Below are 68,519 nucleotides of genomic sequence, written 5' to 3' on the forward strand. Positions count from 1 at the left end.
AAATTTTTAGCTTGGCCGGCATCAGTCATCTGGGGCAAGTGGTCACTAATAATGTCCATTTTGCATGGGAAAAATAAGTCCTTTGCCCAGGGTCTGTGTATCAGATGAAAGCTGGCGATTAGGGCTCTCAGAATGTGCAAGGACCTGGATTCTGACCACTTTAGTTTTGGAGAAATCTAGGTCCCTGCACATCCTGAGAGCCCTAATCTCCAGCTTTCATCTGATACCCCGATCCTCGGCCAAGGACTTCTTTTTCCCCTGGAAAATAGCCTCTCTTTGCGGCCACTTGCCCTGGCCCACCCTGGCCTCCCAAGCTAGAAATTTGCAAATTTTGCTGGATTTCTCCAAAACTAAAGTGGCCAAATCTAGGTCTCTGGATGCGCCCAGAGCCCCAATGGCCAGCTTTCATCTGATGCCCATACCATGGCTTAATGACTTCTTTTTCACTCTGAAAATGGCCTCTGTTTGCGGACACTCGCCCTGGCCCACCCTGGCCACCCAAGCTAGAAATTTCCAAATTTTGCTGGATTTCTCTGGAACTGAATCTGCCAGAAACTAGGCCCCTGCAAGTCCTCCGGGCCGCAAATGCCAGCTTTCGTCTTATACCCAGACCTCGGGGAAATTACTTCTTTTTCCCCTAGAAAATGGCCTCTGTTTGCAGCCACTCTTCCTGGGTTACCATTGCCGCCCAAGCCAGAGTTTGTAAATTTTGCTGGATTTCTCCAAAACTAAAGCTGCCAGAAACTAGGTCAATGCAAGTCCTCAGAGATCCAATGGCCAGCTTTCATCTGATACCCAGAGCCTGGGTATGTAACTTCTTTTTCCCATGGAAAATGGCCTCTGTTTGCGGCCACTCCCCCTGCCCAACTGTGGCCTGCCAAGCTGGCAATTTGTAAATTTTGCTGGATTTCACTAGAACTAAAATGGCCGCAAAGTTTGACCCTGCTTGTCCTTGGACTCCCAAATGCCCCTTTTCCTCTCATACCCTGACCCAGGAAAAATTACTTGCTTTTCCCCTGGTAAATGGCCACCATTTCCTGCCAATGGCCACGGACGACTCTGTTTTTCCAAGCCAGAAATTTGCAAACTTTGCTAGATTTTGCCGAAAACTAAAGTGGCCACAAAGTAGGACCCTGCAAGTCCTTAAACTCCCAAAAGCCAGGTTTTTTTCTTATACCCAGACCCTGAGCAGATGACTTCTTTTTCCCTTGGAAAATTGCCTCCGTTTGCAGCCACTCGCACCGGCGAACCGTGGTCTGCCAAGCTAGAATTTTTCACATTTTGCTGGATTTCTGTAAAACCAAAGCTGCCACAAACTAGGACCCTGCTCATCCTTACAGCCCCAAAAGCCACCTTTCATCTGATACCCAGACCCTGGGCAAATGACTTCTTTTTCCCCTGGAAAAGGGCCTCGATTTGCAGCCACTCACCCTGCCCGACCGTGGTACGCCAAGCTAGAAATTTGCAAACTTTGGTGGATTTCTCCAAATTTAAAGGTGCCAGCAACAAGGTCCCTGCAAGTCCTTAGAGCCCCCAAGGCCACCTTTCATCTGATGCCCAGACCCTGGGGACATGATTTCTTTTTCCCATGGAAAATGGCCTCCGTTTGCAGCACTTGCCCCTCGTGGGATACAGCTGCAAATTGGATATTTTTAGGGCAGGTGGAACTCAATGTCCATTGTGACACAACACACGCTCATTAATAAAACAGAGCACAGTGTCACCATGGAATCTTGGGGAAGCACGTGACTCTTATAAACACAGCCAGGCCCCATGGAACCAAGAAGACCACTGGGATACAATAAAATCTCAAGGAACCAAGGGTCAGTTATAAACACCTCATCCGCTGATGAAACTAAAGAGAACATTGTGATGTAGCAGAATTTCATGTATTCAAGGCTCTGCTTTGAGCAAGAGTGGCCTCATGGAACACAGGTGCCACTGGGACATTGCCAGGCCTAGTGAAAACAGGACCCCATTATTGCACAGCAAGGCCTCATGGAACCCAGGAGACAAATGTGACACAAATGTTCACGTCTGTGAACCCAGTGGCAACTGCAAACACAAGTAGCACATCCTTGAAGTGAGGTGCTATTGGATCTTGTCGGTGTCCATTGTGACACAGCACAGCCTCGTGGTGCACAGTGACACCATGGAATCTTGGGGAGGTAAGTATTAATTGTAAACACAGTCAGGCTTTATGGAAGCCAGGAGACCACTGTGATGCACTGGGATCTAAAGGAACCAAGGCTCAACTTTGAGCAAGATGGCCCTCATGGCACACAGGTGCCACTGGGACATTGCAAGTCCTAGTAGAAACAAAGCTCCATTATTGCACAAAAAGGCCTCATAGCATCTGGGTGGCTACTGTGTCACAATGGCATCTGATAGAAGTAAATTTTCATGGAGATGCTAAAGAACCTCATGGCACACAGGAGACCACTGTGATGCCATGCAATCTTGGGGAATGCAGAGTCAACTGCAAACATGGCAGGGCCTCATGGAACACAGGTGCCACTGGGATATCTCCATTGCCCATTATGACACAGACAGGCCTAATGGAACATAGGAGACCACTGTGATGAAAGAAAATCTCAAGACACCAAGGCTACATTATGACACAGAGGGCCATCATGGAACCAAGCTAACCACTGAGTCTCATGGAACAAAGACTAAGTTGTCAACACAGCAGGGCCTCATGGATCCCAGGTGCCAATGGGACGTTTCCAAGGCTTGTGCAACAAGTGTCCATTGTGACACAGTCAGGCCTAATGGAACACAGAAGAACATTGTTAGACCATGAAATCTCATAGAAACAAGTGCCAACTCTTTCACAGCAGGGCCTCATGGAACCCAGGAGATCACTGTGATGTAATCGAGTCTTGGGGGAAAAAATTGCAATTTTGAACAACACAGGGCTTCATGGAACACAGGTTCCACTTGTGTACTGCCAGGGAAGGTGGAACTAGGTGTCCATTGTAACACAGCAGAGACTCATGGAAGTCAGAAGACCATTGTGATGCAATGGAATCTCAAGGATCTACTTTGATTAAGTGGGACATCATGGGCAACAGGTGTCCCTGGGACATTGCCAGGCCTAGTAGGAACAAGGCTCCATTTTTCAAAGCATGCCCTCAGGGCACCCAGAAGGCCACTGTGTTGTAAAGGAATATGATAGAAGCAAGTGTCCATTGCAACATAGGAATACCTCATGGCACCCAGGAGACCACGGTGACACAATGCAATCTCTGGGAACCAAGTGGCAACTGCAAACTCTATCCCCTAACCCTAACCCTTACCCTAACCCTCTGCCCTTCTCCGTCACCACTGCCCCACCACCCTTGTCCTCACACCAGGAAGCACTGCAAGCCATACTGCACTGCAAGCTGGAGATCGAGGTGTAGGTTGTGCTCAAGCATGCTGGAAAACCCCTTTCTGAGAAGAGATGTCTTTCCAAAATGCAATTTTGCATTCTTTCCCAAAGTTCATTTTTAGCCTGCCACCATCTTGGGAAGGACATCTCGACTCACATGCCCATGCCACCATCTTGAGTGTACCTGTAGTGACTTCTGGCCATTACTGCTGTCTTGGATGTGGTGTGATGCAATTTCTGGTAAATCCTCACCATCCTGAGAGTAGCAGTACAAGTTTGTTCTGGATCCACCATCATGACTGTTATGGCACGTGACTTCCTGTCATGCTCGCCATCTTGAGAATGGACTGATGCCAATTCCTGGCTCCTCTACCATCTTGAGCACATTATCATCACAGAATCACTAGGTTGGAAGAGACCTTTAAGATCATCTAGTCCAACCCATGCCCTAACATCTCTTCAACTAAACCATGGCACTGAGTGCCACATCCAATCTTTTTTAAACACATCCAGGGATGGTGACTCCACCACCTCCCTGGGCAGACAATTTCAGTTCTTTATCAGTCTTTCAGTAAAAAACTTTTTCCTAATATCCCACCTAAGCTTCCCTTGGCACAGCTTAAGAATGTGTCCTCTTGTTCTGTCAGTTGTTGCCTGGAAAAAGAGACTACCCTTCCCCATCTACAACCACCTTCCAGGTGTGACAAATAGATGTGATTCGTGCTAATAAAATTGTAATTATATCAATAATTTGGGAAAATAATAAGAAATATATGTGATCAGTATCAAAGAGCAGAAGGTCTCCCTTACAGATGTTTCTTGTGAGAAACCAGGTATAGGATGTGATGATGGAATAAGCAGAATATTCAAAAGTAGAAATGGCCTTGGGAGGAAAACTCCCAAACCAAAATTGGCATCAACTGATGTTAAGACAAATTCCAGAGCAAAAAGCGACCTTGAATATGAATAAAGTTGGGACAATTCCAGACAGGAAGTCTAAAATAGTGGTCTTACCTTAAACAAAAATAGATAACTTTTTATTCATAACATTATCTATGAAATAAATAAGGTTTAATCGGAACACAGTGCTTACTTATATAACACCAAGCTTAATGTGCATGTGCCACCTGCCTGGTTATCAAGAGGGCATGTGAGGAAGACATCAGCCTTCCTCCAAGAAGACCACCAAAGAGCCAGAAGACCCCTTGGAAACAATGGTAGCATGCACTGTGCAGTAGAGTGACGCAGATTTCAAGAACCAAAAACAGGAGGAGATTTATGGGAAACTAACAATGAATATGTATTAGCACACAGTATATAAGTTGTGTTTGGATCCTTTTGCCTTCGTATGTGAGGCAGGGTGGGAAGTCCTTCCCGTACCCCAATCGGTTTTGCTTATGCTTTATCTGAACCACTCCCAAATTTCTGTAACTACTGAATTATATCTGATTGTATTATTTCATCTTAATTAAAATTGATGACCTCAATTAAAACTGCTGCTAAATTTTAAGTTTGTAGTTTCTTGAATTGGACAAATAGGCTCATAACATTCATAACACAGGTAATTGTAGAGAGTGATAAAGTCACCTCTGAGTCTCCTTTCCTCCAGCCTAAACAACCCCAGCTCCTTCAGTGGTTTCTCACAGAGCTTGCATTCCAAGCCCTTCAAGTCATGTGAGTTCCTGCAGCCAAAGCCCAACAGCACATGGCAAGAACCCTCCCTCCTCACTTGGCTCACTACAAATCTCCTCAGCCACTGCCGCTGCAGCTGGGTCTCGTGCCTGGTGCTCCCAGGCACCACGTGTTCTCCAGGGCCAGCAGGAGGCAAGGGCAGGCATGGAAAGCGCCACAGTGACACTTCGACAAGTCACTCACCGTCCGCGTGTGCATTTCTTAGCTGCAGTACCGCTTTTTAGCTGCAGGTGGCCGCAGCGAGTCGTTTAAGTCATGGCACATGCAACATTTCTTAGTTGCAGTACCGTTTTTACTCTGCAGGTGACACTACTGAGTCATTAAACAGCATATATGCGCAGTACCTCATACTTGTCACCAGGTGGCAGCAGCGATTTAAGTACCAACCAAGATCTCAGCCTTTGAGTGACGCACAAAAATGCTTTTTGTTTGAATACACAGAGCTATTTCTATTCCCCTCACAGAGATCATATTTTCTCCCATTTTTCAAGCCCTTTCTTGTTTAAAATATATATACGAAAAGTTACATTTGTATTTTCAAAAACCCTATATATCTGTATTTAGAATTCCTTATATTCTTAAGATCCTGCATATAAAACAGTAAATAAAGGATTGTATTTGGAAATCAATTTTTATAAAAATTATTTTATATATATGTATAAAATATAAGAAAAGTTACCATTTTTAACTACCCTAACCATTACCTCTTACAACTGGACCTAACCCAGAAACTCAGTGTCTCAGGAGCAGTTCAGAGGCAGCCCCCAGGAGCCCAAAGCCAGCCAGAGCCATAACTCCTGGCAGCTTTCATCTTGTAACAATCCTCCAACGTTCACAATTTTAGGAGGCAGAATCCCACTTTTAGCCCTAGGAGTCTGACTGTGAATGTTAGCTCCTTTCCATAGGAAGGAAAGCCTCACAACCCACTGTCTCAGAGGCAGTGGAGATACAGCCTCAGGAGTCCAAGGCCAGCCAGAGCCTGGCAGATTTCATCTGGAAGGAATCCTCTGATATTCACAAATTTAGGAGGCAGAATCCCATTTTTGGATTACAGTGCCTGACCATGAACTGATGGCCCTTTTCCATATGAAGGGAAGCCTGGCAACCCACTGTCTTGTGGGCAGTTGTGTTCCGACCAAAACCACCCCATGATTCTATGACTGGTACTGCTTGAAGAAGTCCCGCTGAATGAGTTCAGGGATAGGGATGCCACTGCAGGCCAGTAACTGCACCATCATCCCAGTGCCTGTGGCTGGGCATGGGTCAAATGTCCCTTTCTAGGTTTGGTGAGAACACCCTGAAAACAAGTTGATCTTTCCTCCTGAACATTTGCAGCAGAACACGGAAATGAAGCTGACACTAACATAAAGGCAGGTTTTATTTATCTGGGTCTGCAGCTGTCATGAACTCCATCCATTTCCTGATGCTCAGTCTTTTGGTCAGTGCCCAGTCCCCCACACTCTCCTCCCTGACAATGCCCAGCACCATCCAGGATTGAGGGTCATCATCGAACACAGGGCAGCAGGACGGCTCAATGTGCATGGCACAGGCATAGCCCTGTGAGCAGCCTGCTTGGTCATAAACACGCAAGATGTGCATTTGGATCTGCACACCAGCCCCAGAGCCACAGAAGTGATGGGCTCGCATTGAGCCAATGGCATCAGCTACTGTTTCTTCTAAGGCTACTTTCTCTACGTTACTGTCGGTCCCGGTGACTTTACCATTGTCATCCACACCAAAAAAAATAAATATCCACCCTCAGTGTTTGCAAAGGCAGAGATGTATTTAGGAAGGGTTTTTTTCTGATATATTACAAGCTACTCTTTGTACTGCATTCCTTAAATTCAATATGTGTTGCCTCTGTGAAACCCAGGACCTCCCCAACCAGCACTTCATCTTTCTTTATAAATCTCGCCACCGCATTTTGGATGTTGTGCTCTTGGATGTTCAGAGGAGTCTCTTTTGCTCCCCCATCAAAACTCAGCTGAGCTGTCTTGGGGGTCAGTTCATTCTCATTGTGGCACTTAGCACAGTTTTTCTTCCTCAGGAATTCAGGAGCTTCTCTGGAAGTCACAGGATAAACCAATATGCTGGCCCTATAAAACAAACCAGCAGTTAAGCTGCAGAGGTGCAACTTTGTGGCTGCACCCCCCATCTCTGGGCCTCCACAGCTCCATGTTTTAACAAAAAGCAGCAGGTTACTCCCCTGCTGCATCCATGCAAAGTATTCAGAGGCCTTGCTTCTGCTAGTGCAATCTCTGAGGCTCGTCTCTATGTCTCCACAAATGCCATGCTCCCAGAAGAAGTAATTCTTTCCTCACTCTCCATTCTTAATATTCCTCCTCCTGAATTCAGCAATGCACACATTGCTATGGAAAATACTTTTTCTGTTTTCTGATTGCTAGACTTCTTCTTTCTGGAACTCTTTCCTAAAAGTGTTTTCCCAATAACTACCAACACATCAGGATAGTTTGTGTTCAAATCAATCAGCAGCTGCCTCTCCTGGCTGGGCATCCTGATCCTGAAATGATATATTATTAAAAACACTTCATGATTATCACAGAATTTTTAGGGTTAGGAAAGCTCTGAGGCTATGGAGTCCAACTGGTCCCATAGCACTGCCAAGGCCACCACTAACCCATGTCCCTCCCCACGTGCCACATCTACACATCTGTTAAATCCCTCCACAGATGGTGATTCCACCACTGGCCTGAGCAGCCTGTGCCAGAGCTGGAGAACCCTTTCACTGAAGAAACTTTTCCCGGATGTTCAACCTAAATCTCTCCTGAGAAAACTCGAGACTGTTTCCCCTCATGCCACTCCTTGTTCTGTGGGAGCAGAGCCCAACCCTCACCTTGCTTGCACCCTCCTCTCAGGGAGTTGTGCAGAGCAAGCAGGTCCCCCTTGAGCCTCCTTTTATCCAGAGTACCCCCAGGCTCCTCAGCTGCTCCTTATCAAATGTGCTCCAGACCATTCCCCAGCTCCACTACCCTTCACTGGACATGCAAAGAAGGGCATACACACGGTATCGGGACCAAGAAAACTTGGGGAAAAGGAAACATTGGAAAATGAAAGTGAAAATTAAAACAATTTATTGCAAGGGCAGTCAGGTCTGAGCGGGCTTGGTGCGGAGGCCGCGGGTTAATGATGGGAATTGCTTGGGCGCTCTAGCACAGCCCTGAAGTCACGTCCGAAGCACATCCCCGCCTCCCTCAGCCGCGGCCGATTTTTCCCGGCCCCCGCGGTCCCTGAGGGCGAAAAGCCCCGCCCCGTGGGCAGAGTCCCTTGGGTGGGCGGGGGCGCCTGCGGAGCGGGCAGAGCCCTGGGCCGGGGCCGTGGTCGGAGCCGCTGCGTAGGGCGGGGGGCCGCCCCAGGCTCCTCTTCCCTCCCACCCGCCTCGAGCCGGTCCCGCCGGGCGCTGCTGCCGCCTCGTCTCGGGCTCGGGGCCGTCCCCCGCCCGCTCTAGACAGCGCCGGCGACCGGCAGGGAGGAAAGTGTGGAGAACGGGCACCGGGCGCGGACCGAACTTCCGGGGAATCGGGCTCCGGGCGGGCTCCGTGGGCGCCGTAGGCGGCGAGTGCGGGCACATGGCCCCGTTTAGCGGAAACTTCCCTTCCCTTCTCTTCTCTTCCCGCACGGCCCCTCCCCACCCGGCCGACATCGTGCTCTGCATCTGTATTTCAAACAATTTAATTTTAAAAATATTCTATTCAGTGCTAAAATAACTTTCCACTTCCACGCGCGGCCGCGCCTCCAGCTTCACCAGGCTCGATCACGGACTCGGCGGGACATGCAGTGGCAGCGGGAGGAGAGTGGGGCTGGGGGGGCAGCGGGTATTGGGGAGCGGCAGAGCCCCAGGGTGGGAGCACTTCCCGGAGGCTCCAGCACCCTGCTGATTCCTCTCCCACCTCGGGGACAGCGGGTACCTAGGCCGGGGCAAGGCCCTCCAGCACAGGGCAGCGGCTCCCCCTGCTCTGCCGGCTCCCGGGGGACTGCAAATTCCATTCGGCTGGAGTTGTGCCTCGAGGCAGAGCTGAGGCCGGTCAGTACCTGCCCTCCGGGGGAAGGGGAAAGCGCTCCCCTCTCTCCCAGCATGAATGGCTTAAACTAGCAGCTTATTGCACAGCGTCCCAGTGGGTCCCTGCCGGCCGCCCCCTCACTGCCCCCCACACCCACCACCACCTGCTCCCACAACCGAGTGAATACATCACCCGGAGCAGGTGGAAGGTGGCTCTCCTGTTCCCAGCACCCAGGGGAAGGGCAGGCAGGGGAGCCACAAGCTGGCAAACAGAATTTGCCAGTGTTCTGGGGACCATGGAGAGCAGGGAGACGCATAGAGAACCCCCCCACACATGCAGCCCACCCAGCAGAGACCCCCAGCTCTAGGGCAGGGAGCAGGGAGAGAGGGAGCCAATAAATAGAGGCAAAATTGCAGGTACTGGCAGCAGCCCCATCCATCGGGAAGGGCAGGGCAGGGCAGGGTAGGGCAGGGCGCACTTGATGCGAGTGGTGGGAGCCCCGACGCTGGGGAAGGGGCAGGCTGGAGGGAAACGCTGGTCCTGGAGAGGTCAGGCAGCTCTGCAAGGGGCTGGCGAAGGTGCCGGGCCAGGCAGGTTAGCTCTCCGAGGCTGTGTGGCACACAGAGTTCTGGTCAGCACAAAATCTCTTCAGAGGTGGCGCACCAGAGTCCTCCTCCTCTTCAGTTACCTGCAAGAGCCAGATGTCACAGGCAGTGACACCGAGTTACGCACACCTAGACAAGGCTGTGTCACACCATGGGGACAGCCCAGGCTGTCACCTATGCACAGACCCCAGGGCACCAGGAATGGGAACCCACTCCAGCCCTGGAGTGTGCCAGAATTGTCATTTTCGCACACCCCCATATCCTTCCCTCACACTTCAACACTTGATCTGAACCAGGGGATAAAGACCAAAGCTCACGAAACCAGGAGGTTCTGGGAGCTCCCAGGGGGCACTTCAGGACTGCAGAGCAAGTCCATCCAGTAAGATGCTTCTGCGACAAGAAGCAGCAACAATGGTCAAAGGGCCAATCTGGGTCCATGCACATTTAGAGATGGTTTCAATCCCCCTTCCCTTACCTGAGTCTCAAGGGGGACTGGCTCTTCCTTTGTGAGAGTGGGAGGCTCATCTGCCACTTCTGAGGAAGGCAGGGAGGGCTCTGGGGAGAACAGGTAGGTCAACAAAAATGCAGACCCAGCACCCAGGTCAGTGCTGACCCAGGACAGAACACCTAGCTAAAGAAGTCCCCGATGCCCTGTCAGCTTCTAGCAGTGCCAAGGCCACCCACCAGACCACCAACAGCCCTGGAGGGGCCTTCCCTCTGCCCACCCATCTGCCTCCTCCCTTCTCAGCCCAGCACCCACCTTCCAGGGTCTCCTGCCCCAGGGTAGGAGGCTGCGAGTCGTCTGTGCGGAAGTCAGATGTGTGGGCAGGACTCATGGACTCACTCTGCTGAGGACTGGGGCTGGAGTTGGGGCTGCTGTCCACCTTGAGCTGGTATACATCAGACAGGGAGCTCTGGTTGCTGTTCTCATCTGCAGAAACAGCACCTGGTAAAAAAGAGCACCTTAATGCAGGGGTACAAGCAGCCCAGGGTGGCACTGCAAGCTGGGGTCTTGCTGAGAAGGCAGAGCATGGTCAGAGCTAAACAGGGGATACACTGTTCCACATCAGCCTAAGTGCTGTCAGGCACTTGGGAGGGCCCTGGGCATCCAAGGGCAGGAATCTCCTGCTGTGTACCATGGTTTTGTTCCTCCTCTGTGAAGCAACACAAGGATTAATGCTCAGCACCTGTCTCCCAGTGAGGAAAGCAGGACTGGCACACACCTTGACAAACTGCAGACCTGCAACATAACCCCACCACATCTCCTGGGACTGCCAGCAAATTCCTGATTTTCCTTAGCCACACCCAGAGGGGGGCTGGGCAGATGTGCACACTACTTCAGCAGTGAGTCTGGCACTGCTGGAGCCTCTCCTGGCTGCGCCACAGTGCCTAGATCAAGAGCAAGGCCAGGGACAGCCTTTGCCCCTTCACCCTAAGGTCCATGGAAGTAACTGTTGGAAAATCAAGCTTGGCTGCACGTGGCTCTCGGCCTCTCCCCAGCAGAGCATGGAAAGGGGGGATCAGGAAACCCCAGTCCTCCAGCTGGCTGTGAAGCTTCCCACTGAAGATACCAGAAACAGCCCATTAAGACTCTAAGAGCAAAAATGAACAGTTTGGACAGGGACAATCCAGAAGTGGATCAGCCCAACTCCACAGCTCAACTTCATAGCTCTCATTCCACACCAGTGTTCAGGGGCAAGCAGTGCTCTTCCCCATACCAGCAGCACACAGAACCAGCAATGTCCCAGCTGCTGTACAGCCTTGGAGTCTTTCTCCACGTTGAAGGGACCTCAGCCCAGGCCCACCTTGGAACTCCAGAAGGAGGGAGGAGTTGGCAGAGGTGTCAGCTGGGAAGCCATTGGGTTCTCGGGTCGTGCTGCTACTAGATTTGGATTTCTCTTTCTTGAGGAGAGAAAGAAAATTACAAACACAATGTCAGAGAAACACATGCTGCTTCAGAAGAACCTTTCCCCTTTCTGTCTCCAGAAGCCCAGAGAGATGTGCTCAAGCTAGCCTTTTCCCTTGGCTTTGGGGGCACATTACTAAGTGGGAGGCCAAACTCCATCTATGAAGGGACTGGGAATCAGGAGAGAGAGGAGGAGCTGACGCCCATCTAGGAATGACACCAAGTAAAGCAAATCCTTGGAGGAGTCAAGCAGAGAGTCTTGAGAGAAGCAGGAGGGGGCTCAAGGGAGCTCAGGGGGCTCGATAATTCAGGGGAGGCTCAGGTTAGCTGAAGGGGCTCTTTGGGGCTGGGGGGTGCCCAAGAAGGCTTGACAGGGGCTCATGGAGCTTCAGAAGGGACTTGGTGGGGTTTGGGAGTCAGCTTGGGGAGGGATCAGGGGCTTGGGGGCGCTGGGGGGATCTCGATAGGGCAGGAGGAGCTCGGTGGGGCCTCAAAGGTGTTCAGCAGGGCTGGGAGGGCTCAGCGGGGGCTCGAGTGCTGGCTTTGCGAGGACTCAGGGGTCGACTTGGAGGGAACTCAGGGGGGTTTGGTGGCGTTCGGCGGAACTGGGGGGCTCGGAGGTGGCTCGGGGGGCGTCGGTGGTCGGTAGGGCTGGGGGAGGCTCAGAGCTCAACTTAAGGGGGGTTGTTAAGGGAGCTAGGCTGGCTGTAGGCGGTGGCTCCCGGCTCGTCTCCACGCGCGGTGCCCACCTCCTTACTGTCCGCCACTGGCACCCACTTGAATATCCGCAGGGACGTGTCGCCCACCGTCACCCACTTCTTCTCCCTGCGGGACACAACCGTGACGGGCCGGACCGGGCCTGGGGCACCATGGCAGCAAACCCCTCCATCCCGCCACGCTCCGCTTGGCCCAGAGGAGCGTCAGCTCAGCACCGCGCAGCACTCCCCCCGCCCCCCGCACTGTGATTGGCTGGACCAACCGCCCATCACAGGCGCTTCCCACACCGCCCCGCTCCCATTGGTCGCCGCCCCCCCGCCCGCACCCGCTGGTTGGGCGCGCACTCCCGAGTCGCATCCCGCGGAACGGTGATTGGCTGCGCGCGGGCGGCGGGGCCCTCCCCCCCCGCGGGCCCGCCCTCACCATCTGCGGACGCGCTCGATGGCTGCCATCACCTTCTTGATGTCATCCTGGGCGCGGCTGCGGGTCTCGGCCCGCACCGAGCGCCCCGACATGGCGCGCGCAGCCCCGCAGCACCGGCCCCGCCGCACCCGCCGGCGCACCCGGCCCCGCGCACGCGCCCTGCGTGGCCCGCCCGCGCGCTGCGCTTCCTGCGTCACCACGCCCGACACGCCCCGGCTGCTGCGCCTGCGCAGACTTACACGACCCACAGCGGGCGCGGAAACGACGCGCGGACGCGGCGATGGTGCACCGCCATCTTCCTTTGGGTCAGGTCCCGCTGCACACCACCGTGAGATCACCCTGAGATCCCGGGCCGGGGGAATGCTGCACCGTTACAGCACTGCCCCGTTCCATGCAGCAGAATCCCCACTGTTTAGCATCAACATTGAACTTTGGCAGCTCTCTTGGGAAAAAAAAAAAACCGACCAACCAACCAAAAAAACCTACCCCACCCCCCCCCGCGGGCCCGCCCTCACCATCTGCGGACGCGCTCGATGGCTGCCATCACCTTCTTGATGTCATCCTTGGCGCGGCTGCGGGTCTCGGCCCGCACCGAGCGCCCCGACATGGCGCGCGCAGCCCCGCAGCACCGGCCCCGCCGCACCCGCCGGCGCACCCGGCCCCGCGCACGCGCCCTGCGTGGCCCGCCCGCGCGCTGCGCTTCCTGCGTCACCACGCCCGACACGCCCCGGCTGCTGCGCCTGCGCAGACTTACACGACCCACAGCGGGCGCGGAAACGACGCGCGGACGCGGCGATGGTGCACCGCCATCTTCCTTTGGGTCAGGTCCCGCTGCACACCACCGTGAGATCACCCTGAGATCCCGGGCCGGGGGAATGCTGCACCGTTACAGCACTGCCCCGTTCCATGCAGCAGAATCCCCACTGTTTAGCATCAACATTGAACTTTGGCAGCTCTCTTGGGAAAAAAAAAAAACCGACCAACCAACCAAAAAAACCTACCCCAAATCCACACAACTCCCATTTCTAAGCTCAGGAGAACTCGTAGGCATTGCCTTAGCAATCAGTTTCATAGGATACTGATGATCTAAGCCCGGGGGGAAAACAACCCAAGACTGTGACACTGGGAGATGCCACCGTCCCCAGCCCTGTCCCCACCCATCACAGAGCACACAAGGAAGGACCCAGGCACTCTTTTATTACTATTGTTCACAGTTATTAAAAAAAAAAAAAAAGAAAACCATCCCCAAGGCAGAGCACAGTTGCCTCCTGCTGTACAGGTGTACAGGTAGCTTAGTGCTTCTTGCCATAGATGGCAGCCAACGCTTTGCGAGCACTGGAGATCTGCTGCTCCAGCCTCTCCTGCGTGGCTTTGTTCCCAGTTTTTTTCAGCATGGCTTCCATCTCCTCCACCACAGCACGGTGCCCAGCAGTGTTGTGGAAGACACGGATAACACAGTCCCCACAGGACACGACATAGCGGCCGGTGGTGTCAAACGCAAGGTCTGTGATACAGTGGCTGTGCACGCCAAGAAAACGCTCCTCCTCCTCGCCGCGCCGTGTGTTGTACACCACAATGTCTGTGCTGCCCGCCACAGCGACCGTGCGGCTGTCAGGGGACAGGGCAATGCGGCATGGTTCCAGCACTGCACACTGCCCTGTCAGAAGCAGGTATGGGTCCTGCTGCTTCTTGTACTCCACATCTGTGTCCCAGAACTTCCATGTGCCGTCCTTTGACACAGTTGCCATCCTGCAGCCAAGAGAGCATAGTGAAAAAGGGTGCCACCTCTTACCCTGCCCTGCCCATGAACCAGGAATCTCTGTGGAAAGAGATTTCTTGGGAAGGGTGAGTCTACATACAGATACAGCCTGTGTTCTCTTTCCAAAGCAAAAAAGCCTACCACCAGACCAGGCTGCTCCAAGCTCCTTCCAACACAGCCTTGAACACTTCAAGGGGTGGGGCAGCCACATCTTCTCTGCGCAGCTTGTGCCAGGGCCTCACCACCCTCACAATCAAGTCTTTATTCCTAATATCCCACATAACCTGCTCTCTATCAGTCTGAAACCCTTCCCCTTTATCTTGTCACTCCAGGCCCCTGTAAATAATCTCTCTCCCATCTTTCTTGTCAGTTCTTTCAGCTCCTAGAAAGCCACAATTACATAAACTGAAGCCTTCTATTTTCCAGGCTGAGCAATTCCAATTCTCTCAGCCTTTCCTCATACCAGAGCTGCTCCATCCCTCATGCTGGTGTCTCCTCTAGACTCACTCCAGCAGCTCCAAGTCCTTCCTGTGCTGGGGAGCTGGAGGCAGCTCTGCCAGTGGGGTCTCACCTGAGGGGGGAAGAGGGGCAGAATTCCACTCTCCCTTGTTACCCACACACTGTGGGATCAACGCAGGGGAATTTCTGGGCTGGGACATGTCCACCTCTCACTCACCAGCACCCCCAGGCTGCTCTCAGTCTGTTCATCCCCAGCTTGGATTGATACCAGGGGTTGCCTTGATCTGTTGGCGTGGCCAGTTGGGAGTCTGATGGCTTGACCTGGACGCTACAACCTTCCCAGAGAGAGGTCCCTCTGACCTCTCTCTGGGAAAGAGAAAACTTTCTAGGGGTCTCAGGCAGTCCTTCAGCAAGGGGCAGACAGCTCAGCAAGGGGCAGACAGCTCAGCTCTGAGCAGCTATTTCAGCTCTCAGTGATTTCAGCTCTGCCTTGCGAGGTGTACCCTGGCCAGCACAGGGACAAAGAGACAGGAGTGCTGTGTAGTTATTCCAGCACCCTGCAAAGGAGGCCAGGGACAACACCTCCCCCCCCTGAACAGGGCAGAAGCAGGGGTTTTTATGGGGAAAAGTGGGGGTGGTACAAAGGGGAAAAACCAATCGGTCCAAACAAATCTACATGGGGTTCCAAAGCATGCTGGGAACTCACCATGACCAAGGAGGATTTCTCAATCCAGGAGGGTTTGAGAAGATCTTGTCACAGCCCATTCAAGGGATACCTTTCCAAGGGAGAGGTTTGGCATGCCTATCTGTCTCCACACTGATCCAGGTGCAGCATCAGCACCTGGTCTCGTTAAACCACATGAGATTCCTATGAGCAGGGAATACACAGGTGGCACGAGCCAGATTTGGCTCCCCAGAGCAGTGTTTTACCCCCTGCAGCTCAGTGGTGCAGCTGGTGAACCCTGGAAGAGATGAGCTCACATGCTATTAGGGTAACTCAGAGCAGGTAACACACACATACCTCCTTGAGTCGTTGGAGAAGGAAAATGATTGCACACCAGCAGTGTGGCCTTTCAACTCAAAAGCTCTGGTCACCTCCCTGAAGTCTCCATTCTTGCTAAAATACACCTCCCACACCTTCACATCGGGGGTAAAGCCACAGGATGCCACAAACCTGTGTGAAGGAATAAGCAGAGACACAGGTTGCCTCTTGCAGAGAGCCTGAGCAAGGCAGGGCCACAGCTCTGCAAACCCGTCCTGACTCCTGCACTCAAGTCTGGTCAGCTGAATTTCCACTTTTCCCTGAAACCTGGCTGGTAAAGGGAACACTAACGAAGGGCACCAGAACAACTCAGGAATGAGAAACTCTCCAGTCAAAGCAGAAGAGCTAAATACTTTTGATCCCCAACCTCCTCGCACCAGGAGCAAGGCAAATCAACCTACAGCAGCAAGTGATTTTCCCGAAAAACAGATCTCCCATAAATAAAACCTTTATTTTTATAATTGACCTTTAAGAAGTCACAGACAAGTTCAAAGTGCTGTTTTCTTTGCATAGGCCATTTGCTCTATCCCACCCCGGCTACCTGAGGCCAAAGCTGTTCTCAGGTTACCAGAACAGCAGTGCTGAGGCGGATAGCAACACAAGAGTGCCTGACCCCACATCAGCTCCATTTCTGGGGAGGCCAAAATACCTTTTTCAACTGTGGAACGCTCAGAAAATTGCATTACAATAACAACTAACTGCCAGTGGTCTGAACTGATGCTACCCTGTGCAAAGGAGCAGCCAGGAATCCTGCCTGTCACTCACCTCCCACAGGGTGACACTGTGGCATAGGCATTGTTCATTTGGTTGGTGTTAATGCTGGCCAGGACTTCGCCCTTTGGGCTCCAGATCAGGATGGTGGTGTCACTAGAAGCTGTCATGATAAACTTCCCTGGGGGAAAAAAGGCAGAGATCAGGAGAGCCCCCAGATATAACATTACCACCAACTCAATGAAGCCCCAGGATAACCTCTACCTGCAGCTGGAGAAAACCAGCAGCAGCACCAAAATCCAAGGAGTTTCAGTCTCCTAGAACAGAGTAAAGAGCAATATCAGAAGACTCAGCTCCTGGTTATGCCTCAGTACTCCCCTGGCTCCTGAGCAGGCAGCAGGCACTGAGCCCATGTGTGCCCTGTACTCGGGACCCTGAGCCCCACAAGCAGAGCTGGGAGCCCCACGTGCAGGCCCACTGGGCTGTGCCACAAACAGGAACAAACACTACACCTGACGTGCATGCCCAAAATCAGCTTAAGGATAAGCACCTTTCAAGTTGTGGATTGCAGGCAGGCAACTGAATCCCAGTCACAACACCATGATCCATGATTGCTGGTTGTGCCCATGCTGGACTTCTGCTTGTTCCCACTTCCCCTTTGCCACCTCAGCCCAGGCAGGGAGTTGCCTGTTTACCTTCCAGCTACTTGTTGCAGGTTTAAGTTTTCGTTTTCACGGCTCCAGTCTCAGTTAACATTTTCCCTGCTCTCCTATTACAGAGGTGAACTCACATCCACCTGCTTCCAACTGCCACTGGCACATACCTGACACATTAATCCATCAAGCCCTCATTACTACTGTAATTTCCACCCACCCACCTCCACCTCTGCTCTAGATGATCCCAGAAGTTCAAGACAGACCATATTAACTCACTAGAGAGATTTCTGACTGATCAAAGAGAGACCGGCAGCCCAGAGAACAGCGATCCTCTCAATATTGAGACCAGACCTCTTTGCAACAGCATCCCTGAAAATGTAAATTAAGAAACTGTGCATATCGGGGAGCTGGTTACAGGGATATTACTGGTGTGAAAACAACACCTTTTGATTCAGTCGGTAGCAAATTGAGTAAAAAAAAAAAAAAAAACTAATAGACTACAGAGTTCAGTACTGGTGCTGCACACAGCCCTGAGAATGCCAAAAACTCCAACACTTTGAATCCAGCAGCTTCACAAGGAAATCAAAGCTGATCTGGAGAGGTGAGAAGCTTGTTTCCATACCTGTCTCTGCAATCCCTATGTTAATGACAGGAGCCTTGTGCTTCTTTGGGAAGTCCCCAGAAGTCGCGGTGAAGGTGAAGCTACCATCATCCTTCTTGGCCATCTTGTAGACACGAATAGTCTCAGCACTGGCCAGCCAGACAATGAAAGCCCTGTGGAGGAACAGGCTCTGAGCCCCAGCTCAGCCCAGGTCACTCAGGGACACCTGGGAAGAGGGATATGCTGCCAGGTAAAAGTATTTACAAGGGCGCCAAGTTCTCTCCCTGTGTTGGCTCAACTGCAACACTGAATGAAAAAGAATGAAATTTATTATCCACACCAGGAAACAAGATCCCTTCCTCTCTTTCTAAAAGAGACCACTTCAAAAAGCCAAAACACATTATTCCACCAAATTTCCCACCCAGCAAGAGCTCCCCTGACCACTGGAGAGACTCAGCAGCACATTCCACCTGCAGAGTCAGCTGGCAGTGACCTCAACAGGTACCTTCCATGGGAGCAGCAACCTGGGCACAGGGATATTTGCCCTGAAAACCACATTAACCCACAAGGAGCTGGACTAGATGATCTCCAGAGGTCCCCTCCAATTCAAACTACCGTGATTCTGTGATTAAGTTCCAGCTGCTCTCAGGAAAGGCCATGGATCAGTGATATCACGATGACCCAGTGAGAGATGCTGCCTCCACCCATCCCAGAGCAACACCACTGATCCCACCACAGCCTGGCCATGAGACTGGCTCTGCAGGACATCCCAGTGCCAGTACAAGGTCTGGCCATACCGTGAGTCGGAGGTGAGGCGGACAAGCTCGGCATGGTCCAGCCCCATGTTGGCACGCAGGCAGCGGTGCTCCCGTCCTGCCAGGTCCCGGGTGCTCCACAGCCGCACTGTGCGGTCCTCAGAGCATGATGCCAGGTACTTGCCGTTGCTGCTGAAGTCCAGGCAGGTGACTGGGCTGCTGTGGCCCTGCAGAGAGAGAGTGGTCACGGAGGACGCGGGGGGGTGGGGAGGAGAAGTAGGACACCAGCACCGGGGTGGGGGGGTGGAAGAGGGACACCGGCACAGGCAGGACACCAGCATCGACAGGGACACCTGCACCGACCCCGGCAGGACAACGACAGCGGGGGGGGACGGGGTACCGGCTGGACACCAATATCGAGGAGGGACACCGATACCGAGGAGCACACTGGCATCAGCACCGGGAAGGCACCGGCCCCGTGCACACGCGGTACCTTGAGGGCAGCCACCAGCAGCCGGTGTGCGAAGCTGTGCTGGTGCGGCTTCTCCCTGCGAGCTCTCGCCGCCGGCTTCGCCTTCCGCGGCTCCTTCGGCCGGGCGTGCCCGTTCGCCCTGGGTCCTGCGGGAGCAGAGGGGTCGGTGAGTACGGTTCAGCTACACTCCGCTCCGCGCTGCCCGGTGCCCCACTGTCCGCACGGTACTCACCGTCCTGCGGGGTGGTGGGGATCTCCCGCGGAGCAGAGAGGTGCAGCGCGACCGCCAGCAGCAGGACAAGGATGAGGACGATGAGGGCGCCCGGCAGCACCGACCCACCCAGCGCTGCTGCCGCCTCCATATTCCTGCCGCCGCGTCAGCGGCCGGTCCCAGGAGGGGGGGAATTTCCGTGTGCGCATACGCGACCCCGGTAATACGCGCAGGGCGGCCCCTGGCGGTGGCAGTGCACCGCCCGCCCCGGCCGTCCCCCATTCAGCAACGGACGCCGCTGACGCGCTCCTAGCCCCTGCTCTCAGCCCCTGCCTCCCACAAGCCCCTTAAACCCCCCCAGATCCTCTTCTAACGCACTCCCCCAGCACCTGAGCACCCCAGCCCGTGCCCTCTCATCCAGCTTCTAAGTCCCCCCCACCCCTGTCCCTGCCCTCATGCTCCCCAACCCCAGCTCCCCTCCAGACCCTGCTCCCCCAAACCCCGGCCATCACCTCCCGCCAGCTCTTACCTTAACCCCATCCCCTGCCCCCGCCAGCCTCTGTCCGCACCTCCCTTCACTCCCCTACAGCCTCTTCCTTCACTTGACCCCAGCCTCGGTTTCCCTGATTCCCCCTGGCCCCCGTCCCAGTCCCGGCTTTCACGCCTTTCGGTGTCACCCCCCTCAGGTCCCGGCCCTTCCCGGCCGTGCCCAAAGCGGCGCCGGGGCTGAAGAACCACGCGGAGGCCGTGGCAGAGCACGTCCTTTATTGCAGTGGGACAGGCGCGGGACAGTCCCGACTCCCCACGCCGGTGCCCGTGGGACACCCCGGAGTCCCTGGAGCAGTCAGATGGAAGGCGTCCCAGCGCCGCCGGGGCGTCCCAGCGCCGCCACTGCCCGCGCCGCCTGCTCGGGGACACGGGCCGGGTCGCTGAGGATGGAGGTGGAGATGCTCAGCTGCCGCAGGGAGCTCAAGACGGCTGCGGGGATAGCGGACAAGGGGCTGGAAGGCGTGACCCATCCTGGGGAATTCGGCGCTGCCCGGCCCTGCTCCAGTCCCCGGAATGGTGGGACTGGTTGCTTCCACAGCCCCAGCAAACGCGGTGGAAGGAAACCCACCCTGAGGGGCTTTGGGGAGGGCTGAGCCTGCCCCGCCAGGACACGGGGTTGGGGCACTTCCGGCTCAGCCGGGGCGTGGGTGTGACAGGAGCACGGGAAATCACTAAGCAGGAGCCCCAGGACTTCCCACCGATCAGCCTTGCCGTCCCCCAGGACACCCTTGTCCTTTTCCCCTCTGCCTTTCGAGGGTGCCTTTCATGGACTGAGGAGTCCATGCCTACCCAACTTGCTCAGGGTGCCACAGCCAGGCACAGGGCCACCTACTTGGCCGAAGCGCTGGGAGGGAGCAATGCTGGTCCAGCCAAGCGAGGGATGTTTGGGTGAGGCTCTCCATGCTGGCTGTGGACACCATTCCATTGAAAGACTCAAAGAGGGGCCGGATGATGATACTGAACTGGTGGGATCAGAGGAGTTAAGGACCAGCTTTGCTTTGACAATGGTCTCACTACTCCCAGGTGTGGGCATGACCTTCCTATGGCAGCAGGACAGACTTTCTTGTCTGGACGTGGAGCAGAACTGCTGGGACAGCAGGACAGGCCATGGAACAGACCTGCTGACTGCCTTCCCAGCACAGCACCACACCTGGCACTAGCCCAGGCTGCTGGGATGATGGCCTAAGTGTCACCTGGGTAGGCAGTGGGAGAGATTCAAAACCCCTGGGGTTTTTCATGGCTGGGGCTGCCAGAAGAGGTTGCTGAGACACAAGACGTCCTCCAGAGCAGGTCAGGGAACCAGCTAGCAAAGTGCTCAGGGGAAAGGCAGGACACCAGTGTGTCCCATAAGCTCCTCTATTGCTTCCAGCTTGCAGGGACCAGCCTGCAGATTTTGTGCAGGCAGTAATCCACAGAGATACCTCCACCACAAGCATGTCCTAGAGCCCATGTTTTACGATACCCCATGTCCTGAGGAAGGAGCTCCCCAGCTCTGCATCAGAAGTCACCTCTGCCTTGTCCAGATGCCCTGTGCTGGATAGGACCATGGGCAGCAGTGCCTTTCATCATCCTGCCACTTGGGATTTCACAGACCTCACAGGCTCTGCCAGTGAGTCCCAGTGTGTCTAATCCAAGCTCACAGAGAAGCAGATCCAGCCCTTTGCCCACAGGTTCCTTGGCCCTTGATCCTCTCCATCCCTGTGTTTCCAGGGTATGGCATGCAGCCACCAAGACCAAGCCATCATGTCCACAGCTTTGTGTCTGGACCTTTCCTAATCCATGGCTGCTGCCTTTCAGAGCGAGTTCCCATGTAATCAGGAGCAATTCCCTCCATAAGCTTAGCTCCACTTCCCCTCTCCCTGAGGACCATTTATCCAACTGTTTTTGATTCCTTGGAGCAGAATATCCCTCCTAACCACATAATATCAGCATGTTCCCATCATGTGACTGTGGCTGGGAAACACCTCCCTGTGCTCCCCAAAGCCTCCCGAGCTTGAGGGACCTCAAAGACCCAGAGCAGCAGATGAACCAGAGCACCTGATGCCTGGTGGAGGGTGAGATGGAGCAGCAGGCACTGGCCCCAAAGGATACGATCCAGAACTTCCAGTTTTGCAGTGTGGAGGAGCGAACATACTCATCAAACATTCTGCGCATGTGGTCGAAGCGCTGCCGTGTGATGGGCACCCCTGTGGCTGGCAGCTGCTCCTGGCACAGGCTGTGGGGTACAACCACTATTGTGGGGCCATGTTCGGGAGGCTGGGAGCTATGGAAGCTCAGTAGGAGTTGCCTGCCAATGACCCCCTCCCAGGGCAGGTGTGGGACCTCACCCTACTCTGTCCTGCCTCTTAAGCATCAGCCCTCCCACAGAGAGGGTTTGAGGAGGGAATGTCAGCTGGGAGGTGCTCCAGGGAGACCTGTCGTGTCCTGCTGCTATCCTGGCATTGCTGCTTGACCTGCCTGGCTACCCCAAAGCAGGCAGTGCTCCCCCATCTCCCCCAGTCACAGCCCCCTTACTTGATGGAGCCATTGAGCTCCTCGATCTGCTCCCGCAGACGCTGTGCCTCATCCTGCAGAGCTGCCCGCTCCTGCTGCAGCTTGCAGATATACTCGGCTGTCTTTTGCAGGGTGGTGGCCTTGCTGACCTGAGGAGCCATGGGGTGAGAGGGGAAGGGGGCCCAGACCACCCTTGCACAGCCGCAAGTGCAAGGGTGTGCCTCCTATGTGTGCCTCCTATGTGCCCCAGCCTCCTGCACCACAGGCTGGGTACAGGAGAGGAGCTCTATGCTGTGGGTCACAGCAGGGATGCAGTGTCTCTGGGTGATGTGCCGTGTCCCTCCATGCCCAGGGCTGGCCCTGGGTGCTCACCTTGATGCTGGGCTGAGCACTCAGTGTGCTCACCAAGCTATGCAGTGTGGTGAAGCCAAGCTTGATGTTGAAGCGTCTCTTCTGCTCAGCAGATATGTGTGTGATGCGGCGGCTCTCCAGCTGCAGGTCAGCGCCGTCAGGCACCTCCCAGCAGCGGGGACAGCCGTGGGCCACCAGCCCCACTGGGAACAGGCTGGCCCAAAGCTTGAAGTGAGGGTGGATGGTGTCTTGGGGGGAGGAGGAAAGGGGGGTGCATATGAAGTTGGCAGCTCCTGGCATACCTTGGTGGACTCAGGCCTTCCTGGACGGGACAGAGGCTGGTGCAGGGAGATGCTAGTGCTCTGCCTTGCAGTGGGTCCTGGGGAAGCCTGGCTGGGCTTGGGCCAGTCACTGCCTGAAAAAGGGAAGGTGCTGCTGTGAAGAGAAGGATAGCAACAGCACTCATGACAAGGTGACATCTCAGCACCCGGGACAGGCAGAGAGGGGCATCCCACAGTGTTGCCTCCAGCCCAGGACAAGCCACCCCACTCAGCGGATGGGGATGCTCCACTTCAGCCTCCAAGCACACATTATCCCAAGTCCCTCTCATTTTACAGCTGTTCAGAAATGGGAACATTGGGGATTTGAGATTTTAAATTCCCAGCATTTCTTGGGGTGGAAATTGCATGGGAAGAGTTGCAAGGGCAGTGAAGGTGTCGTATGCTACACCAAACTGAACTGGGAACAACACCAGAGCCTGGTTTCCAGCAGCCACGCTGGTTACTGTGGGTGAAAGTGGATGCTTCTTGCTCCAAAACCAAGCTCCGGGGTTTCAAAACCACAGTCCGACATTTTGCTCCATTTTTGTCTTTCCCTATTTCTGCTTTTGCTGCTGGAGAAAGAAGCAGGTGAAGGGGCACAGAAGGAACCCTCCATGCTCAGCAGGATAAATAGAAAGAGCCAGGATTGTAGCCAAAATGAAAGTTCCCACAGTGCTTGGTCCGAGCTCTCTGCAGGAGCCCCAGTGCCCTATGGAGCTCCTTGGGGTGCTCCAGACTCACCACAAGCTGAGGTGGGGGAAAGCTGCTCTGCCTTGGGGACTTGCAGGGGGCCCAGCTGCGTGCCTGCTGTGTGCAGCAACACTTGGGAAGGGCTGGAGCCAGGAGCCAGACCTGGGCTCATCTGGGCCATTCTGGAGAGGAAGGTGGCAGGGACTTTGGAGACAGTGCTCTGTTGCTGGGAGAAGACAGAGGAAGGGGAGTTCGGGGATCAGCACCCCACACACACCAGGTTGTACAGGATGTGCAGCCCCTGCCACCATCTGCAGGGGCAGCCACAGTGCCCCAGAAAAGGGGCCCTGCAAGCAGGATGTCTCTTACCTCTGCCTTGGTTGTTTCACAGGAGAAGAAAACCAGGCAACTCCTGCCATCCCCAGCCACCCAGTCACATGCCCCCTCCTTCCCTCCATTTCTGTCCAGCACACACCAAAATATGATGCCCAGAGCCCATCTCCACCCCTTCCCCAGAGGCCAGGAGAGGGCAATTCCCAACCTGGGGGTTTGTTGAGTGCTTACCACGGAGACAGGGGTCCTGGGCATGAGTCCTGCACTTATCGGGCAAGGGGTATCCAGCGCCAGGTCCTGCTTGGCTGAGGGGGCAGGGAGCAGATGGGCGCTGCTGTGTGGGGCTCTTGGGGCTTTGATCCTTGCTCTCCTTCCCTGCTCCAGGAGACAGCTAGCCCCTCCCTGCACCAGAACTGCTGCAGCCCCTTCCCTGCTGGATTGCCCCAGAGAACAGGGATGCACCTCCAGAGGAGGAGTCTGTTCTCCTCACAGGGTAGTTCTCAGGAGCTTCAGGCAGGCAGGGAGCCCCAGCCCCCCTCAAGCAAGCAGAGGGCCATAACTGTGCCCAAGGGACCTGTCCCATCACACCCACAGGCAGCATATCAGGCAGGACACCAGTAACCCCCCTCAGCCTCTTGTGCCAACAGGGCCATAGAGACCAGACTAGGGACACAGGAACTTCCCAGCAGTGCCTGTTACCAAATCCTGGGGCTGGGCTGCATCTCCCTCTGAGGCCACTGAAGCCAGGGCTGATCCCTCAGGCATGGCTTCACCCCTGGGTTTGGAACTACCCCATTATGGGGACTGCCATGTGCCCTGCCCAGTATTCCCTGTGTCCCAACCCCAGGGAAAAATAGGGTCCCCACTCTGATCCCCACAACAGCATGCCCCCCACCTCACTCCTGTGTCCCCCCACAGCCCCCCAGCCCTGTTACCTGTGGTCAGGAGCTGGCTCGGGCAGGGGTTGGGCTCGGGCAGGTGGGACAGAGGGTGTCCTGGCAGCCTCCTTGCCTTGGTGCCACTGGGCTTCACCTTGGGGCGCCCACCCTCACCCTGGGGTGGCTCCTTGGTGGGGGTAAACCTGGGGTTGCCCAGCAGGGCAGGGGACAGGAGCTGGGAGACAGCAGGGCTGGAGTACCCCTGGGGCCCCATGCCTGTGGCATAGCCCAGCCCTGGGACGTAGGGGGCAAAGCAAGGGCTCGAGAGAGGGGAGGGAGGGTGGGTGGCAAGTGAGGGGTCAGGTGAACTGCTGTAGGGGAACTTAGAGCGGGGGGCTGAGGTGGGGGAGAAGGGGGGTTCCAGGCTCAGCAGTGGTGCCCGGGGGGATGGGATGGGGGGGACATAGTGGGGTGCTGGTGGCTCCAGGCTGAGGCACTTGCCAGGGAAGTCGTACTGCAGTGTGGGCTTGTGTCGGAGCTGGGGGCTGAGGCTGCTGGGTGCCACGTCGGGGGGTTCGGGGGGCAGGGGGGCCAGGGGCAGCTCAGAGCCCAGGAAGGCGCTGTGGAGGCTGAGCTGGGAGGCACCACTGGGCTGTAGAAGACATGGCAGGGTCAGGGTGGGTGACTGGTACACCACCAGTAAGCCAAAGGCTGTAGGTTGGGATTCCACTCACCTGGGGGAGGGTGCCAGGTAGGAGTGGGGCCTCGGGGCTCACAGGCAGCCCTCGAGCACCCATCAGGGACCCCCCACTGCTGAACAGGGGCTCAGCCATGGGCGAGAAGCAGGATGGATCCTGGTAGCCCGGTTGTGTCTGAGATGGGGGTGGCCGGTGGCTGGTGAAGATTTCTGCAGTGCCAAGTAGAGACACAGTGGCATAAGTGACCTGCCCGGAGAGGAGGGGGACACCCTGGGGCATGAGGGGTGGAACCATACTCTGCTACTGGCACTCTGCACTTTTTGGGGCCAGGGCAGCTCCTGCACATTTTCAACCATGGCCAACAAGTTCTGTGCTGCCCACTCCAGTGCTGCTGTGCGTGCAGCCTGTGGCTAACCACATCCCATGGCCTTCCTGAAGCCAAGCCGCGTGACCCTGCCGTGACTCCCACTCCCTTCCTCTCTCCTTCCCACAGCCCTGGTCCTTCCGCAGGCCCAGACACCACAGCACAAAGGGCGGGCCCCACATTTTCGGCAGCTGTCTCCCTGGGCACATCAGCCCCATTAATGCCTTGGCTCAGTGCCTGTGTCAATGCTGGTTCTGGCATCGCCACAGGGAGGGCTTTTCATGGAGAGGGATGACTGTGGGCCATGGATGGCAGTGCTGGATGCTTCCCTGTAGGATGGAGTAGAAGGGTTCACTGGGTTTGCTGCCTAGCAGCCCCTGGCACAGGTGCAGTGCCTGAGCAGCCACTGGGGACAGGCACTTGCACTTCCTCTGGGAAGCACCCAGCTCTCCAGCCCTTGACTGGCACTGGCAGTGCCAGCTCCAGGTCCTGCTGCTAGTTCTGCCCGCCTGGTGTACACAGCCATGCTCTGGGCACCATCTGTGGTCCAGGCTCCAGCAGCTGGGGTGCCCTGCCTGGGACCCACAAATGCCTAAGACCCTGCTGAATCTACACCAGAGGAGCAAACATGCCAGCACTGTGGGATGCCAGAGGACTGGGCATGGTGATGGTTCCAGCACACCATGTGCTGCCATCTGAGGGGAACACTTATGTGAGACAGGACAGAGCCACTGCTGAGATGTCCCAGTCAGCTCTCAGAGTGCCCCTTACCCCTGCCACAGCCATGGTGAATCCCTGACAGAATGTCAGGGCCACCCCTGCCCCTCCAAAGACCAGCACTTTGTGTGTGCCACAGTGCTGCCAGGCAGGAGCTTGGCCTTCCTGGGATACAGTCCAGCCCCACTTTGCCCCCACCTCAGCCATGCTCACACCAGCATGTCCCTGCCACCAGCGCTGAAGCTCTGCAGGTATTTATAGGAATTTGTGGTACCCAACCCGCCAGATCCGATTGTGCCTCTCACCATGCCTGTTAGACCCTCTTGTGCCTCTCACTGTGCTACAGGGATGGAAGGTGACTGGCAGTCCCTGGGAGCCTTGTCCTCCCTTTCTCCTGCCCCTTCCTCACCCCATAGCTCTTGCCCATGCTTCTCCTCACTGTTGTATCACCCTGTTACATTCGAGGCAGTGCGGCATGGCCAGGGCACAGCCTGCTCAAGGGAGAAGAGCCTGTGTGGTCAGCAAACCACACCTTTGGTATCCTGCTCAAACCTGGGGATGCTCTCCAATGTGATTGGGCCTTCCCAACCCAAAGCCCCTTCAGCACTTGTCCCAGGCTTTTGGGAGAGCCCTGCAGTGCAGCAGGGCATTGCCACCCCATGGGACGGACAGCCCAGCCCCAGTGCCCAGCACCAATCCTACCTGGAGCACAGTGCCAGCAGGGCACAGGGCTGGACTGCTCCCTCGCCTCTGCCATCAGGACTTGTCCATCTGCCTCACACCGCACTCCAGCACCCGCCGCAGACACAAGATGCTTCCTCATTTGGGGATTGGTTTGCAGGCACTGACTGACAGGCACTGAGCTCTGCCACACCACCCCACACAATAACAGCCCTGTGACCCCATGGTGCCTACCCCACATGCCTGCTCTGTGTAGCTCTGCATGAGGCTGCTGGGTGATCCTTACTCCAAAGTTGCCTGCCCTGCTGAATAAGTGACCTTTTGGGACATAATTGTGTTGGCTGGCACCCAGTACCCCAATCTCCTCTCCCCACTCTCCTCACAGTCCCAGGGGTACATGGCACACACAGTGCTCAGATGTAACACCTTATCACCCAGGGAGCTGCTCCATTCAGGACAAAACTCCCACCAACAGGTCTCCAAGCACCTCATGGGATGCTGCTCTGTCTCAGGACACACTAGCCTGGCAGACCAGGAGCCCCAGCTAGGCTGGGGACCCTCCCCAGCCCCAGCAGTATCCCTGGGCTGAGGCACTGGACATGGTCAGAGCAGGAAGGGATGTTTCCTTGTGATGTTGTGGTCTGCAGTAAGACCGATCCCATTGCCAAGAAGCACCCTGAAGCAAAAGGCTTTTTCCCAGGAAAAAAGCCAACCTAACTGATATATTGGTTCAGAAAGGAATCACCATGCTCCTGCCATCTCCTGCTGAGCATGAGGCCATGCTGGAACCTCAGAGAGGTGCTGGAGCTGCTGCTGTGACACCATACAGCACCTCTCAGGATAAGGAACCAAGTGTCACACCTTGGAGTGTGAAAAGTGACACTTGGAGCTGTCACACCTTCTAGGAACTGATGCCCACTTGGGGCACCAGGGGACAGAAGGTGAAGCATCAGCCATGGCAACAGACCCTCTTCCCAGCATGCCTCACTCTGATGGGATCTCTGGTTGGAATGAGTTGAGAGGGTGCTGGCAGGAGTCTTCCCACCTCATCCATTGCAAGAGCATCCATCCCAAGGGCACCCATGCCACCACCTGCCCTGGCACATAAAGTGCCCAGCCTGCTCCCTGCCAGCATCTGGTCTTGCAACACTCCACAGCCATATGGTGCAAGTACCCTTTTTTCCTTCTCCTGGAGGAAGTTGAGACTGGCCATGGAGCTCCAGGCTGCTCACACAGGGAGATGCTGGTGCTGCCCAAGGCCACTAACTATAGCTGGGTAGCCGGCAGGCTTCCACCCTGCACAATGTACACAGGCTACCAGCTCTGGCATGTTAGAGGGCAAAGCTGGTCCCCAACAGTGCCTTGCCCTGGCATTTGGGGACACTGCTGTGACCAGGACATGTCCCATCTGACTGCATGGACATTCACAGCTCAGGGCCTGCATGGCAGCATGGGGCAGTTTGCCACTGCCCACTTGGTGGTATTCCCACAGCTGGAAACCAGGGCCAGATTTGTCTTTGGGCAGCCTGGCAGGGACAGTGACTTGTCCCCAGGGGATGTAGCACAGCCTTGTGCAGGGTCACAGCTCCAAGCCAACCACCCAGGCTGGCTGGGCAGTGGGGTGAGGAGGGGACTCAGCAGAACCTACTCTCTAGAGTTTTCCTCTTTCTCTGGGGGACAATTGTCCTTCCTTTATCTGCAGCCAAAATGAGGGCCTTTAGCACTCCTGGAAATAACCTATTTTTGTAGAAATCCCCTCCCACACCTCCTGGCCAAGCCCTTCCTGACCTTCTGTGGCTCTTTCCAGGGGCAGGCAGGCACAACAAGGCTCAGCCTTCAGCCCCTGCCCATGCATGCTGCTTTTCCCATGCCATTAGATGTCCAGTGTTTTTGGCTTGTCTCAGCAATTCCCACTACTGCCAGGCCAAACCTGTGACCCCTCATTTTAGGCAGTCACAGTGTGCAGGGCTGGGTGGGATGTGGTACTGCATCTAGGCTGCCTCTTACCTGATATGTCCATGTCATCCAGGCTGGGCTGCAGGGGTGCCAAATCCGGCTGTATCATGTCAGCATTCCCAACATATGCTGGAAGAGGGCAGAGCTGGAACATCAAAGCCCAGCCACTGCATCCCTGAGACCCACCTTGAGGGCTGCTCCCACCACTGCCCTGACACCCACCTGGCTGCCATACCTCTGTGTCACTCCAGAATCACCCTGTATCACTGCTCTCTGCCCTGGGCAGGGAGCTAAGTGCCTGCCCTGAGGAGAGCCAGGGCCATCCCATCCCATCCCATCCCATCCCATCCCATCCCATCCCATCCCACTACTGTCCATCAGCATCTCTAGGGCCTCATCCAGTTCCTAGGAACCCCAGTGAAAGGCTGATTCTTGGCACAGGACCTGGCTAGAGCTGCAGATGCCCAAGGGGCATGGCCAGGTAGGGACAACAAAGAGTGGCCATGGAAGCAGGACCTGCCCTGGGGGCTGGGGCAAAGTCCTTCATGGTGCTGGTGGTTCCTGGGGAGCTCAGCCCTCAGCATGCTTGTGCATAGGGAACCACAGGAGAATGGGATGATCCCACCCTGTCCAAAAACTCCTCAAGCACCTTCTCCCCTAGTGGCTCCTGTTTGGGCAGAACAGGAACATCCCTTCCCCCTGCCCCATCACGGCAGATGCCAGGGGACCCTGCCTGCCCAAAAGGACATGGCTGGCAGCTCTCAGGGGCTAAGCCAAGACACATCTGGATTCCTCCTCCACATCCTGCTGAAGCATGGTCTGCAGCACCTACCATCTTCGGGGAGCACCTGGTGGGTGGTAGGCATCTGTGTCATGGTGAAGAGGGTGTCAGATATGTCCGAGAGGAAGGTGTCCAAATCGAAATGCTGCCTGCTCCCACGCTCCTCCTCCTCATCCCCAAGGAGCATGGGCACTACATTGCAGAAGAGCTGGTTGCACCATTTCTCCGTTGGCCTCCAGACATCCTCGTCCTACATGAGGTAGAGCAAAGGAGCCGAGTGGACGCCTTTCATGGGTCAGGTCCATGTCTGGCTCCCTGGCTGCTCCCACGGCAGCTCCCATGCTCCCTGCAGTGTTTGGTCCCTCCAAACATTAATGCCTGGCACATTGCTACTTCCAGAGGGTGAATCCAGCATCCTAGATGCTTAGCATCTCATCCCAATGGGATTATCATGCCCTGGGGCTTTTCTTTGCCCTTTTCCCCAGTGCAGGTGTCCAAACTGCGCTCCCCTGTCTCTCTCATCCCACCCTTTCTCAGCAGACTCACCCGCTTTGGACTGGAGATTCCTCCCTCCCGTGTGGATTTTCGGAGCTGGAAGGAGAAGACAGCCTAGGTCATCCCCCAGGCAGGGAGAGCTCAGGGGGCCAGCCAGCATCCCACTCCCATGCTGGCAAAAGCCTGTCATGTCCTGCCCTGTCAGCCATGCCTCCAGGCTAGTCACACTGTTCCATCCTACTGCTGGCACTGTCACAGGACAAGGAGCAGCACGGGCAGAGCCACTCACCCGCTTCTTATAGTAGATCCTCCATTTGTGGTACTCCCTCATCACCACCTCAATGCGACGTTTCCAGTAGTTGCCCTCCAGCACGACAGCCTGGGGGGCAGGACAGGGTGTCATGGCTGAGCTCTCTGGCCCCAGCACCCCACAGTCAGGGCTGCTTTCCCTGTGTCATATCAGAAACACCTTTTCCAGCAAACCTATGAAATGCAATGTGTCCCCAGATCCCCACTGTGCCACACCAACCTTGGTGCTGCCCCAGAGAGCTGCAAGGGACCCTGCCCTACCTCTGGTTTTCGGTGCTCATCAGCCTCCATGCCCTCCAGAGGGGTGATGAAGCCACACACAGGGTTTTTCCTCCGTTCCACATCTGCACAGAGGAGAATACAGCTGGCTGTATCCATGCCCCATCCCAATCTCTGCACCTGTACACAGTCTTTCCAGTGCCAGCCCCCTCCCACTGGCACAGCCTGGCATCTGGCAGACAGAGTGGTGTCTGGCACCCATACTCACATTGGATGTACCATGCTCTCCAGATCACATTGTTGAGTCGAATTTTATCCCAGCAAAGCAGCCGCAGCCCCTTGAAATTCTTCCACTTTGGAGATACTAGCTTCCCACTGAAACACCAAGCAAAGGGGAGGCTGAGGGGTACCACCTTGAAAGATGTCCAGGGGCCACCTGCCCTGGTGGCAGGTCAGGAGCAGGTATAGCCATGTGACTCTACTGCAGGTGCTTGCCAGGCACCTGTGGGAGCACCCACTGGAGCATTCCAAGCTCCTGCACACCCTGGGAGCAGCACAGACCTAAACCCTGAGCTTCACACACCCACAGAAGGCTTCTCAAACCCTTGGATTAAAGCACAACCCATTGAGGCATTGATTCCTTGATATTTGAACCCAGCTTCAAGGTGGGATCCTGATGCTCCTGACCAAGCCAACTGTGTCCTGGTCCTGGGGAACAGGAAGATAAATTTCCTGCCCAGGTGAGATGTGTGGTGACATGTACTGTAGTGCCTCTTGCCTCATCACAGTGTTTGGGCAGGTAATTCTGACCCTTCCTTTAACACCAGGCAAGGCTCGGAAATGCTGCCTTCAGCTGGGGCAGTCAAGGGCAGCTCTTGTGGAGGGTCTGGGAAGGCAGGACAACACGGGAGGATGTTAAGGGACACTTGCCTGTGCTCCAAGACAGACACATAGTGACACCAGCCCTGCCCTCAGTCAGAGTTGCCCTGGCCTCTTCTCCACACCGATCCCTGCAAACCTGCCCCCTGGGCCCAAGCTGGGCTCCCTGCTTCCCATTTCCTGGTTCCCAGAGGCAGCTGTGTTTGTTCTGCAGCTCATCGTAGTGGTGGTGATGGTGGTGATGTCCCTGATGGAACCTGCATTGCAGGAAGCCTCATTTCACTCCTTGTCTTGTTTCCGTCCAGCCAAGGAACACAGCCCCTCATGTGTAGCCCCCGAGGAGGTCCTGAGGGTCCGGCTGCCCAAAGAGCTCTGCGGGGAGGCCAGGGTCCCTCTGCCTTACTTTGGGGTCCATTTCACTTCTCCAGCTCTCCCAACAACATGGTGTGGCCTTGGAGCAATCCCCGGTTCTCCAGAGGTCCTTTGAGAGCTGGCTGCAGGCTGCATGGCATTCCTGCCTAGGAAGCCATGTCCCTCTCCAGCAGATAGTTTGTATCCTAAATATCTTAGTTCTGCTTTGACTCCCACTTTTCCTTGGTACATGCGTGGAGCAGGAAAGGTGGAAGCTGAGCTGGTGTCAGGGTGCTGTATCCCCTGTTCCCAGCCCCTCCAGGTGCTGCCCGGCCATGTCCCCAGGCAGTGCTGGGAATGAGAGTGGTGCATGAAGCCTCTGACTTGTTCATTAAAGGTGGTGAAACCTCTAAGTGTTCTCAAATAATGATTTTGGTGACTTCTGTTTTGACCTGCCTTGAAATCTGCCTCTGGCAGAGGGAGAAGACTGGGGACCCCTACAATTCCAGAGCCTAATGCAGAGATGTGTCTAGGAGCAGGTGCAGGAGTGGATGAGGATGGTCTCCCAAGGGAGACCCAGCCTGACACATAGCCCCAGGGGCTGGAGAAGGACCTGTGACTCCAGCCTGCAGAGAGTTAAGGCTGACACTGACCACTCTGCTATCACTAGGATTTTGAACTTTCCCCAGGAGCACATGGCAAACAGCAAGATGGTGCCAAGTGGAGGAGCCAATGGAAGAGACAGGATTCCTGGGCACATGGCCAGATCATGCTGGTCAAGGCCATGTTCCTCACTCAGAGCCAGCCGAAAAGAGCAGTTTGAGCCTGTGGGACACACCTTGGCCTCGTGTGAGGCCAGTGGGCCATGGCTAGGAGTTGCTGTGGGGCCTGGAGGTAACAGATGCCTTTGAGCTTTACCACCAAATGCTTTTTTCCCCCTTCATGATCCTTTCAGATTTGGGGCTTAACAAGCTGATCTTTGCTCCCTGCTATGCCTTGGAAAGGGCCTCACCCTTCCCTGCAATTATCTCCCCTGGGGAGTTGGATGCAAACTTCACATTGAACTGTGGGAAGGTTATACGGTGCCCCAAACAGGTTGGGGTCCTACTGCCCTACACTATCAGGAGGAGGGGGACACAGATTCTGCCACTGGCTACAGGGTGTTTGTGGGATAGGGTGAGGTGGCAACAGGGCTCAGCCTGGGTCCAACACTGGCATGGGTCCAGCAGTACCTTGTTTGGTCTGTGACTCATTTACCTATCCAGCAGTTTCAGGTGTTGCAGTCCCTGATTTCATGGCGACATGGGTACTTTCCTCTTCATCAACAGCAAGAGGAGCTGCTGTATGAAGAGAGGAGTGATCTGGAGAGATGCAGGGCTGCACCAGCCCAGCCCCTCTGCACAACCCTTGAACAGGATCAACCTCAAAACCTTGGGGAATGACAGAAGAAAGAAGTGCAACTCCCTGCCACAAATGATAGCAGAGCCACAGTGCAGCGTGGGTGTGTTTAGCCCAAGCACGAGCCTTTCCCACTCATCAGACCGCCCTCGAATGGAGGTCTTCTGCAAGAAAAAATAGGGTTGAATTATGAACCCCAGTGAGCGCATCCCTGGAGTCTCTGCCTGGTGTTCACTACTCCTGTGTGAGCATTTAAGGCACTGTGAATTACAGAATCAATAGCAGCAGTTCCACTTCTCCCAGGGGAGACACAGGCTGACAAGAGGATGAATTAGTAGGGAATTGGCACACAATATACCTTTTTTTAATTCACAAGAGAGGCTGAGTGTATACTCCAAGTTACTTCCCAGTCTGATGTCCCTGCTTGCCAAATCTCCTCTCTGGAGCACAAGACAAATGTTGCCAGGTAAGACCATGAGTGACTGCAGTTCATATCTCCCAATCCCAGTTTTCCTTCCTTCAGGAGGATGTTCCCCAGGTCAGTGATTCCCAGCAGTAAGTCACAGGAGGGGGTGTGAGCCCAGCCACGACACTGTGCAGGCCACACTGTGGTGATGGAGAGGATGAGCCTTCTCGTGCTAAGGCCAAAAAGTCAGCAGCTCCTGTAGGAGCTCAGCACCACCCTCAGCTTTTTGGGTAATGAGATGCAGCCAGCTGGGCTGTAGGGAGAAACAACATTCTAGGGGAGGATTCAAGGAATGCAGGATGTTGCAGGGGAAGGAGTGAGAAAGGATCATTAAGCAGGAAGCTGCTCTAAATGTCCTGGAATATAGGTAAAAAGGAACTGCTTCATCCTAGCCTTGGGAGGAAGACCTCAGAGAGGGGAGTTGCCTCTCTTTGGGGAATCTGAGGAAACAAATTACTGTGGGAAGCAAACCTTGATGTGGAGAGAGCATTTCTTTACCAGTGAGGGTGATGCACAGTCCTGCCCATGGAAGGAAAAGAAGTCATATCCCCAGAATGATTGCTTAGGCTGAGACAGGACTGCTGTAATGTCTGTGAAATGCAGAGGAGGAAATGCTGGAGAGGGGAAGAATTCCAGCTGTAACCATTGAAAAATATTTAGGGAAAGTTTAGTGAGTTACCTTTGAAATGGTGTGAGCCCAGATGGCAAAGGATGGGTGGCTGCAGCAGTCGCAGCTCACCAGGGGACAGGATAGTTTTCCCCTCTGCTCCACACTGCTATGGCCAAGTCTGGACATTGTGTCCAATGGACAGAGAAGGAGGTTTACAAACTGGAGTGATCCTGGAGAAGGATATCAAGGTGGTTGGGGACTAATATATGTGACAGAAGAGGCCTTTGAGGGATGGGTTTGTTCAGTCTCAAGAAGGTGAAGAGAGAATTACTGCCATCAGCTGCCCTAAGGAGGAGACAGAGCCAGACAGTTCTCAAACATGCACTGAGAAAGGCCAAGGGGAAACAGACATAAGAATTGGAACAGGTAAACTCCAAACTAGAGCCACAGACAGCAATTCCCTGTAGGAAAGGGGAGCTCTGGGCAGGCTGGACAATTGGTGGGGTCACATCCTAGGGCTCCATCTGTCAGAGTGATGGCCCTGAGCAACCTGACCTCGCTTTGGATCTAGCCCTGCCCTGCATGAGGGTTGGATGAGGAACTCCACAGGTGCCTCCCAGGTGACAGCTTACAATGGTTTCTCCTTGGTTAGGAAGTTAGTCTGAGCTTAACTGTGGGTGCTCTCCTGAGGGCTGGAGGATATTGGGCTGGTGACCCCAACTGAGGCTGTGCTGCACCTGGGAACCTGTCTGGGAGGGGAGGTGTGAAATGACAAGTGATGCAAAGAAGTATCAAATCAGACAATGCTAAATGTAGAAACACACCAAAAACACTTAACTCCATTTTCCCACCCTGATACCCTTCTCCAGCTGCTGCCTACAATTGTCAAAAATGTATTAGCAAAAGAAAGGCAAAGAGAGCTGGGGTTGTCCAGCCTGAAGAGAAGGCTCCGGCGAGATCTTAGAGCCCTCTCAGTGCTTAAAGAGGATCCAAGAGATCTGGAGAGGGTTTTCGGTCAAGGGCCTAGAGTGACAGGACAAGGGGGAATTATTTCACAATGTCAGAGGACAGGACTAGATGGGATTTTAGGAAAAAATTATTTCCTGTGAGGGTGGTAAGGTCCCAGCACAGGTTGCCCAGAGAAGCTGTGGCTGCCCCATCCCTGGAAGTGTCCAAAGCCAGGCTGGACAAGGCTTAGGTGAGTGTCCCTTTACATAGGAGCCAGTATCTGCACTGCCATGCTCAGTGCAGGGAGGAAATTGAGGCACTGAGAGTCCAGGGAGTAAGGAGAACTGGAACAATGGAACCCTGACTGCAATGGAATGGCCAGCCCCCAGTCACACACAGTACTCCAGCTGTCAAAGCCCTTGTACCCTGTCCATTTCCACTCTGCCTGGGAGCTCCAGAGCTCAGGGGCACACTGAATTTGCCTTGCATCTCATGAGTCTATGGTTTGAGCACCCTGATGTGACAGTGTCTGTTTCTCCAGCCTCAAAGCTGCAGGGCTCAGGTATGGAAAGAATGGGGCTGGGAGAGGAAAAGACAGCAAGGCCACCAGTGTCTCTATGACCCCTGTTTGTGGCACTCAGGGGTGGCCTGCCCAACCAGGAAGCATGATCCTTCACCTGGGTCACCCCATGCTGAGGTTCCCTGTGCTCCCAGAGAGCACTGCCTTCCCCAGCCCCTTGGAGCAGAGCTGTGCTGTGCTGGCTACTGGCAAACTGGGATGATCCCATCCAGCACCTGGGATATGGTGATGGGTCAGATGTACACAGCTATGTGGGAACTGGTACCCTTGGAGTGCTGTCTCTGTGCCCAGCATCCCCAAGGATGTCCTGGCGGTGACCATATTCCCTATTGCATTGAGCATTCAAGGACTCCAAGGCAAACCTGAGAGCTCAGCTACTGGATGAGATCCTGGATGAGCTAATCGACACCTCTTCAAGGCTGCTTTGCTGAGGTTTTGCTTTCACATGGTAGAACATCATCATCTACGTTTTCACATTTGGACATTTTGGGAGAGCTATACAAGCAGTTTGGCACTGACTCCAGCAGAGCAAGTCACGCTGATGCCATGCTGGAGAGAACTCAAAACCTTGGGGCTTTGCAAAGGAGCGGAGCTGCCTCCAAGAATGTGGACTGTGGCCATAACAGACACACTGCAGTCTGTCCTGTTGTCACCAAAGAGCTGTCACTGGGCTTTGGCAATTTGTGTGGCAGGGGAACAATGCAGGCACCCATCTGATTTTTCAGGAGAGAAGGAGGAAAGCTTTCAGGAGACCTTGGACAAAACCCGTGCAGCCATCCAGTCCCAAGTGCTACTGCATGCCATGGAGTAACCTCAGGACACGGGGACAGAGTCAAGAACGGAAGGCAGGACTCCTGCTCTGAGCTGGATTGCCAGAGAACTGAGTGTTAGCTGTCCACAGGGTCACTGCTGCTCTGCAGAGTGTGCTGGGTCTGGCCATGGAGGAAATACAGCCGGGCACAGTGACACCAGATCTCGTGGGAAAATGGAGGAGAGTCAAGCTACACGTGGAACAGAGAAGCTTCCCACCTGACTCCACAGCCAACAGCCTGGTATCAGCTCTTTCTCCCTGAAAATTTCCAGGATGGCAATTTCTGAGCATATGACACATCACAGCCCATGGAGAAGACGAGGAGAAGGTCAGATGGAAACAAATTGCTGGCTGGGGAACGGGACTCAGCTAGCCTTCTGCTTCCAGCTAGCTGGGGGTCCATAAGACACACACAAGGGCTCTGGGACTCACCTGTACTCCAGGCTCATGCACTCAAAGAGCCGGGTGAGGGTCGGGTCAATACTCCGGGGATCAGCCAGCTCGGGCTCAGCACGGTGGTGCCGTCGCCGGGGCAGTGAGTCGCTGTGCGGGCAGGACACCATGAAGTGGCCACTGTGGATGACCTGGGAGTAGTTCTGTGCCGCAGCACTGGGTCCTGTGCCACCCACAGCTGCGTCCTCTGAGTCAGAGTCAGAGTCGGAGACGGGGCAGGGCCCAACCAGAGGCTCCAGGAAAGGTCCCGGTAGTCCCACCTGAGTTCCTGCCATTCCTGCTTCCTACTGGGGAACCCTTATGGATCTGACCGAGCACTGTGATCTGTGTCCCGGTTGAGCTGAGCCCTACAGACACTGCATTGGCATCGAGCACATGCTGGGCTCCCCAGTATAGAACACTGGCACCACGCCTCCTCCTAGGCACCTCCTCCACCCAGCCCACGCCACCGTCTGTTTCTTGCTCCAGGGTTCAGTGGTTGGTTCCCCAGGGCGGATTCGCTGCCAGCTCTATTTATAGTGCTGGTGACTGATCCCGCCCATGGCAGACCATCAGCAGGACACGTCCAATGGCCACCAAGCACCAGAGCTTTAGCTCCATGCCACCATCCTACTCTAGCAGTGTCCTGACAACCCCAGCTTTTACATCCCCCACACACCTGGGGAGGAGCACTGTGGGTCCCCTGTCCCCCCTTGCTCTGGCCAAGGGTTGGCTGGCAGTCGGCTCTGTTTACCTGGAGTTAATCACTGATCCCAGGTGCTGGTGGAGTGAGGAGCAGGCAGTATTTACCCAGTGCCTCTGCTTTAATGGATCTCCCTGCACTTTCAAGGGAACAAACAGAGATTAAAGGACACAAACAGGTAAAATTATAGCAACAGGCACTCAGCTCAGCACAATGCAAGCCAAGGCACTGAGCCAAGTGCCGAGCTGAGAAACAGCCCCAGGAAAGCCTGCTCCAAGCTGTGATCCAGCAGGAGAGGGGATACAAACAACAAATGTGAGAGAGAACAGATATGAGTTTGGTATTGTGGGATTTACACACCTTCTTGTCATGTAGTCCTTAAAATCAAAGAATCATCAAATCCTAGAGTGATTTGTGTTGGTAGGGACTTTAAAACTCACCTCATTCCACTCCACTTCCACTATACCAAGGACACCTTCCACAAGAACAAGTTGCTCAAAGCCCTGTCCAACCTGGCCCGGAGTATTTCAGGGATGAGGCAGCCACAACTTTTCTGGGCAACTTGTGCTCGGACCTCACCACCCTCACAGGAAATAACTTTTTCCTAATATCCACTCTAAATCCACCCTGGATTGCCTTCACCTCTGAGGTTTCCTGAGAGAGGTGGGCAGGCAGGGCTTGATGCACCAACCCCTGCTCCATGACAGTGGATCTTGGATAAATACGGTATGTGGAATGTGTAATTCCAGCCAGACCTGTGTCACAAGCATCTGCTCACTGACCTGAGCCACAGAAGGATGCAGAGCATATAATTTCAGACTTAAAACACTTCTTTTCTCTCTAGTTTCTGGCAACTTCTTTCCCAGCCCCACATCCTGGAAGGAGCACACATGCCTGGAAAGCACACAAGCAAAGATCTTAGGTACCTCCAATGGAGATACAGTATAAATGGGTGGAATAAACTCAGAAAAGATGGCTGCAGGCATTGGAACTCTAATCCAGTTTGTAGTTGGAGCTGTATACTTTCCATACCACCCAGGTGAATCCAAGAAGGGTCAGCAGCTATCCAGGGTATTTTCCAGAGCTGGAAGAAGAATATGCACCAAAAGCTGGTTTGGACAGCTTCTACACTGGTTGGTGCAAACCTCTCTTTCAGACCATTTCTTCACTTAAGAAACATGTCTTCATTTTTTAGCCAGATTTCTGTGGGTCTGCAGCTTTTTTTCCCTCTCTGTGATCCATTACAACCACCTCAGCCTATCCCAAGCTGCCTATCAAGATGTTGAAGAGAGAAGTAATTTTAAAAGTACTGTCTGTATATATTTTAAAGCAGTAATGGGCATGTGAGTGTCCTAGGAAACTAAGAATTAGGCAAGAACAAAGAAACAAACATGTCAGAGATACAGAGGCTTTCTGGGCACATTCCACTCATGCTGTGCAAAAGAGACTTCCCAGGATTTTAACCAAAACCATTTGCCATCTGTTCACCAGTCCCAGGCAGACTTCAGTCCTCTGGGATAACATCTATTTGACGGAAACAGAGAAGTACTTCAGTGAGGCTTTTATGAACATCACAACTCCCTCATTCCTGGTCCAGCAGCTCTCATGCAGCAGAGAAGGGAAATCTCAGGGGCAAAGGGCATGCAGCCTGGGAGAGGGGGATGACAGATCCTTAGTCAACCAGGGAGCAGAGCAGGAGTCCTACACAGGGGCAGGTAGGCTGCAGAGCTGAGGAATTTTGTAAAAGGCAGTTTGGATCCTAAAACGTGTGATGCCATTGGAAATGAGAGTCAGTGTTGATAAGGGTAAAGTGAAGCACATCCCTCACTGTACACTGGGGGACTCTAGATTAATGCTAGTCAAGAGCTAAAGGTAACTGTAAGCAGTTCCCTGAAAACATCAGTGGAAGGTTCATGAGTAATTAAAAAATAAAAAAGGCTCCAGATATTGAAAGAAAAATATTGCTTGCCCCCATATGAAGCAAGCTCACAAGTGTGTGTGGCTTTGGTGCCTGGCTCAGAAAAGATGGAGAAATACTGGAAAAGGTCACAGAGATTAAGAAAATGGGTGGTCAGAAGTGGGAACGGCATCCTTGCAAGAAAAGGGATCAGGACTGTTAGGAAAGAGCTGAATGAGGTGACAGGCACTGACAGTGTAGACATGGATGCAGTAGGAACAGGGAATGGTTAGAGGTGGTTATTCAGCACTTTTCAGAGCTGGGGGTTGGATTGGATGATCTCCAGAGGTCCCTTTCAACGCTGACTATTCTGTGATTCTGTGTTCCTGGGGGCACCAGGCAAAGGAAGGGCTGGCATGTTCACCTCAGGATGTTGTGAAACCAAAAGTCCAATCAGGAATTGGACAAACTGATGGAAGACTGGAACCATTAAAATTATTTATGTGTCCAAAGGAAAGCTGACTGATGGGAACTCAGAGCTTGTAGCAACCTGGGTCTAGTGGAAGGTGTCCCTGCCCATGGCAGAGGGATGGAGACAGATGAGCTGTAAGATCCCAAACCATTCTGTGAGTCCATGATTCGATATCTGTGCAATGAGGTTCTTGTTTTTTTTTCCTTGGATGGCCTCTCTCACCTTCCCTGTGTGAACAGCTGGTGCTGACAGGATCTTAACACGCCATGCAGCAGCAGGACAGAATAAGAATAAGGAACATACAAAAGAAAACTGCAGCCTGCAGCTGGACTCCTTGTAGAATATTTCTGGGCTCTCCTTGTCTGCCAGACCTCCTTCACACAGGAAGCTGCCTGGCAAACCCTGGGCAAGAGCTCCCTCTGGGGACCAGCAGAAATGTAATGGTGATATTACACTTCTCAAATCCCTTCTTTTCACATTGACGTTGCATTTTAAGTGAGTTTCATGATGGTGATTGTCCTAGGGTGATGTTATGCTGCTTGTATCCCCAATCGTGTGTTCTGTTTATGCTGGATATTATATTTTGTGCCCTCAAGACTGACTGAGAGCGAAGGTGGGGACAAGAAGAAGTGCAGAGTTTTGTTATCAGGGACTGGAGTCCTCCTCCACAGTCTGCTGGAACACTGTCATTGTCTGGGCACGGACGGAGCAGAACACCTCGCTCCTTTTGGTTTTTAGTTAGTTAGTTTAGCTAGCTGAGGCAGTCCGAGCTTTGCCTGGACTGTTTTTCTTTCCCTCTTCTTGGAACCATTTGTACCTGCTCCAGACTGGGACCCGGGGAAACACTGAGAACACTTTGCAGCCTGCCAGGACGCACTCTGCAGCCTTTCCCAGCGCCAGGACTGATAACAGAGCGACCACCCACCGGAGAGACTTTCTGAAATTGTCATCTCTTTGGAGCAGCGAATGAGTTTTGTCATTCGGTATTGTCCATTCTGTTGCTGGGGAGTGCTTTGCTTGTTAAATAAACAGGTTCTTTCCACTTTTCTCTGAGGAATCCTTCCCAAACCGCTTGGGGGGAGGGGCCGTGTGGGTGGGCTTTCTGGAGGGGCCCCCTTTGGAGGTTTTCTCCCAAATTTGCCCTAAACCAGGACAGTGATGCATGTCAGGTTGTTTGCCCAGAAAGCGGAGCCTGCTAGAGAGGGCTGGCTCACTACACCCCATCTCTGTTACTGTGGGACAAGCTGAACCTCCCTGTAGAGAGCAAGAGAGGCCTGAGGACACACAGCCACCTTGGAGCTTCTAGGAAAAGTGAGGTATCACTTAAAAAAATCATGGAATGGTTTGGGTTGGAAGGGACCTTAAACGTATTCCATTCCAACCTTACTGCCACGGCCAGGAACACCTTCCACTAGACCAGGTTGCTCCAAGCCCACTCCAGCCTGGCCTGGAACACTTCCAGGGATGGGGCAGCTTCTCTGGGCACTCTGTGCCAGGGCTTCACCATGCTCACAAGAAAGAATTTCTTCTCAATATCCCATCTAACCCTGCCCTCTCGCAGTGGGAAGCCATTCCCCCTTCTCCTGTTACTCCAGGGTCTTGTCCAAAGTTCCTCTCCATCTCTCCTGGAGTCCCTTTAGGCACTGGAAGGGGCTCTAGGGTCTCTTTCCCAGGCTGGACACCCCCAGCTCTCCCAGTCTGTCTCCAGAGTAGAGGGGCTCCAGACCTTGGAGTGTCTCAGTGGCCACCTCTGGACTTGCTTCATCAGCTTCACATCTTTACTGTGCTAAGGACCCCAGAGCTGGAGGCAGCTCTGCAGGTGGGGTCACACAAGGGCAGACGGGGACAATCTCTTCCACCTGACAAATGTCACACTGGTTAAAGATAACGAGGGGACATGGTACAAAAGAGACTTTTCTGCATCTTGCTAAGGAGATTCACCATGAGGATGGAATATCCAATGGAATTGTCTTTCCTGTCATGGAAGGGAATGTGGAGCTGGGAGACCAACACAGGGGGTTGGCGCTGCCCCTGAGCTGCCTCTCACCCTACCTGGATGCATAGTGGGTGTCCAGCCTGGAGGGGGGGAGGCATTAGCAGAGGGTTCCTTTAATCATACATCTCCATGTGTATCTCAAGGAAAGAGACTTAGCAAAAAAAAAAAAAAAAAAAAAAAAAGATTTCTAAATGCAACAAGAAATTCCCAAGTTTGACAGCCAAGAACATTTTATGTAAGTTATTGTCTCCTACACTGGGTTTAGTCTCCATTCTGAGCTGGCAGATGCCTACTCCCACCTGTCACACACCTCATGACTCACTGCAGAGGAGCAGGAGGCAGCAGGAGGCAGGGAGAGAAAACCCATGTTTCAAGGCACACATGCAATAAAACTACAGTGTAAAAAATCACACAAGCATGACAAAATAATAGAAGATTTGTTATTGATGATTTTTATTTTCTAGCTCATGTGTCTATATTGATTAGGAAACAGCTCTCATCTCCCTGAGCCAAAGGCACTCCAGGACTTGTCACTGGAGGCAATTTTAGTACATAAATACCAGGGAGCTGGAATCTGGAAAGGGTGGCATCTGCTGAAGGGCTCTGCCCCCAAAGATGAGGATGTATCATAGAATCATGAGGGTTGGAAAAGCCCTCTACAACAAGTCCAACTGTTCTACCAGCACTGACTCTGGGAAGTCATGGCCCTGGCTCAGGGAAAAGTTGAGCTGCAGCAGTAGAAACCCTCTAATGCATGAACCTCTTTGAGAACTTCAAAGGTCTGAAAAAGACTTCCACAATTCAGGCAGTTCTTTGAATACCAATTTATTTGACTAATTAACATATATTAAGCCTTACATGCAGGAGGTCCAGAGTGGGAAGTTGCCTGTGCACTTTAGTATCTTGAGCAAGATCTTCAGTAAAAATTAGGTAGTTTTCCTGAAACTAAGGATGTAAATTAACTGACAAAGCCACAGAAGTCTACTGGGTTGACCATTTCACATGTTGTATAAAGCGCACTACCGATCTGGAAACTTCTAGTTTCCAAGAGACTGTTTGTTATTAATGTAATTAAAATGATCTGACTCTGAACTAGAGGACACAGGCACAGCTGAGAAGTAGAGAAAATCTACAGGAGGAAGAAAAAATTGAAAATGCCTTATTTTATTCAGTAGCTACATATGACCAACCTCTGCAAAGACCCCATGGCACACCCAGTTTGTTTTTGCTTTGTTCCAATTCTTTGGAGAGTCAGAATTAGCTCCAGGTTGGACAGAAAGGAAATGAAAATACAACTCGCAGTAGGTGGTGGGTTTGATGAGGATAGCTGAGGCTCTGCAGTTCCCCAGGCACTGGTTGCCCCATGTCACGGCCCCTTTGAAGTTCAGACGCACAGAGTAACACGCCAAGTACCACCACCCACCCCTGGAGCTGGCGGCACAGTTCCCCCTAGAAGTGTCCTGATCCCGATCTTTAGCAGAGAACTTCATGTTGTTGTGCATGGTGGTCATGCCCTTGGAGGCCATGGCATCCTCCGCTGCCCCTGAGTGCGCTCCCAGGCTCAGCTGGTAGCCCTGGGACTCATCATCCAGGCTGAACAGGTTGTAGTCTGCAAACTTCATGTTATTTGAAGCATCCCAGATGACAAACCTGACCTGGCAGAGCTTCTGCCTGGTGATCTGGTGGATGTACTCAGTGCCCAGCCAGTACTCGGTATGCACGTTCCCAAAGCCATGCTTGTAGGTGCTCCAAGACTCGTCCCAGCTGACTGGTGTATCTCTGTGGTTCCTCTGGATGACAGTTCAGCCCCCATCCTCCCTGTTCATCTCACAGAAGACCATGATAGTTTATTGTCCTGTGGGCTGGATGATGTAGATGCCACTGGGGCTGCTAGCAGGGAGCTCACTGCAGTCCTTGGCCCAACCTGCGGCATGAGAGAACATTGGAAGACCAATTCACAACATCCCAGTCTGCTGTCCCTGCAACACTGGCTTCCACTGCATCCCTAGGGTTGAGAAGGAGGAAACCTCATTCCCTTAGCATTAGACCCTGTGGATAACTGTGAAAGCCCAGGGATATCCTGTGACTGAGAAGGGACATCATCTGTGGACTTGTGGCAGCAGAGTAATGGGAGCAAAATAATGGCAGTAGAGTCTTCTGAGATCACAGAATCCCAGAATAGGTTGGCTTGGAAGTGCCCTTAAAGCCCATCTTGTTCCACCCCCCTTGCCATGGCCAGGGAGACCTTCCACTAAACCAGTTTGCTCCAAGCCCCATCCAGCCTGGACTTGGACACTTCCAGGGATGGGGTAGTCACAGCTTCTTTGGGCAACCTGTGCCAGGTCCTCACCACCCTCATTGTCTGACATTTCTTCCCCATTTCCAACCTGACCTCACCCTCATTCAGTGGCCTTCAAGTTTGGAGGAGTACTTGGAGTTCTGATGAAGCACTGGGCTGGCTGATCCCCATGCTGATTGTCAACCCACCACCACTGTGCCTTCATTCCCTACACCCCTTCCTGTTCCCTGGGGGATGTGGATCCTTACTGCTGCAGTCCTGTGCCTGCTGAGGGTCAGCTGCCTGGTTCTGGTGGATGATCCCTCCAGCTTCATCTGCATCAGGAAAACAAGGAGTGAGAAGAGCAGCCCTGTGCCACAGCACAGAGGTAAGTCCACCCCCCAAGGATATTATTTCCAGCACAGAGTTTTTTGTAGGGCATTTCGATGATGGCTCATTTTTCTTCCTGTGTGGTAGATTTAGTTGTAAAAACTTCAAAGGCATCAGAGACTAGGAATGGGAATGCTGCAGCCATTAAGCAGCTGCTTATTTGCTTCTCTCAGCAAGGACCAGACAGCATATCCAAGTAGAACCATGGAATCATGAATGGTTTAGGTTGGAAGGGACCTTTAAAAGACTACCTAGCCCAACCCCCCTGCTATAAGCAGAGACACTTTCCACTTGAACAAGTTTCTTAGGGTAGTAGTAATGAGTAGAAGGATGTACAGAGAGAGAAGGATCGAGAGGGAAATCAGATCATGGGTGCTCTCAGACCAAGATCAAACAGATGGAAGGTGTTGCTGTGAACCTGCTTTTCAGTGATGAAGGATTAATGTGTTCGTTCAATCCATAAAGAGCTCCAGAAACCTTCAGAGTGTGAGGGAGATTACAACTATGAGAGAACGATGCTCTGTTTCAGAGAAATCCCAGCACCCATCTTAGTAAGACTGTTTCCCTGACAGCCTCTGGAATTGTGACCTCCATCAGTGGTGTGATGAAGTTTTGGGACTGTTTAGCCATGTGCAAACTTCAGAAAGCATTTTGGTTAGTCACTTATGCAAAGTCTCTCTGAAGTTTCAGGGCTGTGAATGAACTATACAAATATATATGGGAAGGAACATACATAAAGGAAGAGAAACAGTCTGTCTAGAAAAAGCTGCCACATACAACATTGTCAGTAACAAAGAAGGCTGAATTACCAAATCTGGTGAAGTTTGGTTAAGATATTAAATTAGAGGAAGATTTGATCAGGATCCTTTTATTTCTACAAGACTGTTTTCCACACCTCCCTTTCTGCACGGAGGAGAGGGCTCCTGATATTTGGGTGAGCAGGGCCACCAAGAAGGTGAAGAACAGAGGAATGTAGTGATGAGCAGCTTGAGAAAGAAGATACACAGTGAATTCAGGAATGTGAATCCTCTAGAGGAGAACTGACGTGTTGGGTTGCGGGCATTGCTGGTACCTAAAGATACTCAGGAGCTACTGCAGCAGGGATAAAAAAAGCACAGGGACCTAGGACCTTGGAAAGAAAGGCTCAGATGCCCAGCCACACACAGAATTCATCCCATCCCACCCCACTCCACCCCACCCCATCCCATCCCATCCCATCCCATCCCATCCTATCCCATCCCATCCCATCCCATCCCATCCCATCCCATCCCATCCCATCCCATCCCATCCCACACTCACCCATGCTGTCTCTGTTAGGACCCTGTGGAGTGGGGAGCTGAGTAGGTCTGGTCTGGTGGCAGCATGGCCATCCCTGATTTTATATAGGGCTCATTGGTGAGGTGAAGCAGCTGATCAAATAGCAGTACTCATCCATTCCTAGAAATTAATGGTCTGTTTGTCCTCTGCAGGTACCTGTGCTCATGCACCATCTGTTGTGTGTCTGTGGTAAGAGTTCCCAGCTGCTGGAACAGGATTGGAACAGGATTCCATGAAACCAAGAAAAGCTTCTGATAACACCTACCATACCGTGGCTCCTAGGGTCAGCCAACAGGTCAGTGCAGAGAACCTGCTGGTGCTGCCCAAGCACTGGATGAAAACGGGGACTGAAAGCAGCGGGGAAGAAAGAAGGGATTCCAGCCTGGTGCTGAGGATTTACCAAAATACCCTGCACAGCTGAGACCCAACAGTCGCAGCTGCTGCCTGATGCACTGGCCATGAGAGAATGGAGATGCTCTCTGAGAAAGCGCTCCGGCTGGGGTGATGCCTACGCACACACAGTGGGGGAGAGCAGGCCAGCAGAGCCCTCCTGAGCTTGTTTCTCCCCCTCAGGACATATGGGGTAAGGGTGGGGAGTGTAGGGAAAGTGGCACTGTATGACTATAAGGTTTTTGTTCAGACCTGCCACAAAGCATCCAGGAGTCAGGGACCACCCCTGGGAAAGATTGTTGACCTTGGCCCCAGCCTTTGCTGATGGTAGGCACAAGGCATCTCTGCCTGCAGCCCAGCTCTGTTTGTCAGCAAGGTGAAGTAGTCAATCCAAACAGCAGAACTCACCCGTTTCTGGAAATTTATGGTTTGCTTGCCTCCTTCCACAGACACCTCTTCTCATGTGCCAGCTATTGTGCTTCAGTGATAAGAGTTCTCAGCTGCTGGTGTTCACACTGAATTCCACAAAATTGACAAAAGCTACTGATAAGGATTTTTCCCAGGGTTGTTAATACTTATGGGGTTTGAAGCCAAGCCCTGTAGAGGCAGTCTGTCACCTGGTCAGGCCAGAAATCTTTGTTAGACATCCACCAGGTCTGTCCACCTTAACCTGGTGCATCACTTGAGGGGATACTGTGCTCCGACATTTCACATGGGATTCCACACACACTGAGCAGCAAAAGGGCCTCATCTGCAGCCCTGACCCTTGCTTCCAGTGCCATATATAACCAGGGACTGTAGCATTTCTCTTAGACACATTTCTGGCAGCCCAATGTCAAAACAGATGAGAAGAGTCTCCCCAGCCCTTCCAGCAGCACTCCCCATGCCACACAGGAGCAGGGCTGGCTCTCTGCACCCACCTGGGCACCAAGTGCAGCCCCAAAGCCAAGCTGTGCCTGACATCCCAACCTGTGGGCACTGGGGTAGCCCTGGCTGCTGTTACCCCTCGGTGACATCTTCATCCTACAGCTATAAGGAAGGTCCCTGCAGCTGGGACCCCATGGTGAGCCCCTCCCGCACTGTGGACCCTTGAAGTAGACGTGTCAGGGCCTTGTAGAAGTGATGGCCTTGGAAGTGTGAGCCCAGCCAGGGAATCTGGAGGTCACAAGGGAAGCTGAATTATGGAAGGAGGGAGAAGAAGGGACTGAGCCTCCCCCAGATGGAGACTTGCACTTGTCCCCTGCTCCTCCCCTGCCCTCACTGTAGGACCTGCTGCCCAGGAAACCATCACCTCCCAGCACAGAGAGTGTACTGGAGCCAGATGGGCACCCAGTGCTGGTGACACACAGGGGTACAAACTGTTCCACCAGGACCACAGCAGGAGCTGGAGATCAGATGGCAGGTCAGGGGGGAGAACCTGCTGGTGCCACCCAAGCACTGGATGAAAATGAGGACTGAAAAGCAGAGGGGAAGAAGGAGGAGACACTGGACCCGTGCTGAGGGTTTACCAAAACAGCTGGCACAGATGTGACCCAACAGCTGCTGCCTGAGGCACTGGCCACGAGAGAATAGAGATGTTGTCTCAGAGAGCACCTGGATTGGGGTGATGCCCACCCACACACAATGGGGGACAGCAGGTTAGCAGAGTTCTCCCAAGACTTTCTCCCCTCAGGACATATGGGATGAGTGTTGTGGAAGGGGCACTGTGTAACACATCCTGTCAGAGAGCTCAGAGTTGCCACAAAGCATCTAGGCATCGGGGATAGCCCCTGGGAAAGATGGCCGAGTTCGGCCCCAGCCTTTGCTGATGGACAGCACAAGGCATCTGTGTCTGCAGCCCAGCTCTGGAGCTGGTGTCTGGGCAGCTCTGCAGGGAAGGGGCTGAGACAGATCCAGCTGTCAGAGAGGTGTCATGTCATGCTGAGAGCTGGGGACTTTTGACAAATCACTTCCATACATGTTATTCTCTTTGATCTCCAGATGACACTAATCTTCCTTTCAGTTCATGCTCTGGCCCTTCTGTTTGCCTATCCTCCCTCCTTCAGCTGCTTTATTGACCTGTAGCAGTTGGTACATCTCCAAGATTTTAATTCCTGGGCAGGTCCAATGAATTGCAGGTGATAAATGCCCTGCAGCTGGGAGATTTGGATTACTTTATTTTCCTAAAGAATAAAATCTTGAGGCCTCTTTGTGTAATCTTGAGCAAAGACAAGCCACCAGATGGGCACACAATGATTCATGCTGTGATATAATGTGCTCACACAGAGGAGGTGTGTATAGGGACAGACTTGGGAGTGAAGGGACAGGGCCCAGCATGGACCTGGGTGCAGCAGGACCAGTCAGCAGCACAGCAGTGATGGATGAGTCCTTCTGTTTCTCATGGCTCCTTCCCTTCAGGACTTGCAGCTCCAGGGGATACAAGCAGAAATCCAAGCTGGGGGACACCAGTGGGGACCAAGGGAGTGGGAACAGATAAGTGTGTCCAGCATCCATCCCACTCCTTTCCACCCTGCCATTTCTTTCTGATGTGCTGCTGCTGCTGGGCTGTTTCTTGCATCCCTGTGAGCTGAATCCTCTGCACCTGGAGCATCAGATCTTACACAACAAGCTCAGGTCCAGTGCTTTGAACTGTTTACTGTGGATGGCCTTACACAGATTTACTTCTTCACCATAAAAACATCCTTTTGCCCCTAGACAGAAAAAAGAAAACCCACACCACTTTTAGGAAAAACATGAGAAAATGTAAGCACAGCATGCTGCATGGTGCAGGGAAGGGGCTGATTAGAAGGTGACAGCCATTTCTCACCTTGCTTCAGCCCTGCAGGGGCTGTCCCAAAGCTGCAGCTCCCACTACCTACATGCAAAACCAGGACACTGAAGCACCATGTCCCTCAGCTGGGATCACCAAGCTTCCCCAAAAAGGGAAAACTGATGGAATACCAGCTTGACATTGTCTCCCCTTGGCCAGCACTGAGTGCTGCAGGGAGAGCTGTGGGATTGGGCCCTTGGATGGGTGTCTCTGGCTTCTCTCAAATCCCCAGTCACGGAAACACAGCGCATGTCAAGGAGCTTCCCTGCCCATTCCTCAGAGTAAAAAGAAATGCTGGTTTCAGCCAGAGCAATTTCTTACCATGTAGAGGACAGCAAAGAGACGGGAGAGGACTCTTTCCCAAAGGGACCCTTGGGTACCAAAGGGAAGGTGGTCTGGTCAGATGCAAAGGCCACTTCTAGGCTCAGAAGACTACAGCACCCTTTTTTGCCCATATGAGTACAAAGGAGCTCCCAGCACATGCAAGATGTCCCATGGCTGTGACTGACCCAAGGCAGGATTTCACCCTGAAGACACGCAACTGTCAGCAGGTGTTTCCTACCAGGAATTTGGGAGGATTGGAGTTGAGCTGTTGAGTAGGGTTTGGCTGTTGCACACTTTTGGTGCAGCTGCCTGTGCTGCAATGCCAGTCCAGAACCCTTGACTCAGGAGCTACCAAAATGTGCTAACAGTGATGGCATCACTGGCTTGTCCTAGGGTGACTTTATGATACTTGTATCCCCAGTCAGCTGTTCTGCTTATGCTGGATATTAAGTTCTACACCTTTAAGACTGGTTCCGAGAGCGAAGCAGGGGGAAAAGAAGCACAGTTTGTTTTCAGAAACTGCACTTGCTCCCCTGCATTCCTTCTAATGGACTGCGTTGTCTGCAGCATGGACAGACAGTGGGAGAGAACTCTCCTTTCATTTTTTTTAGCTAGCTAAGGCAGAGACGTTCCCCAGACTGTGGCTTTTCTTTTTCTTGGAACTCATCAGCGCTACTATGGACTAAAACCCCAGAAAAACACTGGGAGCTCACACCTGTGGCCCACTGAGGCTGGGACGTGGCATCTTCCAGTGCAGGAAGGACTGATAAGGGACTGAGCGAACTGAGCTACACCCGAGAAGGACTTTCTGAATTTGTCATCTCTTCAGAACAGTGAGAGGTTTCATTGTTTAATATTATTTTTTTTTTATGCTTGTGAATGCTTTGCTTGTTAAAGAAACAGTTTTTTCCACTTTCCTCCAAGGAAATCTTTTCCCAAACCAGTAGGGAGAGGGGCCACTTGAATATGCTTTCTAGAGGGACCTCTTTGGAAGTTTCCTCCCAAATCTGCCCTAAATCAAGACAGGATCTGAAAGATTTTGTGACCAAAAATATATAAGGATGTATATTTGCACCTGGGGTGGCCATGTACTGCCTGAGCAAGACCACCAGCCCAAAAACATGCTTCAGGCTCATAGGTATGAAGTAAAGCCAGAGCCTTTTGGTCCAATTCAAATGTTCACTGATGTTAGAAAGGAACAAGATTACATCTAGCATCTGGATTAACTCCAGGCTGGAGCAGGACAGCTGACTCAGACACGCCTGGAATGTCATCACCAGCAGCAAAGAGAAAGAGCATCTGCAGATGTCCCACGGAATCTGCATCTATTGTGTGTGCTATGAGCCAGGAGCTGGGTGGTGTTCACTGCCTCACTGGTCAGTGATGCTGGGGATGTTTGGGGACATTCCCTAGAAGCCTGTTGTTTTCCCACCCCTGGGAGCTCCTCAGGTGCTGCTCTGCCCACCCCACCAGGAACCTGCCTGCTTGGCGGGGACACAATGCCACCTCAGCATCAGGCAGGCAGCCAGTTCCATTGGAAGTGATTGACTGAAATCAGTCAAGGAAAATAGTGTCAGAAATTTTATCAGTCTCCTGGGAATGTATCAAAGCAGCACCAGGCTCTTAACAGAATAAGTACCATAAACTGTCCTGCACATAGAAGCAGTAATAGGGTATGGATTTCTGCAGGAGATAGTTTGATGTATCTGGGCCATTTCTAACTAAATCCTCCCTGAAGTCCCCTCTTTGTGGCTCTTCCAGCTCCTCCAGGATTAATAAGCTCTCTCCTTTTTCTCTGAAAGACACAAGGCTACTTGCAGCTCCAAATGCAAAACCCTGTGGGAGCTCACCTCTGATTTATTAAAAATATGGATATTGATCTAGTACCGATATCCAACTGTGACTGACAGAGACTCTCTAACAGTTTAAAGTTAGAAACTGTATGTTTATTGCAACGCCGGGCTGCACGCGGGATAGCTCCCAAATACACACCACCACACGCTTCACAGGTGATTACAGAGCCTTTTTATCTATACAACTATTGAATACCCAAAATTCAAATACATATTCATAATTTTGGTACATCCCATTCCCTGCTTCATATGCTAATTAGTTCAAAAGCTATTAAGCATGCTTAGTTTGTTCCTTGAAATGGGTCGGTGGTCACTTTCATGGGGAGGAGTCCCAAAATGAGGAAGTAAATGAAGTCTTCCTCGTTCTGACCTTTCTACCTTTTCAAAGCAAATATGACAAATGAGCACTTGGTAGAACTGCCATTCCCTGTCTTCAATTGGTTTCAGAACAGAGGAGGCCCACAATTGTCTTAAGTTACTAAAAGCTATTTGTCAGGGCTGCACGCGGGATAGCTCCCAAATACACACCACCACACGCTTCACAGGTGATTACAGAGCCTTTTTATCTATACAACTATTGAATACCCAAAATTCAAATACATATTCATAATTTTGGTACATCCCATTCCCTGCTTCATATGCTAATTAGTTCAAAAGCTATTAAGCATGCTTAGTTTGTTCCTTGAAATGGGTCGGTGGTCACTTTCATGGGGAGGAGTCCCAAAATGAGGAAGTAAATGAAGTCTTCCTCGTTCTGACCTTTCTACCTTTTCAAAGCAAATATGACAAATGAGCACTTGGTAGAACTGCCATTCCCTGTCTTCAATTGGTTTCAGAACAGAGGAGGCCCACAATTGTCTTAAGTTACTAAAAGCTATTTGTCAAGTTTCTATATTCTTCATTATAAACCCAGCTAACCAAACATTGTGTTGACAAGCAATCAATTATTATTTAACTACTACCTCTTAACTTCATCAAGGCCTACCTATTTATTTTAATTAACTCAAATAAAGCTTATCTCTAACTAAAATCCTAGCTCCTCTAAAATTTCTAAATTCCTCAAAGTTTATGTTTCACCTCTGGGGAGCATCAGTGGGGACAGCAGGGTGGCAGCCTTGGCCACCCACCCACAGCTGTATCCTGCTCCCAAGTCCTGTGTTATTTATGGAGGCCCTTGACAGCACAATGTCCAGACAGCTGGCATGGAGTAGTCCAGCACTGTGCAGTCCAGCAGGCACTGGGGTGAGGGCAATCCCTGATTTTGGATCATGGCAGCTACCTGGGGTGAGGGGAGAGGGATGTTATGACACACATGGCCAAAATCACATTTAGGATCAACTGACCTTGGAGCACTTGGGGCAGAGTTGGCTTCTGCTGGTTCACCAGCCAAAAGGAGCAGTAACTGGGAAGTCCGGATTGCCATGGGATGGATGGGGAAACTGAGAAATCGCTTGAAAGTGCAGGAACACAAGAGGAAACAGTTTTCAAGCACAGTTCACAAGAACAGCTGACGGATCAGCAGGACGCTGTGGCCAGAGATTAGGCACACTGACTCCCTCCTGTGTCAGTACAGAGAAAGTCCACTACCCAGAGAAGGGCTTTGCAAATCACCAGGTCAAACACCTCCAAGTGTGTCTGGAAGCTGCTAGGAACGGCACCAATGCAGTACCTCCTCAGGTGCTCTCAGGCCAGGTAAGTCAGGGTAAGAGTCAGACCAGCAGCATGGCCAGCCTGGACAGACCCCTGGGTCACCTCTCCCACCACTCACCAGCTCCTCACTCCTCTGGGTCACCAGCTCAGTCTCACTCTCTAAACATGCACATACCAGACTTGCAAATCTGCTTTTGTTTCTGAAGAGGGAAAATCTGAGAACATCCCCAGGGACACAGCTTCACCTCCTACCTGTATTCAACTCATCCACTTAGTTCCATCAGCATTTAACAGGAGTGGAAGGTTATTTCAAGTGAGTCCAAATGCTTTTATTTCCTCTATGTCCACTGCTGGTGAAGGCAAGGCAAGACAGGGACTGAGGGGAAGGGCAAGAGCAGTTAAGGGCTATGAGGAGCAGGGGGTCCAGTGGTGATTTCCATCATGTGCTCCCTGCCAGAATGCTAAAGGCACCAGCCATGGCTGAGAAGAGGCAGTCAGTAGTAAGGCTTCATGACAGTGGGCTCTATCCTCACAAGGATGCTTTCATCTGGCTGTGATTAAAGCCTTCACACCTGGAAGAACTGCAGCTGCATGGACCTCACGTCTCCAGGTCCTCTATGGTGATAACTACTTGACAGTGACACCAACCCACTGCTGGAGTTTGTGCCATCAATACACACCCAGGAATACTTGCCTGCTCAGCAGAGACTGTTCTCACAGCTCACCACCCCAGCTTTGGTATCTCCCAGAACAGGACAGATCACCAGACCATGCAAATGTGGCCACTTCCCTCCCCAGCAGAGCCAAACAGGCAACCCATGATGGGATTTTCCTCTTCAGGTAACCTCTGGTGTGTCTGGAGAACAGCTGCACACACTGTCCAAATGGAGGAGTGCCATCTCCTGGGCACTGGGAGACAGTATACGACAGCCTTGGAAAACCATCATGGAGTAACTCAGAGCTCCTGAGGCTAAGAAACTGCTGCAACGAGCACGTGCTGCCCATGAAAGGAAACCCAACCTTTGTGTGCCTCAGCAAGCAGCTGCAGGGTCCATGAACAGCTCTCTGGTCAGTGCATGTTTAACCTGTGCCAGGAATTACATACAATTTCCCAGCCTGAAAAATGACTAGGGGACACCAGACCTTTACCAGTCCTGTATCAGCACTGGAGGGTTGCCATGCCTCAGATCCCAGTGGTTTGCTATGGAGGAACAGGCACACGGCTCCACGGTGGATGTGCAGGGACAGGCAGCTCACCCTCCCATCCCTCCCTGTGGTCCTACCTCCCTCAGCTCCCTGCCCTGCCTCTGGCTCCCCTGAGGCTGCTTCCTGCCCAAGGACTAGCCCTGTGCCTGCTACCCCCGTCCCTGCATGCTGCCATTCCCCGGGGTCAGACCCCTGATGTGTCCCCACTCTAGTGTCTGAGCTAGAGTGGCCATATTCACTCAACACCACCTCTCAGCTCAGCATGATCTTCCCAGGTCTGCTCCACAAGTCTGTATCAGCTTCCCATTCTCCCTCGGTTCATTACACTCTAGTTTTCCTTCTCCTCCCCACTTTGCCCTGCAGCCCAGAGAGGCAGACATACACACCACGTAGAATTTCAGCTCAGGTACTCTAATTTCTGACAAAATAACATGGAATGAAGCCAAGCTCCATGTGAAGTACCACAAGAACCTGTTTCACTGGCTGTGAGCTGACTGTGCTTTCAAGCAACTCTCACAGCCCCTTACAAGGGTAATGAGAATCCTCAACAACCATTCTTACACTCACTGATGGATTTAGGGCAATACATATCTGTTCTGGTACTAAACAGAATCATAGAATCATGGGATGCCATAGGTTAGAAGGGACCTTAAAGATCATTTTGTTCCATCCAAACAACGTACAGGGACACCTTTCCCTAGACCAGATTGCTCCAAGCCCTGTCCAGCCTAGCCTTGGACACTTCTACAGATGGGGCATAACTTCACTGGGAACCTGTTCCATTGCAACAACAATATAAGATTGAACACTTATGTTACAGCATTACCTTTCTTTCCTGCCTGTTTACTATGCTGTGGAAAATACACTGGATTTCTGATTCCAGCAGACACTTGCTCTGTGTTCCATTATGCAACTGCTGTGTTCCAGGGATACTCACAGCCCAAACTTCTTCGGAGAATTACACAACATGTCAAATCAGTGTGCAACCAGGGAAGTTAAATGATTTTAATACTTTACCAGCACAAATGATGGGATCCTCATTCCTACAAAGCAATCTAGTAAACTAATAATAATGCAATTATTACATCTACAATCTGGAGAATACCATGTGAGATGCAGTTACTCTCCTCTCTTCTAGGAAAATTAATTATACCATTAATTCTGTTGCTCCAGAGCAGAACTGGTCCCAGTTCATACATCCCCTTGGGCCAAATCACCCAGCATAAACAGCCCTTTACATGCAGGGGGTAATCTGAGTGTCCATCTGCCTGACACAGTGCATGGTTAGACCGGGTATTGGGAAAAAACTCTCCCTGAGAGAATGGTGAGGCCCTGGCACAGGTTGCCCAGATAAGTTGTGGCTGTCCTATCCTTGGAAGTGTCCAAGGCAAGGCTGAACAGGGCTTGGAGCAGCTTGGTCTAGTGGAAGGGATCCCTGCCCACAGCAGGGGTTGGAACAAGATGATCTTTAAGGTCCCTTCCAACCCAAGCCATTGTGGGATTCTGATTCTAAGCAGTTTTCCAGGGCAAGCATGTTTCTCATTCTAAAGCAGCCACAACAAGGCTGTATAAAGCAGACCTAGTCCTCAGTGGCATGAACAGCACAAACCCAGGATCTCTAGAATGTATTTGCACATTTGCACAAATCTGATTTCCAGTCCCTGGGAAAGAGCTATGAGATCACAGCTTCTGCTTTGACTGCTTTAGGCAGGCAGTGCTCGAGCTGCTGCCCCTCCAAGCCCCAGTAAATGTTCATGCCACGAGATCCCCCCATACATTTCCCATGAAGAAAAAATAAAACCATAAACCCACAAAACCCAACCCACAAGTCTCGAATTTGTCTTTCCTCCATTTTCAGGAGCGGCACCCACGGGGTGGCCGGGCCTCCCTCCTCACTGTCCCAACAGCCCCCAGGCCGCAGCTCCTGCCTCTTCTTCAACCTCACCCGCCCCGGAGGCCGTCCCGCCGGAGCCGCCGCTCCGCTTCCCCACAGAGCGGAGGGACCCGGCGCCGAGAGGCCCCTGAGAGGCCCCTGAGAGGCCGCCGAGAGGCCGCACCGGCGGGCCCAGCCCGGGCTTCCTACGAGAGCGGCTACGCCCGCCACACAAACCCCACAATGCCCCGCGCCAGACGCGGCGGACAAAGCCCGGCGCGCGGCCCCGTAGGGGTACCCGGATGGGCGCGAGGAGGGGCGGTGGCCGGAACGCCCTCTGATTGGTGGCCACGGGGCTGGAGGGGGCCGAGTGCCCTGTGATTGGTCGCCGCGCTGCAGCGGGGGGAAGGGCGAATAACGGGGGGTTACAAAATGGAGCCGTGCGCTGCGCCGCCGCTTACATAACGCGACCTCTCACCCCGCCGCGCCGGCGGGGCGGGGCGAGGCTGCAGGATGGACCGGCCGTGCGACCAATCCGCAGCTGGCGGAGCAGGCGCCTAGCCAATAGACTGTCGGCACCGCGGCGCGGGGGTGGGTGCTGCGGGGCGGGGCGGCAGGGTCGGGGTGCGCGCGCGGGGCCGGTCCCACCGCCCGCCGTGAGGGGGAGCGGAATCTCCCGCCATTTTTCAACCGTCCCGCTCGGGCCCCGCCGGGTCCCATCATGGCGCCGCTACTCGGCCGCAAGCCGTTCCCGCTGGCTAAGCCATTGCCGCCGGGGGAGCCGGGCGAGCTGTTCGTCATCCCCCACACGCAGGAGGCCTTCCGCACCCGCGAGTATCCGCCACACCGGGGCGTGGGGGAGCTGGGGCGGGTCCCGGGGCCGTGGAGCCGAACAAAGCGGTGGTGGGGTCGGACGGGGAGCGGGACCGTGAGGAGAGCGTGGCGGGCGCTGCCCTGGGTTCGGCGGGGTCGTTGTTCCCTGAGGAGTTCCGGAGCCCGTTCCAGGCGGGCGGGGGAAGTGTGACCGCGCACACTCCGCGGGGCAGGAGCGCAGCTAACGGGGACCGGGGGACCGTCAGAGCGAGCTATGAGAGCAATTCATGCACTCGTGGAGCGGGTGCGGACATTGGGGTCCCGCGGGCCAGGAGCACACTGGCACCGGAGGCTTCCGTAGTCCTTAATTTCTAGGGAATTAAACAGCGGCAGGAGCTCTCGCTGTGTACATCCCAGGCTTTCGTTCTGAGCATATCTCTTCCTGGGCTGCTTTTGTATAAAAACCAATTTTTAATTTTTTTTTTTCCCCTGCGTGTGACAGCCTTTGATCGCCGGAAGTGGCCGTAGGCCAGGCTGGTGACTGACAGAGCTGCGCGGCAGCAGTTACTGTCCCCGAGTCCGCAGCAGGGCTGAAGGGGCAGGACCTCGGCTCTGTGACGTGCAGACTTGCTGCTTCAGAAGGCTGGCTTGGTGTTTGTGTTATAAAAATCAGGATCTGAGTTGAGAACTAATGAAGGACTAAGTAAGAGGGAATGCATGGATATAGGGAGGAGGTATGGGCAGTGTGGAAGACAAAGGGGCTCCAGAATTTCCATAGTCCCTGTGTTAAAGAGTGCCTTGTTTCTGCAGTGAACAGAACAGGCAGAGGAAGCCCCTAGGAAGGATTAGGTGGCCTTTGAAGAGGAAATGCACCTCTTGAGTGCAGGTAGGCATTGTTAATGCACTCAGCCCAGTAAAACAAGATTAGGTGAAGTGTTGGGAGACTTGCTTTTTAACTGTGTTTCAAATTAAGACATGCAGTCTGTGATGCCAACCTGCTCTTTTGGTATGTGCAAACTGAAAGTAGCTCAGTCATCCACCTGACCAGGCAGTTCTTTCTTTTTCCCTGTGAGGAGTGATCAGTGATCAAAAAGACGATTTTAAGCCTATATACTACTTTTATAAAAGAAGACATAGCTTTAAGGGTCGTCTGCCTTGTTGGAACAGCACAGGGGAGTTCTGGGTCTCCTTCTGAGAGCACCATTGGGTGGCTCTTGTGGATCTAGCAAGTAGGTGGAGGACATGTTTCTGCAAACACTGGGGTGGTATTAAAATTAAGGGGGGAAAAAAGATAGTTTCACATCCTGAGAGGGGAGGAGGGTGTTAACTGTAGGATTAGAAGGAAAGAAGAAACCAAGGTAAGCACTGAGGTTCTAGAGAGTTGCTCTTTTCTTGGAGGAAGTATTTCATTGGGTGCTGTGGGAGGCAGCCTAGCATGTTCTAGAAAGTTCATCTTGGCAGACGGACGTCATGAGGCTAAAAAGAGAAACCAAGCAATGTTGGGTTTCTGCTTTGCCTTGTTGATGGTGTATAATATATGCTAGGCCAAAAGTGGAACAGAAAATTGCAAATAAGCCGGTGAGCTGGAGGGAGATGTTACCCAAGGAAGACTTGGGGGGTTTTTTTTGGTCACTTCAATTTATCCTAGATAGTGTTAAGGAGGAGTGGCTCTGGAAGATGGGAGGGGCCTGCTGAGAGTGTGCCAGGAGATACCTGAGTTTTCACCCAGTGTTATTTATGCCAAGATCTGACAGAATATATTCTCCTGAATTGTTTTCTATCTTTGGAAATTATTGACCAGCTTTTTCCCTAAAGATTGTGTAAGTTCTTGTAATGCACAACTACAAGTGAGGCATCTGAAGGACATCAAAATTTCTTAAAGGTGGTTTTTTTTTGTTTTTTGTTTTTTTTTTTGGTTAAGATTGCAGCCACTGCAGATTGGGTCGCACAAAAAATAGAGACTGTGGTGGCGTGCATAAGGAGAGACATCTTCCCCTTGGGTGTGTATTATGGAAGTGTTTGGCAGCAGTGGGAGTGGAATAAGCTTGTCAGCAGAGTTCAGGTGTTTGTTTGGCCTCTTTTTCCTTTGTAGTTTTATGTGGGTTCCTTTGACTTCCAAATCCTGCAAAAACCTCATAAGAGAAGTCCTGCTGTGTAGAGAGAGCCCTTTGCATCCTGGGTCCTGCTAATCATGTGGGTGTGGGGATGGTGGATCATGGGGCAGCCAGGGATAGACTCATCCCTGCAGTAGCTCGGTGGGGTCTGCTCTGAGCTACCTGAATTGTCAGGAAAATGTTTTGCATGTGTACAGTGCTGTCACCAGCGCAGTGGGTGCTGAGTATTTGCAGTCTCCCAAATAACCAAGTTTGTACCTTGGTGAACAGTCAGCTCAGCTGTGGGCATGTGGGTCTGCTGCAACATGGTCTGGAAAACTGCTGTTGCATCAGGAGATATGTTGGGTTCAGAGAGCTCAGCCGACCTGGGCTGTTCCAGCCAAAGCTCTCCTTCAGCTTCCAGTGCATAGTTTTGGAAAACTGTATTATCTCCTCTCTAGATAAAAGCCTGCTTGTCATACTTCTGCATGGTATCAGCACAGGGAAGAAGAGGGGTTGGGCCAGATTTGGCAGGTTCAAGGCTGCTGCTCACATCCTCCCATGTGATACTGGCCAGACAAACTCTGCCTGGAAGGTGGCAGCAGCAAGACACTGTTGTGTCACACTCTCCAATTGCAGAAGAACTTTGCCACACATCCATGGAGTAGCACCTTATAAATGTACTCACATTTCTGGGAAGTTTACCTTCTTGGCTAATGTAAGTGCAGAGAATTCAGATGGAGTAAAACTTTTTTGGGAGTTGATATTAGTGCTCTCCTGGAAATTACTAACTGAGGAAGAAGTAAACGTTTTGTTCTGTCAGCAGTTGTTTCCTGCAGTGGTTAGTTTGGTTACTTTTAAACATCTTTCTTTAAAAAGGTGCCTTTTTTCTACTGTAATTTTGTTTGTATTTTAATTTCTCCGTCTTTCAGCATGGGGTGATATGCAGTGGGATACAAACAGATGTGATATATTAACAGCTGCACAGTGGATAGTCAGCTGTTTCATTTAATATACATGTTATTCGTAGCTTTTGGACAATGTTCACAAGTAGCTTGTGTCCAGGATTTTTTTATTTATTCCTATGTTGGGAATTTTTGGCAATGGAGCCTCCAGCTGTATAGAGAGGTGGGTTGATTATGGCATACCAGGGGCATGATGACTTGCAGTCCTGGATCAGACCTGCTGAACAATCTGAAATTTCTTGGGTTTGTTTCCAGTCTGAGTGGAAAAGACAAACAGTGTATATGTAGTGGAAAGTTTGAGCTATAGTAAACTTTGCAGAAACATCCTCCTGCATTTTGGTTTTGTGCTGGCCCCAGGAATTCCAAGCAGTACCTAATCTGGAGCTCTTGGCAGACTACAAAGGCAGGGTCAGCACTGTGGGACAAGTCTGGAGCCCTAGGTAAGGAGTGTGTCCAGGGTCAGTGTTAGATGAGTTGATCAGCTGGAGGTGGAATTAAATTGCAGACAGATCTGAGCTGAACAGGGAATGACCCTATCTGTCACTTCTAAATTCCAGGCTTGTCTGGGAAATGTGAGTCCTGATATGGTGAGGTTAAGCCTCACCATATCAGGACTTGTGTACAAGGAGTAGAACATTCATAGGGAAAAGTCTCTTGAATCTCCCTGCTGATACGGGAAATGATGTTAGGGGAAAAAATGTTTCATTCAGTTATTCCACAGATACACAGAAGGAAACCAAGGGGAGAATGCAGAGGGATTGCTGGATGAAGCTGAACATGGCTGCTGGTCCTGAATTTCAGCTTCTGTGTGCTGTGAGGATTAGATTTGGTTTTAAGGCTGTTCTTAGTGGGAAAGGCACAGGAATAAATAGTATTATGGTTGCAACTTAGTCATTATTGTAGTGATTAATTGAATCACAGAATCTCAGAATGATTTGGGTTGGAAGGGATCTTAAAGCTCATCTTGTTCCACTCCCTGCTGTGGGCCAGGACACCTTTCACTAGACCAGGTTGCTCCAAGACCTGTCCAACCTGGCCCCAGGGATGGGGCAGCCATAGCTACTCTGGGCAACCTGTTCCAGTCCCAAGTTGCTGTAAATTCAAAGAGGATTCCTGGTTTCTTGTTTGATTTATTTTTTTATATTTTTTGCTCTCCTAATTCAGTATCGTTACGACAGGCATCACAGTGGCACTCCTGGGCTGGTCAGTGGGGCAAGTTACCTGTACATCAACACCCATAATGCAGCTGCTGTACCTTGTTATGCTTTACCTTGGGGCTGTGAGGAAACATTTAAGGAAATTTGCTTTGCTGGAGTTGTAATTCCTAATAGGAATCTTAAAAAAGAAAAAGAAATGGGTTGATCGCACTACAATGTTCTTGAATGGCAAAAGGTGTGAGACACACCGAGGGCTTTGCTGTGGCTGGTGGCTGTGCAAGAGCACAGAGCAGTCTGCTGTTCCCACAAGACTGCAAATCGGTGCTGGTGCATCTGTGGGCTGAGCTCTGGCTGTACCCAGTGTGCCTTGTGCTTCATGCTGGCTTTGCCACTGGAGGGCATATGAAGGAGAAGCAAAAGGTGCTTTTCTTGCTTCTCTTAGAATTTCTTCTCGTAACTTCCCATTAGAAGGCATGTGGCATTGAGCACGGGGCAGTTGGTGTGGATTTACACTACACTGATAATTGTGCCTGTGCATCTTCTGTCCATAGTGAGTGTGAAGTAGCTGCTCTCTGTTTACCATGACTATTAATTGCCACCACTCTGGTGGAGCAGGGAGAGCAGCCAGAGATGCTCACAGCAGAGTAGCTATTGCGCTCTGCACCCCAATGGCTTGCCCAAGCACCTTTTAATCATGTAATTTCACCTGGAATACCATAACATTGAGGCAGGCTGTGACACAGGAGTGTCAACACCTTAAGTGAGCCAACAAGAAAGAGGGGCTTTTTACAAGAGCATAAAGTGACAGGACAAGTGGGAATGGTTTCAAATCAAAAGAGAGTAGGTTTGGATTAGATATTAGGAAGTTCTTTGCTATGTAGATGGTGACCTCCTGGCATAGGTTGTCTAGAGAAGCTGTGGAAGTGTTCAAGTGTTCAGGTTGGACAGGGCTTGAAGCAACCTAGTGTAGTCCCTGCCCATGACAGGGGGGTGGAACAAGATGGACTTCAATGTGCCTTCTGACCCAAACCATTCTGGGATTCTGTGATTCCATGAAGCAGGCGATGCAGTTGGTGAGAGAGCTCCTCATGTTGGAATGCAAAAGACTGATATTGTAGAAAACCAAAGGAGAAAATGGCCTTTCTAGGGGTTTCAGTTTCAAATTGTTTATGTTGTTGTTTTTTTCTTTTGTCAAAAGTTTGGGGGTCATGGCTAGCCTGGTAATTTGCATCTGGATTTTGTACCACCACCATAAGGCATTGGTAGTAGCAGTGCCACAGCAGTTATTGCCAGGAATTTAGCAGCAATCCATGCTGTACTTCCTGCATGTGCCTGTGACATTGATTGTGCTGTTCTCCAGTGTATCAGAGTGGAAAAGCTGAAAAGTAAGTCAGCAATGCTGTAAAACCTTCAGCCATCTGTGTTCCCCTTGTGCAGTGCAGCTGAGCTATTGGTGGTGTGGAACCTTCTGTGCCAGGATGGGCAGGACAGGCATTTTGGCCTCAGAAAGCACCAGCACATTTGATTTAGCACAGCATCCTCATGGTAGTCATAGGGTCAGACTGTACTGAGGCTCTCCTTAGTCTTTGGACACTCCAGTCATAAGAATTTAATTAGATTTTACTGTTTTGTGCTATGGTGATTGTGGTTTCCACTGCCTAAATCCTGTTTTCCTGAGCTGCCACTTGTACAGAGAGTACGAAGCACGTTTAGAGCGATACAGCGAACGGATCTGGACATGCAAGAGCACAGGAAGCAGCCAGCTGACACACAAAGAGGCTTGGGAGGAGGAGCAGGAGGTTGCTGAGCTGTAAGTACTGGCGGAGACGTGGGTTTGTGCCTATCTTTAGGTGTTGCGGTGTAAGAGTGGGCTTGGGAATGTGTGGCTAGTTGGTGAGGCGAGGTAAGGAGCTGTAAGGAGATCTGGGGATTCTGGAGTTAAAAGCAAATTAAGTCCAAATTTTAAACCATCACTAATACAATTGGCCAATTTACTTATTTAGTGTTGTATCTTGGTATTACTTGAACCAGAATAGTTCAGCATATGGCACTTGGCATATTTTAAAGTCCCTGGAGTGTCAGGAATATTTTAGAGAGAAAAAAAAGTAGATCTTTAACAACGTACAGTCAAAATAGAGTAAAAGGAGTCAGTTGAAGTGTTTGACATCAGCCAGGTCTGCACCTGTAATTATTTTCTCCAGATCTGCATTAGAGTTGTTGCACTAATTAAAAAAAAGTTGTAGTGAGATTTTCGGGAATCTACTCTACTTGAAACAACAAGAGTCCTTGTTCTGTGCAAATTGTGTTCCTCTGGGCTGGTGTGACCCTGACCTCCTCCTCTAGCCCACAGGAGTCCTTGGATGAGACCCAGCATGGCCTTTGTCATAGAAGTGAATTTTCTGTAAAGGTGCAAGTCCTTGTCTCAACCAGCACATATAATTTACTGTGTGATTACCAAATCATAGGAATTATGCCAAAGAAATGATGTATTTCTCCATTCTGTCAACTGATGACTTGGACTTCTGTGACTTTTTTTCCCCTGGATACGAACAGTGGAGAATGTCAGCAGTACTGCCTAAGAGGTGGAATTTTATGCTGCCTCTCTTCATGTTTCTGATCCATTGACAAAGAGTTCACAGCCTTCTCCTAAGGAGAAATTGACCATCATTTGTGGTTAATCACAATCTTAAAGCCAACAAATAAGAAGCCCATTTGCTAATAGTCCTAATTTCTTTGAGGGGTGATGCACTACTGCTTTCAGGCTTTGCTTCCTGGTGTTCTGGTTTGAGAGGGCAGGGGAAGTGCAGAGGCAGCTCCATAAACATAAAATCCTGAGTCAAAGCTCAGTGGTCTGCTGCTACTTTCTTTTGGTTGTCCGTGTTGGATTGATTGACCACTTCTGGAAACATTAAGAAATGTCAGTGAAATAGAAACAGGAGATTTCTTGAATTTCTCAATAACAAATTTAGCTATAGTCTTTCTAATATGGAGGTGGGGGGTGGGGTGTGGGAAGATTCCATGAAATGAGATTTTGGTCTTGTCTCTTTGAAGCGGGATGAAAAGCTTCACAGGTAGTTTGTCTGCTTTAATACCTGACACTAAGCTGGATAAAAAAGTTCATTTAGACAGTTTGCTAAAGGGATAAATTTGCTTATGGCAGTTGTAACACAGCACATATAGGCTGAGGGCTCTCAGCCATGGATCCTGGTGTCTGGGAAGATGCAAGTGCTTTGGAAAAATGGAGTATTTTTTTCCTCCTTATGGTAACTTGAAATGGACTTTACTTTTTAGCCAGAAGGCTTTGTGCAACATATGCCTTAGTGCCCCTGCCAACTTCCTGAGGTCAGCTTTTAGAAGGGAAAGAAGGGAAGTTAATGTCACAGTCCTTTTGTTTATTTGAAAAAATTTGAAGATCATGACGTGTGAAATACAAAAGATGTTTTTCTCTGGCAAGATAATATGATTGTGTAAACCTGCTCCTGTCTTTACTGCACTGGCAGCCTGTTGGGAGAGAAGGAAATACTAAATCTTTATCAGAATCATGGTGTTACTGGAAACAAGTATTTTAAAGTAACGAGCCCCGGGATAATGGCATCATCTTGATCTGTATTTAATATCTAATAGAGAAACAGTAATAATCATGAAAGGGTTCACACTCAGTGCTGCTCTTCCTGAGTGTTTACAGTATTCCTTCTGGGAAGAACCAGGACAACTGGGATTTTCATGCCAGCTAACACCTGGGGAAGGGTGGGGAGCAAAAAGCCCTTGGATGTTTGCATGCTAATGGAGCATCTGCCTCATTGTGGCAGTTAACAGGAATTCCTGGAATTGGGAAAGGGGAGGGTACTTTGCATTTGGGCTTTTATTCCCTTGAATAAGGAAAACTTCTGTGCTTGCTCAGCTTAAAGGAGGAGTTTCCTATCTGGTATGAGAAACTGGTCCTGGAAATAGTCCACCACAACACTGTGTCATTGGAAAAGTTGGTGGATGCTGCTTGGTTGGAGATCATGACCAAATTCGCAGTGGGTGAAGAGTGTGACTTTGAGGTAAGAATATGTTTTCTGTTTTATCCTGTGCTTCTGCATAGGGCTGATTCCAGATAGCTAAAGGTAGGAGATGGGAAGAATATGTTAGCCGCTCAAGTTATTAGAAGGATGTGAAAATTTATTCTCTATGGAATCCCAGTGACAGCACCTGCTTTTGGATGGAAAATGGTCCTGTAAGCCATACTTCTGGTGGAAGGTGTCCATGTCAGGGGTTTGGAACTGGATGGTTTTTAGGGGCCCTTCAACTCAGACCATTCCAGGATGCTGGAATAATAGCAAGCGAAAAATGACTGATATATGTGTGTGCATGGGAAACAGATAAAATTGTTATACTGCTTGAATATGTGATGATCTGTTTATAGATAAATACATGATTTAATTAGAAGAAATTAAAAATTATAGTCTGTCTTAATCTTTTCGCTTGACACGTTGCCAGAAGGAGCAGTAGTCTGAAACAAATGGACTCTGAAGTCAAAGCATGAAAATCTGTAAAAAGACCCTAAAGATTTGAGAGTTCCTTCGAAAACTGGGAACGTTGATGAAAACTCCAACTTTTTGAAAATGGGGAGGAGTTAATGCTGTGCGTGGGCAGTGTTTAAGACCTAGTCTCTAAACTGGGGTTGCTGAGAGCACAGTTGCACCTTGTGCACATGCTGTGTGCTTAGGCTGAGGAAGCAGCATTGGGGAACGCTGTGGGTTGGGAGTTTTGCTTTTAGGTCATCTTAGCTGGTACTTTTCCCTTCCTCATAGTGTTAAAGCCCGTTAGCTCATCTGTCTTGTTCAAGTTCAGTCTTCACCAATATTTCTGTCCAGGTTGGTAAGGAGAAAATGTTGCCTGTAAAAGTTGTGAAAATGCATCCCCTGGAGAAAGTTGACGAAGAAGCCTCCGAAAAAAAATCTGACGGAGCTTGTGATTCTCCATCCAGTGACAAGGAGAACTCCAGCCAGGCAGCCCAGGACAACCAGAAGGAAGCGATGCTGAAGGAAGATGACAGCAGGAGGGATAGTATGAGTAAGTAGAGAGACAGCATGGCAGTAGGCAGCACCTGGCATTGAGTGTTGGAGTTTGCTCAGTGATCAAATTTACATCTTGGTGCTGCGCTGTGAATGTCCAAACAGTGTTATAGGGTGAAAATCCAGAAATTGTCCTTGTTAGTGGTGAATTTTTGGAGCATCAGTGCTGTTGGCTTTCAGCTGTTCTTGCCTGATTTAAAGCAGAAAATGTGCTGTCATTCTAAGGTGTAATACCAAAAACAATGCATGAAATGTATAAAAATCGAAAGTATAACAAGTGTATTTAAAACAAAATGCGGGGAACAGCAAAGGTTCGTTCAGAATTATGAAGTTCTACTGCAGTGTTCATCCTCAGAGTAAACCTCCCTGGTTCTAAAGTGTGTTATTTTGGAGTCAGAGACAAGCTCTAATTCTCTTTGTCCCCGGTTGTTATGGAAAATGAGGTTTTTTCATTTTTAGTTTATTCTCTTTCCAATCATCATATGTTGAGACAAAAATTTTTTTTTCTTTCCCTAACAGTTTAAAATAAAGCATCCTTTAAAACCTTGTTCCTCTTTCAAATGCTCTTCCTTGGTGCAAAGATAGCTGGTGCTGTCCAAGGCTTTTCTTGACTCTGAAGAAATATTGTTGGGAAAAAAACAAAAAAAAACCAACTAACCCCCCCTCCCCCAAAAAAACCCCCCCCAAAAAAAAAAAAAAAAAAAAAAAAAAAAAACAAAAAAAAAAAAAAAAACCAAAAAAAAACCACCAAAAAAACCCCACCAAAACCCAAACAAACACATTGTCCGTTGTCCTGTGCAACTTCTTAAAAAGGAATTATACTTTAAAACAGATTACAAAAAGTGTTTTCAGACAAACCAACCCCCAATCCCACAACATAGTTCTAACCTGGAGAGCTTTGTTTTCAAGTCTCATAAATGAATAAACTGTTGGCATTTGTAAGTAGTGGCTCCAGCATTCGGGAAAGTTGTGTTATCCCCTCTAATGTGGGGAATCGGAAACTTTGAAAATAGTCCAGCAAGAAAATAGCGAAGTCAGGAGTGGAAAAGAAGTCATATCAAGGTCTAGTCCTGAGCTTAAAAATTATCAGCTCTTTTCGATGGGTACTGTTATGAGCTGTTCTGATTTCATTGCAGTGTTCTGTATAATAAAGAAGCAAAAAAGGCGTTACAGAAACAATCTGGCGTTACACACATTATTGGAAACAGGGATTGTGCTTGGATAGGGGCTAATGATGCTTTATTTATTTATTGAGTATTTTTTATTGAGTGTGATTTTCTCAAGATGCCACATAAGAGGCATGGGAAATACCTTTTACTTCAAAAATGCTCAGTGATCAAATTTACAGCAGCTATTTTGGATCTGGATGATTAAATAAGATTTACCATGATCCTTTGGGCATTGGTGTGTGGTATTCCAGCAGCTGTGGGCATTGCCAGTGCAGCACTTCCAAGATTGGATACTGCAGGAATGAGGGCTCCTGCTCTTGTTTCAGTCCCTGACTCAGTTGGTTCTGGCCTGTGTATATAGTCACCTCTGGAAACTGGGACTGTCCTCCCCTTC

General features: G+C 51.8%; 5 protein-coding genes and 1 pseudogene across 19 annotated transcripts in view; 1 reads left to right on the top strand and 5 right to left on the bottom strand.

The window, feature by feature from the left end:
- Positions 1-6,442: 6,442 nt before the first annotated feature.
- Positions 6,443-8,069, bottom strand: LOC121362937 (schlafen family member 12-like). The gene is given in 5 exon segments (XM_041484885.1): positions 6,443-6,808; positions 6,811-6,867; positions 6,870-7,381; positions 7,384-7,571; positions 8,053-8,069. Coding segments are annotated over 5 exon segments (1,140 nt in total).
- A 670-nt stretch (positions 8,070-8,739) lies between these two features.
- Positions 8,740-13,445, bottom strand: BCL7B (BAF chromatin remodeling complex subunit BCL7B). 11 transcript variants are annotated; one of them, XM_041484883.1, is made up of 6 exons: positions 13,251-13,442; positions 12,345-12,420; positions 11,495-11,591; positions 10,450-10,620; positions 10,165-10,244; positions 8,740-9,772 (listed from the first exon to the last, which is right to left on the bottom strand). In XM_041484883.1, exons 1-6 carry the CDS (start codon positions 13,340-13,342, stop codon positions 9,680-9,682), a joined length of 609 nt encoding a protein of 202 aa, XP_041340817.1. In that variant the 5' UTR covers positions 13,343-13,442; the 3' UTR covers positions 8,740-9,679. The 11 variants fall into 11 exon arrangements, with proteins under 11 accessions (XP_041340817.1, XP_041340816.1, XP_041340818.1 ...); XM_041484882.1 differs by having other exon boundaries at positions 10,450-10,635; XM_041484884.1 differs by lacking the exon at positions 13,251-13,442 and adding an exon at positions 12,736-12,894.
- A 470-nt stretch (positions 13,446-13,915) lies between these two features.
- TBL2 (transducin beta like 2) lies at positions 13,916-19,666 on the bottom strand. Of its 2 annotated transcripts, XM_041484872.1 has the most exons (7): positions 19,423-19,666; positions 19,212-19,336; positions 18,761-18,945; positions 17,985-18,136; positions 16,761-16,887; positions 15,975-16,127; positions 13,916-14,484 (listed from the first exon to the last, which is right to left on the bottom strand). In XM_041484872.1, exons 1-7 carry the CDS (start codon positions 19,550-19,552, stop codon positions 14,028-14,030), a joined length of 1,329 nt encoding a protein of 442 aa, XP_041340806.1. In that variant the 5' UTR covers positions 19,553-19,666; the 3' UTR covers positions 13,916-14,027. The 2 variants fall into 2 exon arrangements, with proteins under 2 accessions (XP_041340806.1, XP_041340807.1); XM_041484873.1 differs by lacking the exons at positions 19,212-19,336; positions 19,423-19,666 and having other exon boundaries at positions 17,985-18,189; positions 18,761-18,887.
- A 499-nt stretch (positions 19,667-20,165) lies between these two features.
- MLXIPL (MLX interacting protein like) lies at positions 20,166-38,138 on the bottom strand. The gene is made up of 17 exons (XM_041484871.1): positions 37,711-38,138; positions 31,504-31,610; positions 31,278-31,360; positions 30,997-31,086; positions 30,759-30,803; positions 30,264-30,462; positions 29,483-29,560; positions 25,750-25,922; positions 25,073-25,667; positions 24,369-24,442; positions 23,856-24,030; positions 23,097-23,209; positions 22,816-22,935; positions 22,465-22,592; positions 22,042-22,165; positions 20,783-20,912; positions 20,166-20,379 (listed from the first exon to the last, which is right to left on the bottom strand). The coding sequence occupies exons 1-17, from the start codon at positions 38,004-38,006 to the stop codon at positions 20,246-20,248; spliced, it is 2,664 nt and encodes an 887-aa protein (XP_041340805.1). The 5' UTR covers positions 38,007-38,138; the 3' UTR covers positions 20,166-20,245.
- Positions 38,139-43,646: 5,508 nt separating this feature from the next.
- Positions 43,647-44,757, bottom strand: LOC121362974 (annotated as a pseudogene).
- Positions 44,758-57,433: 12,676 nt separating this feature from the next.
- BAZ1B (bromodomain adjacent to zinc finger domain 1B) overlaps positions 57,434-68,519 on the top strand; it is a 43,774-nt gene continuing 32,688 nt past the window's right edge. For 2 of the 4 annotated variants that reach the window (XM_041484950.1, XM_041484949.1), the window contains exons 1-4: positions 57,434-57,702; positions 63,590-63,706; positions 65,798-65,942; positions 66,756-66,954. In XM_041484950.1, the coding sequence (XP_041340884.1) occupies positions 57,590-57,702; positions 63,590-63,706; positions 65,798-65,942; positions 66,756-66,954 (574 nt within the window). In that variant the 5' untranslated portion in view covers positions 57,434-57,589. Of the gene's footprint in view, positions 57,703-63,589; positions 63,707-65,797; positions 65,943-66,755; positions 66,955-68,519 lie in introns of those variants that run through there. The other 2 variants (XM_041484951.1, XM_041484953.1) reach the window with 2 other exon arrangements.

Source organism: Pyrgilauda ruficollis, unplaced genomic scaffold (genome assembly GCF_017590135.1).
Source record: "Pyrgilauda ruficollis isolate IOZ18807 unplaced genomic scaffold, ASM1759013v1 scaffold69, whole genome shotgun sequence".
NCBI classification, from domain to species: domain Eukaryota; kingdom Metazoa; phylum Chordata; class Aves; order Passeriformes; family Passeridae; genus Pyrgilauda; species Pyrgilauda ruficollis.

Excerpts from the sequence above, each read along its gene's own strand:
- BCL7B (XM_041484875.1), bottom strand. The coding sequence starts at position 13,342 with ATGTCGGGGCGCTCGGTGCGGGCCGAGACCCGCAGCCGCGCCAAGGAT. Across the intron at positions 11,592-12,344 it reads CAGTGGCGGACAGTAAGGAG|AAAGAGAAATCCAAATCTAG; the intron begins GTGGGCACCGCG and ends TCTCTCCTCAAG. Across the intron at positions 10,080-10,164 it reads CAGTCCCCCTTGAGACTCAG|AAGCATCTTACTGGATGGAC; the intron begins GTAAGGGAAGGG and ends TTCTTGTCGCAG.
- MLXIPL (XM_041484871.1), bottom strand. The coding sequence starts at position 38,006 with ATGGCAGGAACTCAGGTGGGACTACCGGGACCTTTCCTGGAGCCTCTG. Across the intron at positions 20,913-22,041 it reads AAAACTGGAAGTTCTGGATC|TTCAGTATCATCATCCGGCC; the intron begins GTATCCTTTGGG and ends TGATCCCACCAG. Across the intron at positions 20,380-20,782 it reads CCTCCCAGCGCTTCGGCCAA|CCGTCTTGAGCTCCCTGCGG; the intron begins GTAGGTGGCCCT and ends CTATCCCCGCAG.
- TBL2 (XM_041484872.1), bottom strand. The coding sequence starts at position 19,552 with ATGGAGGCGGCAGCAGCGCTGGGTGGGTCGGTGCTGCCGGGCGCCCTC. Across the intron at positions 19,337-19,422 it reads CCCCACCACCCCGCAGGACG|GACCCAGGGCGAACGGGCAC; the intron begins GTGAGTACCGTG and ends CTGCTCCCGCAG. Across the intron at positions 18,946-19,211 it reads TGCTGGTGGCTGCCCTCAAG|GGCCACAGCAGCCCAGTCAC; the intron begins GTACCGCGTGTG and ends CTCTCTCTGCAG.